Source organism: Ptychodera flava, chromosome 11 (genome assembly GCF_041260155.1).
Source record: "Ptychodera flava strain L36383 chromosome 11, AS_Pfla_20210202, whole genome shotgun sequence".
In the NCBI taxonomy this organism is placed as follows: domain Eukaryota; kingdom Metazoa; phylum Hemichordata; class Enteropneusta; family Ptychoderidae; genus Ptychodera; species Ptychodera flava.
In genome coordinates, this window is record NC_091938.1 from 34,034,963 (window position 1) to 34,087,881 (window position 52,919).

A 52,919-nucleotide genomic window follows, 5' to 3' on the forward strand; every position below is an offset into this window, starting at 1 on the left:
GCCTGTGTGGCTGTGACATTTCGAGAGACAAGTATGCAAATTGTGTTGTCTAATATTCGAGTCGACTACGTTTACATAACTTTGTCCTGTAATCGATACATACATTATCAACAATTTCATTACTATCTCGAGTCAAAACCTCTCTTTGTAGCCAAATGTCTCCTGTAAAACCTTGTTCGTTCTCGCTATCGTAAAGCTGTTACCAAATAAATTTTAACGTTCCAAGACAAGAAATTGACAATTTTAATCTAACAATTCTCTGTTGGTAAATGAGGTCAGAAGCCCCATAAATTATATATTTTCTGAAAGCCTAGATACAGGGGAACATTTTGGTAACCGCAGTGTCACCATTCCGTGAAAGGTAATTTGCATAACCTTTCAAAAATCGGTCTTCCCTATGTTTTGTCCCAATACTTCAAAATATCTGACTCAAACTTGCTGGAATGCAAGCTGTCACAACGTTCTTCTAAAGAATGTCTCAGATTTTTTATATCTTGCTTAGTTTTTATGGAGCACAATTTTAAAGAAATCAGCTAGGGTTAAATTCACCGCTCTGGATCTCGCATAAATATTGCTTTAGAGGTTAAAAAAAATCAGAGACACATTTTGGAAGATCCGCACTCCACAAATTTCAGCCACATATCTCAAAGCATTGAAACAAAACATAGGGACCCGATTTTTGAAAGGTTATGCAAATTACCTGTCACGTGATAGTTATATAAATAATGGTCACACTATGGTAATCAAAATGTTTCCCTATATCCAGGCTTTCCGAAAATATATAATTTACGGTTCTGAGCTTATTAACCACCTGAGAATTGTTGGCTTAAAAAGTTCAATTTCTTGTCTTGGAACCTTAAATAAGCGAGTACTAGAATAATTTAGGACCAGAAGTACTATACTCTTTTTCGATTTTGCTTGCTTTGTTTAGGTCGGATATCGCGACATTGAAGCCAAGGTTTTAAGCAGCAAGCTAAAATTTGTTACAGTTTTCCCAAAAGGTGAGCTATCGGTTTGCATGTGGTTAATTTTACAGAAATTCATGATGCATGTTATTATTGTTGTTGACAAGTAAATTCTTGTCCCCACTACAACCCATATGTAAGCGATAACAGTGCATTTTATACACTTACATGCGATATGCTGACAAGTTAAAAATGTGTGTTCCAACGTGTTTGGGAAGTGAACAAGACCCTTTACTTAAAATGCAAAACAACAATGGTGACAAAGTAATCTAAAGTTATGGACTTGCCCTTGTGTCATTCCTGTGAATTTCAAAGTCCGATTACATGCTACTCTATTCAATATGTTATACGAGACGTTTTTGTAAACCTTTCACAGGGTAAATACTTTTGACGATGAAATGTGTTATACAGCGTTCGGTTTGGCTACTTTTCAGCATCTTGATTTGTCCTCGACCTTGTTACGCTTTATACTCGTTGGTGTGTGCGCACTTGTCAAAGATTCATTTTAATAATTGGGTACATGAGTAGCACAGAGAACAATGTTTGCATCAACGATATGGCAATGCGTATGGCAATACCTCAAGACAAAAATACCTATCGACACTTACACTACACTTAAGACAACGCTTTGTACCATCAGACTGATTTGACTTCACCAACATATTGCTATGAACAACGACATAATTCATTGACAGGAAGAAATACAAACCTGATGTGGAACGCACACTTGTGTGTAAAATGTACACCCTCAAAGAATGATACTTGTAAAAACGTGCAGTATTTGCGGACATTAGTTTGAATTCAGAACTTCTTAATGTTTACCCATATTTCTAATCCCTCTCATCTTTTGAGTGTTCATACCCTCATCATCATCCAACTACATTTATCCCCTTTTATATCCTGACCAAAACCACTACAGCAAGCAACCACCGGCACTATCATCATCATCTTATCAACATCAGTATGATTAGAACCAACATCGTCATAACAAGACCTATAATCATTAGCATCGCAGCACAAGCACTTGAAGATTAAAATAGCTCTGCTCGTTCACATTCATATCTGTCAAAAAACCTTTTTATTTGCGATTTGTACAGTGCATGGCCTTGCTAAAGTGAGCGTCCCACAATTGTTTTGGAACTGAATTGCTTGCAGAGTTGTTTCATTTTCTTCAATTTTCATGACAGTCCAATATACGTCGACTAATAAGTAAATCTGTTCAAGCGTCCAAAATAGTATTCAATGAGAATCGGTATTGGCAAGTGTCAGGAGTAATCTGTCATTGACGAGCTTGTTTCCGAAATTTATTCTTGTTGTGGAAGAGTTTACCATTCAGGAAAAGACTCGGAAAGAAAATAAATTGACGACAATATGAAACCCGCTCAGCCTTTTTTTATTCATTTACTGCAGAACCAATCATCACGGAACAACAGCTGTTATCAGTTGCCGAAAAGATGGGGAGTGGATGGGAAAGCGTTGCAATAAAACTAGGTTTCAAGAGGAGTGATCTTTATAGATTTGAGCAAGAGAACAGACGTGTTGACCAGCAAATACATGCTATGTTCGTCAAATGGAAGAGTAAAAGGGGCTTGGTGGCAACTGTTAAATATTTTTGCAGCGAAATGAAACGTTGTGGGGTTGGAGAAGATTGCTACAGTCATCTTTTCGCCTAAAGACTAAGCTTGATAAAAGTGTTAAAATACCACCTGACGTATTCCTTCATATCCTGAATATGACTTTTACAACAGCGGACAAACGGTCTTGAGCTTTACATGAAAATGTGTTTACTCGAGCTGGGCTCAACGCACGAAACAAACGCATTATTCACAAGTGTGACGATCTCAAATGGAATCATGAGCCTTCTTATTACCGAACCCTTATTGTGAACAAGCGAAAGTCCTTGTTATAAATACTTACAGTGAAAGCATACTCAAGACTGACGTTTTCAGATAAAAAAACTCAAATTACGTGAAAATCCTATTTTTTGCACTTTATACTTTATAATTATTGAGACCCTAGGTACACTTCACTAGTGCAGATGTCATACATGTTTCTATCGACCGAGGGCAAGGAATGATTGTCTCCTCAGTGAATTTTGGTCTCTAGATTACTTTCTATATCAAAGTTTTCAATTTCCGCGCCCACACAATTCCACACTTTTGTGTGTTTCTCGTTGATCACGTAGCACCCTCGAAAGTGACCAATTGGTTGGAATCAGCACAGGCGAAATTACTGAGAGTGAAGAGAATTACAGTTGTTACCTGAAACATAATAAAAACGTTCATATCCCGGCTTGCATTATTTCTTGTCGTAACCTCAATTGTAAAGATATTCTTCATCGGCAGGAATTGTGTTCCTTTTACAATGATTTTGTTAGTCATCTAAAGTTGGCTGTTCAGAATACCATACCATTTTTTGACCCAAGTAGTCCTCACCAAGTACCAGGACGGAATGACCTAGTTCGCAACTACCATAATATTGCACATGATGCATTTAAAGTTTAGGTCCTTAATTGGAAGCCTCGTGAAGGTCCTTTGTATGAGTTGATGCACAAAACACATGCAGAATTCAAGTTGGCCTGAGAGCTTGTAGGAGAGACGAGCAAATGGCGAGGGAAAACGAAATGGCTCGTCACCTCTCACAGGGAGATTCTCGCAAACTGTGGAACTCTGTACGTGCCGGGACATACTCAAACAAAGAAAACATTTTACCTACTGTACCAGTGCAGGTGGTTCAGGTGGTTGCAGAAATCGCCAATATGTGGAAAACCCACGATGAGTCTCTTCTTAAATCGTTGGATAGCTGTCATCAAAATGAGAATCATGTTATGACAGCCATTAATCAGGTCGATTTTTCGGAAGAAATGATTGTTACACCTGATGAAGTTTTGCACGTCGTTAGTAAAGTAGATACGGGTAAATCTGCCGGTAAAGATGGTATCCATTCTGAACATCTTATTTATGCAAATTATCATTGTTTTATTAAGATTGTGTTTCATAGTATTTTTTGTCCATGGGTACTTACCAGACAAATTTACGCTGTCATTAATTTTTCTAATAGTCAAGGACAAAACAAATGATGCCACATCGGTTTAAAATTATAGACCAGTTTCTATTGTTACAATTGTGTCTAAGGTGTTTAAACTTTGCATCTTGTCCCGTATTGACAGATACATCAATACTAATGACTTTCAGTTTGGCTTCAAGAGGAATCACTCCACTGATATGTGTATTTTTATTTTAAAGGAGACAATAGACCTATACAAGAGACAGAATTTGCCAGTTTCCTCTTGCAAGAGAGAGAGCGTTTCTCTGGCAGTTTTCTATCGCTTTTGATAGAGCCAACCATTGGTCTAAACTGACAGACGATCACAGCTTTTCATTGTTCGCATTCTACTGTATCGTAATTAGATATGTTAGCTAGGCTTCTGCCACCTCTACACCGTTTTGTGTCCGGAATGGAGTTCGCTGGGGAAGTATCTTTGCCCAAGGCTGTTCGCAGTCTATGTAGACGATCTCAGTTACATTTTGCAAGGGTCTGGTGTGGGCTGCCAGATAGCAGGTAATATAATCAACCATATGCTCTATGTAAATGATGTTGTATTGATTTACCGTACAGTCAATCACACAGAAATTGATTAAGATATGCGAACTGTATGGAAATGATCATATATTCTCTTCACTCTACTAAATCTGAATGAATGAATGAATGTATGTACCTTTTGCCAAAGTCTTAGAAATTAGTAAGTAACCCGAAAGTGTACCTCTATGGAGAGTTGCTCACGTTTGTAAAAATAAAAAGGTATTTGGACTACATAATGTCGTCTACTGGAGGTGACAATGATATCAAGAGACAGCTGAAGTGCATGTATACCAGGGCAAACTATCATCCGTAACTTCAGTCACTATTCGTATGACGTTAAAAAATATTCCTTTCAGAGCTTTCATATACAGTGTGTTTTGCCTAAATATCTGGAGTGATTATAGAGCAAAACAGATCAATACAATGTGAGTTGCGTACAATAAGTCTATGAGAATCATCTTTCAACTTAAATTTGTCTGAAGTAATAGCAACTTCTGTGTGCAGAGGAGCATTCTAAATTTTACTTCACTTCAACGCCAAGAAACGTAATGCATAGATAATCTTTTAGTGCTTTTTGTATGTTTGCTCTTTTATCACTGTTTTTTATTGTTGGATACAACCGTTTTCAGAATTAGACAGTGAAGCTATTGTTGTGAACTGCAATTAAATATCATTAATATCATTTTATTTTAAATGTACATTGCGTTTTTATTCATTTGGGGCCGGTTAATCAAAATTTAAATCCCTTAAGGATACAGATTGTTAACTATGCAAATTAAAAATTAGCTAATACGAAATTGTAAATCCTCATCACTGTTTTATCATTGTATATTCAATCTACACTAACTTTCGTCAACTTTTGCCCAGTCCTTCCGTGATTAACAAGCTCTAGTTCGTTGGAAGAATTAGTTACATCCCTTTTGCCCCAAGCCATCGATTTTTAATCTGAGATTAAAAATTGATGGCTTTAGGAAAGTCTAGAGGGAATGGCAGGAGTTTTTGAATTGAACAGAAGAGGGCGCTCTTCATCACAAAAAAGTCGTCAGCAGCAAGTTCACTGAGAATTGGCATGAGTATAGATACTGAAAGATACCACTGGATTTCTTGTTGTCACTCATTTTACATGGAGTATGCGCCGGGTAAGGGTAAAAGGAGTCATCTTTACACCGACGAGTTTACATTCATGCCGGTACATGTGTACTTTACCATTTTAATCTGAAAAAATATTCATAGATTTATCGATCGACAGATGCCTTGAAAGCAGCTCGATAGCTTATACAGTCGCCTAGCAACTGAAAATGAACGACATATGAAGGTCATAGGGAATGTAGAAAAAGTTCTCAAATATTCTCCTGAAAGAAAAAGTAACATGACAGGAACAAAGAGCCAACAATTATTCCATTCAAGGTGATATATCAGAAGGTCGGTTAATCTTTTCTTCGTCGAACCATCCTGGGCCACTAATCGCATACTACCAGCACCACCGATAATTTATGAAGAATATGAATAGATCCTTGTCCTTAATCTGAACTCAGTTGCTGGATCAGAGACAAACTGAAGTTAAAATAGGCCATGATAGTCAAAATGCACTTGATAAGAATGTACAGAGTGGAATGTGTCATGTTCAAATTTTGCAAATATAACCGATGATCACTAAGCTTACACTACAGTCTTAATTTTATGATCGCCCGCATTATCTCACCTTCATCCCAGAATGCACCGGCACGTTTCACACATTTGAGGCAATTCCTGGTTTTATGTAACGATAACACATGAAAAATTACTTTCTTTTAGTCTAAATTGTTTTCCGTCAACAACTGTGAAAGAAAATGAAAATGTTCGCAGGTGAAGTCCTCGACCAAATAACTCACCATCCTGTCGTATCGTAAGGCAGTTTTCACTTCCCAGTCTTTTGAGAATATTTGTTTTGTAATACCAGTAGGTAATGTTTTTTTACATTTTTACCTCCTTCAATTTTCCTGTATTCGAAATCTCAGTTAGTCTGCTAAAGATGCACGTGACTTTTGCAGTTTTAGGCTTAGTGGAAGACAGGCACGTACTTCTCAGCACTAGTCGGGCGAAATTTCATGCAAATGTACGAAGAGATTGAAAGTAAACACCTTAACTAAAATGCCTAGGTTGGATTCGTTGTTTCCAAACTCTTTGAATTTGCTTGAAATATTTCCTATTCGCGACTGTCTCGGAGAAAAGATTATCGAACACTTAATTCCGCACATTTGGTGGCAGCATGATTCATTGGTACAGCCCTGCATAGCTATAAAATACTTTGTATTGCAGTGTATATTTACATGTGTTGTCTGTCAATCCAAATATATCGTACGTTATATCGTTATACACCGAATACCGTTAAACGCAAAGTGTATGGCATGTGTTTAAGTAGCCAAACAACATGTACTTAAGTACATTTTGACATATATGCTCTCAACAATAACGTTGAAACGATGAAAAAAGAAACAATAAAATCATTTATACCATGAACAACTCAACACAAACAACAAAATAGGAAAAAATATACACTGCAAGATATAGAAAATATTTTCTGAGGTCCTCGTTGGTTGAGCACTCTTTAAGGGCCCTATGCCTCAAAATATTATTCATTTTACATGTAACATGTAGTCTTATTAGGCCAACATTTAGGCCTATTAGGGCCAATTATATGGAGTATCGTACGTAATTGGGCCGAACTTAGGGTTTGCTAGGGCAATTTCGTGTACATTGACTTACTTTGCGAAACAAGTCTTTTCGCATCGTAAAACAGATAAAGCTGTTATAACTTCCGTAGAAGTGAATCTGGAATTTCAAGATGTGACCTAGCCAATTTTCTTATATTAATGTGAGCAAGCCTGAGTAAGTCGGCGTTCGTATAAAGTAAGGAAGCTAGGGAGTCCTTTTCGTAAACTATATCCAGTCTGTAAACATACCTATGGGGATGATACGAACTGTCCACCAGCGTGACTAGTCTGCTACGGTTCAAAGTCTCTTGACACGAGCCCAACCCCGCCATACCATTAATACAAGATTGCTGCCCTGGTTTTGGAATTATCTGGCATGGTAAAACTGGGACGCAGTCGCCAAATTTGGTCATTTGTACTACCGCCCGCGGGAGAGTGCGAGAAGGGTGAGCGTCATTTTGGAATACAGAAAGCTGAGAATCTCCAATATATCATTACCTTCTGAACGTTCAACATCCGAACATTGTGTTTACTCCATTGAGTAGTTCAAGGAACAGTAACGATGTCCAATGATACAGAAAGTGCGGCGGGTAGTAGACCGATCACGGAGAAAGGTAAGCCAGTCCCCACTATATTGTTTCGATAACATTGTTGCATCACAGTCGATGAACCAAGCGGCCGGTGAAGTATCTCATATTACAGTTACGCCTCCAGCTGTATGAAGAATCGTCATATTTAATTCACTCAGCTTCAAGGTAGTTTATCGAAACTAGTCGCTTTCAATGGGGCTTTTTAATGCGTCGTTTCGTAGAAGTTCAGTCAAAAGAAGCGGCGCGCTGAAATCAATCGATGACCCGATGAACGCACTACGTATAGCACTCAATGTTTCCGAATACATTTACACCACTCAGTCAGTCTGTCAGTCAGTCACAACAAATAATAAGACGCTAGACGTTTAAAGTTAACTTGTCCATTGAATTCTGCCCTGCAGTCTCAAAGACTTGCGTAAGATCCAGTGAAGTTTTCAATTACAATGACAGAAGTCTCCCCAAGGGATCCTCAAGAATGAATTTACAAAAGGTCAACTCGCCCATAGACCCTCGAGAGTCTGTGTCTTGCCTTAGCCGTGCGTACAATACTGGGTGTTCCGGCGTTGTACGCGTACGGCTAGGCCATGGTGGGAGGCCGTACAACACCGGGAACACACATCATCGTACGCAGGGCTAATCTCGCCTCTACCGCCATGGCATAGTACGTACATTTGTAAATTGTAGTCATTCTTGTTCGGCGTCTGTTCAGAAAATCTGAACATCGCTGTTCCGGGACCGCACGTCCTAAATTTACTTGCAAGACGCCTCCTTGGAAACAATTTCATCTCGTTTGAGAACTTTTGCACAAAATGTTTCGACCCCCACGTAGCCAATATGAATACATGTATTTACAAAATATTTTTAATACTATCGAAAACTAAGCTTATCATTCATAACAATCAATAGAATTTAATTTGTTCTTCTACTGAGATGCAGGCGTGGGATTTTCGGGAATTTAAGGTCACATATGTTGCCTTTGTAGTTCTGTATGCTTTTACAGTAACTGGAAAACACTGTTTAAAGTTTTCAGTATGTCTGTATTCCATATTCATGATATTGCATGTTCTGATATTTCTTCAACTCTTCAAGCCCAGACTTGTAAATGTTTGGAGAATAGAAAGTGTGATCATAAATGTGAAAGTGTCAAAACTATCTGTGTTTTCAAACCAGGACATGCTGCAGGCAGGGATGCTGATACATTTAAGAATAATGCATTTGGTGAATCAAGTGGAATTATTTTTCAGCATTTTTATACAAGGAAGATATTGGAGTTAATTGAATTGATTTAAAAACAAGTTAAATATTTTATGGCTTATGTCTCTGCGTGGTATATGTGTCTAAGATCAATATCTGTTTCCAGTCGGATGGCATTGTCAGATTTCTTAAACACATTATTGCAGCAACATATGTTTCAGTATTTATTGTATTGGCCCATGTGCACAGTGCAAATATTGACGCATTCAACACATTTATGTGAATCTGTAGAAGTGCTTAGCAAAAGACAAAGCGACTTGATATTCATAGTATCCAATGAACTTGTGCTTGCAACCTTTTCCCTAGCCAACTTTGTTGAAAGGGATCTTGCTGTGTGCATAGTGCACAGTATTTACTGCGTCTGTTTGTTTGTCTTTGCATTTCTCCAAATTGTGACCAAAATGGAAGAAATCACTTTCATATTTGCAGTTTTGATTTTAGGTTTCATGCATTTGAGTGTCACTGGGAATCCAGTACATCACTGGCACCAAGTTAACACTACTGTACTAACCGACATTTTTCAGGCTGTGATAGGGAACTGCCCACAGTAAGACACAAAATTTGGAAACAAAATCGGCAACTCTCTGAAAAGTGGGATAAAGTTGCTGTGCTGAAATAATCCAGTCAGCAGATTTAAGTCTTTCTATTGATACATTCAAGTCAGGTAGATTTTGTTATGGAAGAAATACTGCTTTCTTTTTGAAGCAGTAACTTCACTCCAAAGAATATGGTAGAGTGTTTTAGGCAGACTTTGTTAAAAGTAGTGGTGTGGTAGATAAAGGAACTGGAGTCAAATCTTTGCCGTTATTTATAATTACAAATTGTTACATAACATCTGTTGGCATAACACCTTAAATGTATATTCACTGTTTTGGTATGTTAGGGAGCACTCACCATAGGTGAGTGTGAGAAGTTAATAGAATTCTTCATAAATTCAGAAATATATCACTGAATGACCATCTTGATAGCAAAAATGCACAATCTTACAATACATGCAGGTTTTGTTCCAAAATTGATAACGATACTGCCATACAACTTTTTTAAATTGACATATATACCTGAGAATTTCTCCCGATTGCCTGCCAAGTTTTCTCAATCAAATACATCCTCATTCCTTTTTAGTCCTATTTCTCTTCAGTATTTCTATTTGTCTTACATATCCTCCCATTCATCACATTGTGAGAATCAAATACGAAAACTATTCTTTCATTATTGAGCAATTTTAGAGTATGCACAACTTACATAAATTTTTCCAACCTCATCTATAGCTCCTTCCATAGTTTTGTGTAATTTCAGTGAATGTGTCAATCAAATATAATACAGTTGCAATTGGCTAATCGTCAAAATAGTGATTTGTTGATTGTCTTAAGCTTGTTTACAGTATTCAAACACATCCCTAGACACAGAAAACATCAACTTCAAGGTATTGAACATTCTTGATGATGAAATCAAAACTGTGCAGCTGTACAGGTAAATGTATAGGTAAAGGAAGACTTGTGTAAACACTTTTTTTAAAAAATACCGCTTTTCTTTTCTGTCATCATACTGAATAGATGACGAGTGACATTTCCATATGTAGTTTCGGTAAACTCTAGCTAGTACTCCAAGCCAAAAGGCAAAATACATAATTTTACATTACTGGTTACTATCACAGCTATGAGTTACCAGTATTGTATTTTGCCTTTTCGCTTGAAGTACTACGAAGAGTTTACAGAAACTACTGTATCAAAATGTCACAAGTCATCTATACTTTTCCAACACAAATCATTTGTTTTACTGATATATCTTGGTTTTGAGTAATTTGAACAAACATTGGCATGTGAGTAACACATGTCAGAATTATTATTCCTGCCTTTCTGTTACAAAATGTTGAAAGCATTCCTGTTGAAACATGAAAGTATTTTCCAATACAATATCAAATACCGATACATGCCAAATTAAATCAGTGAATATTCAGCATATAGATGAGTGCTACTGGAATTTGAAGAATCCCAACAATACCTGCAATATTCAGTAATAAAGAGTTATTTTTCTGTTGTCACCATTGTCTCCTATAAAATCAGTATTGAAAAGTTTCTTGATACTAACAAAACTCAATTTTTTTTTCCACTCTCATGAAAATCAGAAGCAAAGCTATAATATGGCATTTCAGTATTTCTGTAAGCATCTTGGTACAATTAAATGGCCCCAAACAAAAAGTTAAATAAGGAAAGGGAATAATACAAAGTCATTACCCTTTTAAGATCAATGTTATTGGTCCATGAAAGTGTTTACTGGCTTGTTGGGGAATCCCTTTCTTCTATTGACATTGTGACTATAAAAGTGCTATATTGATTGGTTTAGAGAATGCCTTGACCTCTGAGGTCACTAACTTCAAACCAATGAGATTTGAGCTAATCTTGCTGCAAACATTTTAGTATTTAAACAAGTTTAAAAAGCTGACAACAGTGTGATCATTCAGTCATGTCATTCTGGTTTTATGGTATAATAAGGTACTGTATCTGTATACATGACCATACCCTTACAGTGCCAGAGCTGTACAAGGTAGTTCCGAAATAAAATTCCGGACTTTCAAAAAACTGAGCCAATAAAAAAATTACTCTATAAAAGCTTTGACTAAAATGAGCCTCCACAAGTGGTAGGTGAAAAGGATATTGTAAAAGTTTAAGAGTTCCCAAAATGTGTCCCCAATTCTACCTAAATTTAGAAATGAGCTATTACAAAGTATTTTTGACTTTGTATTCTGATGCATACATATGGAACTAGATACTTAACAACTTCCACTTTTCATACAAGTATTGTAACCTAGCAACCACTGAAGTGGTATAACCCTAGTACTGTTTCTTAAATAACTTTCATGTACATGTATACACTTTTACACACATTACTATTAAGTACCTGTATACATACCATAGTAACGGCTTTATCACCAAGCACATACATACCGGGAATGTGTCAATTGTAGATGACTTCCCGGATGTTTTATAAGACCACACCATGGTCTGCTATGACCATAAATCAAACACATTTAATGTTACTGTTTATCAAACCAAACAAAGGCTGCTTACATCAAAATTAAATGTGTAAATTCTTTTGTACCTGTAGCTCATTCATTATTATGTGTTCAAATGTACTCATAAATTTTCATCTTCCATATTGAAACAAAATGCATAAAATCAATTCTCTGATTGATGGCAAGGCATAGAGTCAATGAAAGCCGTAAAAATCTGTCAGCACTGATAATGTCGGCAGTTATTAACCAAATCCATTAAATTGCAAATTATAGTTTAAACATTAATATTATGCTGAAACTGCAAATTACATCAAAGGAATGTTTCATTGAATTGTCGTTGTCACTCATTCCCGTAGGACCTGTTTATCTGAAATAGGCTAGGGAAATCTCTTTACTGATTAATCCTTAATGGTTTCAATAGTGAATAACTGGTGATTGCAGTGTCTGTGTATGACAGCATTTACCGCTGAAGTGACAACTCACAACCATTCTGCAGTCAAGTAGCATCAGACTCATCTAGGTTGCATTGAGGGTCATCTCAGAGATACGTGATCAGTGAAGCATATACCACAACAGTGTCTGGAAGGTCAAAGGTGCTGATTGGTCACATTGGTTTGTAGGTTTTGCTGTGTTTCAGTGCTGCCTTGTCCTCTAAGAATACTGGTATATTTACTCTACAATTACATGTTTAGAAATGTGAACAGTTGCAAGATTCCTTTTCTTTCCCTACTGTACCAGTACCTGTTTGTTGCAGACTTTTGGCAACACTGTACAGCATTTTGATTGAATGTACATTTATAGTACAAAGGACAAACAACATCAATTTATAATACAGTCACATTTTTTTAATGATGATAGAATTAAAGGGTGGGAGTAAAAAAATGATAATAATGTAGTAAGGAGTATACGGTATTTCTTAGATGTATCACTGTCACTCCAGTGATCCTGAATACATCAACATATGGTTGCCCTAAGGAGTTCACAATTACTGGTATTAAATAATTAATTACTGCATAGGATGTGCAGTGTAAAGCTGTGTTGATATCAATTATGGAAGATGAACTTTTCAACATCACTCTAGGGGGTCTATTACAGTCAGTTGAGTAACAAAAGATTGATAACAGTTTTTTAAGCACTGAAGATTGCATAACATGCTTTGCCTGGAGGGTTTAGATAACCAGCTTTATCTGAACTAGGCTAGGGAAATCTGTAACAATCTGTAAACAGTGTATTTTAGTTTGTTGACTTTATTCAGACTTGAAGAGGTTCAATTAAAGCTATCATCTCACAGTTCCTATAGAGAGAACATCACTTATATTTTATGATAGACTATTAGAGATCTTTTGACTCAATGAGGATGGCAAGAATCATAATTTGCTAATTTTTTTTTTCAACGATTTGGCATACTTTTGTAGAGTGCAGAGTAGACAGAATTTTGCTCCTTGTGTTAGCCCTAAACTCTTCACTGTTCAATTTTTAGATTTGTATTTTTGAAAGGTGTGGTAAGACTGCAAAATTTTTTAAACAGTTTGCTTTAAAACTTCTGATCTGTCAGTGATATGTGAAAGCCTCAAGAAATACATGCAACAGCACCTAACTTGCATAATGATGAATGTCGACATTATTTTATGTCCACTTTAAAGAAAGAAACAGCATTTCAAGTTTTTATGAGATGAAAGTTAAATTTATACAATACGCATGCAGGCAGTTAAGTTGACCCTTATAACCCTCAAACAAACTCTCGTCAATGTAAAATGTGTTTTAAGAGGTACATTAAAAATATTGCTGCTGGAATTGCAGTTGTATAATACAGTGATAAGGATATCAGTGATGTCAGGGCTTTACGGAGAGTAGAACCTGAAGGTAAACCTTGGTAATTTATGACATGTACATGTACATGTATGCCAATATGTGTGGAATAGTATCTTCAAAGCACATTGTTGTCATTTATTCAGAACGTGTCGTGTATTTCTAGTAGCACATGACATATCCTTAGGCCTTCAGACCTAAAACTTTTTTGTATTTTTGAAAATCACTCATGACTTCACCAATTTTTGCTGGTTTTTTTGATGAGTCACACTCCATTGATAAAAGTTTGTGACCTATCTATCTTATCTCCTGAATGCATTTATGCTAAGTGAAACATTTTCTGTGCCTGTTAGAAAACCTTACACCTTGCCAGAACACCTTCAATTGCCCAATCATAATTGCTCCGTAGAAGCTGTTATATACATATCCAGTAGAATACTGAAGAAGGAAAATTATTACTGAGGAAGGAAATTTCTATCAGCTTTTCAAGTTGTCAGTTAAATGTGAAAATGGATAATCCTTTCATTCTAAAGCAACAACATTATGACAATGATAAAGTAAGGAAAGATGGAAAACATGGACAGAAGGGGTGGACCTTATGACCAGTACTGTGCTGAAACACAGTGCTGCACATGTAAACTTGAAACTCTTTACAGCAAAGATGATCTGCATGAATATGCCTATTAAGTGGCTGATAGTTCTGATAGCTGTGCCGGTGTCATCACGGACATCCCCTAGCTTGATGAAAACACTCCAGTTAACATTTAGGGCAGGCCTTTGAAATAGGATTATAAGGTGATAGTTCCACCTGGATTAGTTTACACTATGATGCTAATTTGTTTTTAACCTTTGAACCCTGGAGGGGACAGAGCGGAGTCCGTGACCATACATATAGAATTAGTTTTGTCATTGATAGGAATTTGAAGACAGTGGGTCTTGAGATATTGCATTGATCAAGATCATGTTAGATAATGTACATTGATTAATTAGAAATATTTTGATTTAATTTCTTCAAATTTTTATGTACATGTTATTTGTTAAAATTGGCAAAGCAGTACTTACTCTTAGATCTGTTGATTGCCACATCGTACACTGTAAGTTACGTGTGCTCTTTATTATTTTTCATCATACATTTTGACCCAATGCATTGAGGAACTTACTGCAATATCTTTGATTCCATAAAGCCTTCCAGATTTTCACATATGTACCACTATCAAACTGGTTCTATGAGAGATAATTCTTTCAATATTGATCAACATTATTTCAACTTCAAGGAAAGTAACCAAGAACATTCAGAATTGTCAGGCATCACAAATGCTCTCAAGTTAATTATTAATTATAGCTGACACATACTGCAGAAAGATTGTTTTTCTGTGAAGTGTAAGACACTCACATCATAGACAATGCATTGTCATTAGGATTCATTAAATAGCAACTGCTCCATGTACGTGCATACCGATATTTATTTAAAGAATCAAAGTTTGAAAATACACTGTTTAATACAGTTGTACAAAGTACAGGTAATATCATGCCACTTTATCATGATAGTGTACTCATGACTCAGTCAACTTTACTACACTATTTGCTGTAACATTTTTTAATCTCAGTAAAAGGGCGTTCACGTCTTTTAATTGTTATCTGGATAAAATTATCACAAAGAGATAGAGCTCTGTAGCCTGGATGCTTTACCAACAACAAGGAAGACCCAATGAGTTTCTAATGAACAATTATGATAGACCAGTTAATCGACTCAAAGTGTGGACAGACAAAAGTCACATGTCACTATGAAAAGCCTTTGAAACCCTTTGCTAGAACTGGAAGAACACAAATCATTGCATGCAGATTTATGAAAAGAATAAAGATCACTACTACATTGAATGATGAACATTTTGATCTGTCTATGTTGTTACTCAGAAGATGTTACCAACCATCCAATATGAAATACATTCACACGTACATGTAGCTCCTCTGATCCATTGGAGTACAGTTCAAATGTTTCATATGCAATCTTCAAAGTTGACAACTTTCACTGATTGTTTTTCATGAATATAGTGTTATCCACATTGACAATTATAGCTGTGTTAGGATGAGTGTACTTTTTTCAGGTTGAAAAATAATTCAGTACTTGCATTATGATTTACAGCCAATATCTTACTTGTAAGTTGTTCTGCGGCAGTACAGTAGATATACATTTATATCGTTGTTCATTCAACACAAATATAAACAAAGTCAAAATCAGAAAGAATTTCTCGTACAGTTAAAATTTGAAAGAATTTCTCATACAGTTAAAATTTATTAAATATTTATGTGTGGATAGAAAAAGACAATTTTAAATCTGACTGCTAAATGAGCTATTCGGTTGTTGACTTGAAGTGTATAAACAATATCATCACAGGCATTTCATTTTCGGCAAATGCATTGGTAACCATATCAACATATGTCTATTGCCATAGTTACAAAGAGGCATTTTCTCCAGAATGTATGCTGTTGCTAAGAGACCTGTCAAGTATGCCAGTATCTCCTCAGACAACCGCCCATTAAGTGAACAAAAAGATGAGTTATTAAAACTGATTACTCAACTAAACCAACACTATCACTATCAAAGCAAAGGCCTGTCCATGGTTTCACTTCCAGTAAACCACATTTTGCGTGTTTCTTTTTACCAGGAAACAAATTCAAGGTTATAATTCCCATCAAAGTTTTTACACATCTTGCCCTTCTACCGGTACTCACCATATCGTTGAAAACACCAATGATGCTGTTTTTCTTTCAAATGCACTTGTATGGAATGTGAATTATGTCTCTTAAACTTGAAAGGTGGTTGTGAAATACAATTAGATGTCATCATTAATATTACTTAGGATATGAAAGTTGGGAGGACCGTACGCAGAACCATAGATACCATCGTTTAGGGGGTTAATGTTACAAATTTCCATTTGTTCGATTTCAGGATATTGACAAACATGCTCTGGACAAAATTTGTGAGCAAGTTGGAAAAATCATTACTGAATGCAAGCATGCTGTTGATGTAATAACAAAGTGAAACAAAGACACTTATTCATATAAAATAATGAATAACTGTACAATACAAAATTATTCAAAGTGACAGGGGTGACAAGATGGTGTTTCCTGATATAAAAAAATTGTGTGGGAGTTAAAAATATGTAAACTGAATACAGACATGTTTTTTATGTCCTGTGTTGATATAATCATATATAAAAGTACACATCTTAGTGGTAAATGTACAATACAAAGAAAAAACATGAGATGACATACTTTTGTCATCAGAATTTATATGTCAATCGATAAAATTTGTGTATGAATTGAGGACAAAACCACTGAATTCAATAGAATTTAATATGAACCCTGGATACAGATTCATAGTCATGTTGTAATCAGGGAATTTAAAGCAAGTTTATACCTGTAGTTGAAAATCAAATATAAAATTAGCAGCGGTCTTTTGATTTATGATAAAAAGAAATATTTAGCAAATCAAAATAGCCACAGCAATGGATTATTCACAAATAAAATATAAAGTTTCAATGATATGAGGATGGTTTAGTTTTGCTAGTCAAATAAAGCTTTCATTTTGTCTTCAGGCATGACATCAGTCTCCATTCTATTAGCCTGTCATTACATCATAGTGATTTCATTTTACAACCAGTGATACATGTAGAAGACAGCAGTAGTATTCATTTATCTTGCATGTAATTAGATTGAAATTTCCTGAGGAGATTTAACATGAAAACATATTTATAAATCTGATTAAAATTTAAATATCAAACAAAGATCTGAAAAGATAAAATTCACTGAATACTGAAGAGGATGACGGTGTCCCAGGTCACTGGATGGTACGTGGCATTATAGGTTTAACCTTTCACCCCTCTATTACCAATGAAGAAGTCACTGGATGGTGGCATTACAGCTTTAACCTTTCACCCCTCCTTTACCAATGAACAAGTCCAGTCACTGTGATATTTTCTCAGACCAGATAAAAGATCAGTTCTTCAAAGGATTTTCACGAAAGAAAGAGTTGTACAGGCTTTATCCAATGGCATCATGTCTAAATTTCAGCTTGATGTACCGGTATAGTAAATTTTTGCGTTAAGATGCAGAAAAAATATTACGTTAACAGATTTGAGAATGTGATAGCGACCGTTTAATTATTTAGTTCAATTTATCTATTTAAAGCATCCATCAATTAAACTAGACTTGATATGAGTGTACAATGAATTAACTGAGAGATTATGGTTACTTATGGTGTAAGTCATACATTTTTCCTGGAGTGCAAATTAACGGCACTTATAGGATATTTGTTTTTAGGCACTTATTCAACAATTTTATGCCAATAAAAGTAAAAAAGTAATTGTATTTCAAACAACTAGTAAACGCATGTGGAGTAAACTTAGCTTCCTATCAGAGAGCTGACATCGTAGTTGAAAATGAAAAAAGTGAAAATTAACAGCATTGAATTTGGTTTGCATTATTAACATGATTTAACAAAGTTGCAATGACTGTATGACAGTCAGCGGTTTACACCTGTTATGATAATTACCGTCTCAGTTTGTAGCTGTAATGGCAATCATTATACATTTCATTTACTTTTAGTTATCTGGAGCAAGTTCAAGGTGTTTATACAAAGTCTGGAGAGTATTAATGTACTAAATAGTGTGACTGATCTTGGGTTTAGGAATTGACCAGTCATGAATTTTCAAGTGTATTGATGTCATAAAACACTCACATTGTGAGGTATTTATTATAAGATATACTTCTGTACAGAGTGACCCTACAGTACACCGAAAAGTAATTTTATACAGTGATGAAAATAAGTTTGGGTGATTGTTGTTCAACGTTTTTATGAAATTTAACAGAACTGTTTGATAACAGCTAATTTTATGACTTTTCAGTGAAGCCAGTAAATATTTGAATACACGTAACAACTCATTTTATGACTGTCAATACAGCCAGCATATGTTTTAATGGCAACTAATTTATAATTTATGATTTTCAATGCGGCTAGCAAATATTTTGATAGCAGCTAATTTATAATTTATGTTTTTTTTTCAATGCAGGTAACAGCATGTATTTCAATAACTTCATAAAATTAGCCATTACAACTGTACATAGTGTGGTATTATTGTCACAGATATAGATGTACTATGTCTTTCTGCATCTTTATCATCATGACAAGCATGAAAGAACAAACATTTTACACAGAAATTTCTGTTATGATTTCATTAATACAATTGTTGTCTTTGACAAAACAACTCATTGTATGTTCCTTCCATATACTTTGCTTCTTTTCCACAGTCAGTGTAAAACCTTGGTACTGAAGGGAAAGGAAGGAGTGACTATGAATGTAAAAAGGAATTAGGAAAGTGAGGGGTTGTAAGACCATTATATCTCCATGATTCCATGAATAGTCTGACAGCTTTTCAACATTAATGTGACATCACATGGCCAACAAGTTGACTTGCAGTAGAACCTGAAAAAGAAATTTTTATTAGGACCTTGTTCAAATATACAAATGACCATTTCTTAAAGTCACCAAAATTTACGACAGCAAGTTTTTCATCATTAGTTGATAAAACCTAGTAACCTATCTTAATGCTCTTGCCATTGGTTTTCTTTTGTATCTGATTGTAAAGTGTGGATGTGTTGTGACCTTTGACCTATGTGGTCCACAGTGACAGGTACACATGGAATCAACGAGTTGAGCTATGTAAAAGTTCAGAAAAACAGTAAAAATTATTATTGTCTTGAAGTGAATAATTTGAAGTCTTCACATTTTTGAAATTCTAATAAAAATTCAAAATTGTAGATTTTACTATTATTGATCATTATAAAATCACAGCTTTCTTTTTGAATCAGTACAGTTCAATACTCAATGCATGGGTGTAGTGTAAATTCTCATATTTGGACTAACACATTTTTCTAAAGAGACCTACATTTGTATGTAAACACAATCTGATGGAACAGCTGTTACTCATGTCATGAAATGACAGCCTTTCTCTGTTATGATTGAAAGTATAATAAGAGTGAACAAACGGCGAAAATCAGTTGAAAGAGATGTGGGATTTTAAAGTCATCCATTAAAGTCTTAATATATTTACATTTTATATCCATCACTATTTGAATACGCACATTGAAAAGTCATTTTTATCGAGGAATAATTTGCATATATTTATTTGCTTACATTTATTATTTAAACATTTGTGTTAAACTGGAAAAAAGTTGATTCAACAGAACAAAATTCCTGACTTTCAAATCTTTAATGCCAAACACCGGTCAGATTAATGATGGCTTCATAAATCCTTTAATCTGGCAGTTTTTTCAGCATTTCCGTGGTGTTAAACATGCCTTCCAACATTTTCACAATATATACATGTATATAGTCTTTACAATGCGTGGAACAGTAACCAGTACTGATTTGAAAAGAATTCTCCTTTTTGAAAAAAACCAACATCTGACCAGTGTGATACATTGATCCTTATAAGGCTAAGGGTTAATCTACAGACATGTTTGCCGTAGGTGTGCCAGGTACTGTCCAGTGACCTGATCCATGCTGTGTTGTTTTATGACTGTGTGTGCACTGTCATGCACACACAGTTGTTTATACATGATGAGTGACTTATGCCACTGTTAGGTCTGACTTCTAAGGCAATTGATCATTACAGATTACCCAACATATGGATACATGTAGTTATATGGCTGGGATAAAAGAATCAGAATATATTGTGAAACAGGTATACATGTACTTGCATGAATTGACTGTAATAGTGGACAGTTAAATCCAACGTACAACAAAGGTCATCACATACATGCATGTAGGTTTTGCATACAAGTTCAAACATACTTAAGACCTAGGTCAGAAGATAACGATGATGACTCAGTCGCATCTACTGTACTGATGACCTCAACGGCCTTTATCTTGATGATGCTCTGATGACCTAAAAATACCTCCTCCACTGAGCAACTGGCTGTGTTCTGTATTTTGAGATAGTACGGGTAAATTGCGGTAAACATGTAGCCACACTCTAATGATAGCAAAGTTCATATAAAGTACATGTGAGGTGACGTGTGATCTTTCAGAACAGTTGTGTCTGAAATTTTTAGAGCAACATTAGCCTTATTATTTACTCACCGTGATCTCACTGATACATGACACATCTGTCATCAGGATTCAGCAATCAATCAGCATTTACAAGAAACCACAGCAAATCATCAGAATATACATTTTACCTGGTGTTCAACTTGTCTGTTCAAATTGTGTATGTTTGTCATTGTTAACAAATGAATTTTAGTCTGGTTTTCAATTTCAACATGTATTTGACAAGAAAATTATTGCATGTGATAAACGATGTGGTGTATTTGCAAGACATACTTTGCATGTCAAAAAATACATTTGGCACAAAGAAAAAAATTCATACTTCTGAAACAAAAAAATGATGAAAATATTATCACACATAGCAGTTGACCTGTTGGCTGTGATTAACTCATGATGTATCTGCCACATGATATTGAAGCTAACATATATATTTAAAGTTTTAAATTGATAAACTAGGATCATCTGTCTGTCTGGTAAAATTCTAGACAGACGCTTGCTGTTGTGGCCTTCACTTGCTGAGGCAATGCAGCTTCAATGCCTTCAGCTCTTACCCTCAAACTTCCAAATTCCAGTCACGATTGTGAGAACATGTGTAATTTGTACTTATTCCATGGAAAATGGCACAGTGGCAATGTCAGTATTCTATGCAAAGAAGGCATAGGCACTGTTGACAATGACAGTGTAATAAAATTCCATTATGGCAAACTGCTAAGAACCCCAATTTCTTTTCTTTTCACTATTTTGTTTTTCTTTCTCCTTTTCTATCATGGCAGACAAAGTGGTTTCAGAATTAAAGAAAGGCATAAAGTTGACCAAAATCCGTGGACGAAAACCGTTTGAGAGAACATACAAGTTGGATGATGACGCAGTTTATTTGGAATGGGCTCCAACCAGAAAATCCCCAAATGACAACAGATGTAAGTATTTCATGACTGGAAATGTCCACTATGGTAACTGAAAATCACATTCATCACATACATGTATATACAGTACTTGACAGTGCTATTGTTACCGTCAATACATTTTTGTAATGATACAAAACATCAAAGGAATCTCACATTGAACTACATCAAAAGATCAAATAGCTAAATGTATATACTGGTATATGTGCATTTTTAATGACAGGAGAGATGTAGTGATTTAATTTGTTCATCTTAAATGGATGTATTATGGTGTATTATGCAGAATACATTTGTTTACCATGTTTACTTGTGTTATACAGTGTACTGTGCAAAGTGCTGCTTTGTTCACAGTTTGGCATTTTATATGACATCAGACATTACATTGGTGCCAAATGCTATTTATTTGGTGCTCAATTTTATGCAGACTTGTTCAGTTTTTCGATTCAATCATGTAGATCTGAATTAAATTTACTCTGTTAGGCTAGTATATATGAACTATTAAAGATTATTCTTTGCGTTTTTAATAGTCTTCAACTCTCACCAGCAAATTTCTTCATATGCATGTACAGCACCAGGCTCAGTTAGCACCATTGATTGGAATAGATTTATATAATACATTGTAGTTTTATACAATGACCATGAGGAAGCTAGTTACATGTATACAACGCCAATTTATAATAATTATAGTGGTGTCCAGGCCCTGTATTTCAAATCATTCAACCATGTTAATGTTTTATAGTTTTTCTTTGAAATCTTCCGTGTCACTATTCTGTTCTCATGATCAGAAGTGCTTCAGAGACAGTAATTTGATGATCTGAGACACCACAGTGGTCTAGGCTTCTTTCATGAGTTGTTCGTCATTTCTGATCTCTGTCCGCAGCTTCACTGGCTCTTACCACCACTGACTGCAAGTTGATGTTGTACAAGTTTTTCTCAGTGCTACCTAATGTAGTATATATTGTCTTTGAGAATCTGCAGCTACATGTACATGTAGCAGGCAGTATTTGAAGCAACCTAATAAAAACATACATGTAGATTTGTAATTGAGTAAAATATTGATATTTTTTTACTATCAAACTTTGTTTGATCTTTGCTTTATTTGTTCATTCACACTTAAAATAACTTCATCAAAGTATAAGTGTAATACAGGTACCAGTATGGCGCAGTGTGATGTAAATTTTGCTGATATTTATCCAATTCTGTTAGCCATAGCATGTGAGGAGCACGTTTTCAGCTGATAATGTGAGATTATGCAAATCTAGAATCTGCCAAATGAAATGATTTACCCCCTCGTTACACAAAGGTTATTGATAAACTATATCACAAGGCAAAATGAAAAAAAAATCTATGTTATCTGAAACCCAAAGTAAACTAACCATAAATATTTTTATTGTTTTATTGGTATTTCAGTAGTTGCTGCTATTGTTACGTATTTATCTTTCTTTGACAGCCGGAGAATGTAATTTTTAATAATAATAATAATAATAATAATAATAATCTTTATTACCCTTAATCATATTAATATTACAACTAATTATTTGAAAGTGATGTCACAACTTTCAAAATGCAGAAGAGCGTGACAAAATGGCAATACAGTAGTGGACAGCTGGTGTTATGTCAGGTCAGATATTCTAAAAGGTCATGAAAGGTCAACCAGGCTGAGTTGGGGACAATAACCCACATGTTGAAAGCCATCAGCTTGGTTGCTTTAGTTATTGGCTGTCACAGCAGGAAAGAATATCAGCTTGTATGTCATTACATGTGAATACAAAATACTGGTGTCAGATGTTAGCACAATTATGCCTTTAAGTAATGTAGCTTTTAGCCCTTTGAGTGCCAAAGTCACTTTTTGTCACCCTTATAAAATATGCCTCAGTCAATTTTTTCAGATTTTTGCTTAAACTTTGATAAAACAACTGTAGCCAATGAAATGTGATGTCCATTCAGTCTAAAATTATCAGAAAAATTACAGAAGAGTTTATAAAAATTGGTAAAATATGCTCTAAAATTTAGGTTGGAGAAATTACAGCACTCAAAGGGTTAACTTTATGAAACTTCTGTTAACCATAAAGTCTTTTACCAACACCACTTTAAAGTTCAGGAATGCAAAATTTTTTAAAAGTGTTCTGGCAGGAATGCCTGTACATGTATGTTAGCTTGGTTCAACAAGAATGAACAAAAACACTTCATAAGTTTCTTTTGTGATTGGGTAATTCCATTCTTTAGGCAAAGTGAAGGATTGTTTTGATGCAGATCTACTTCGTACACAGCTGACATTTACTGAGTTACTTGCTGACTTAGATACATACTTATAGTCACCTACTTATTTATTCATTTTCAGTATATCTTAAAGACATCAAGGAGGTGAGAGTTGGAACAGAGACAGACACTTTCAAGAAATACAAAAAGGAATTGCATGAAGATAGATGTTTGTCGTTCATCTTTCCCGGTAATAACAAAACACTGGATCTGGTAGCACCCCATGCAGAGTCAGCTATTCTAGTGGTCAAGGGAATTAGAGGTCTGAGGAAACAACTTATGAAAGTTGATGTCCATTCCAAGAGAAAGAAATATCCTTTCAGAATTAGACAGTGTGATTCTATTGATTTTTTCATCACTGAATTAACTATTCAACATCATTTCCTTTCTTTCTATGCTGCATACATGTATTATCCTTTCAGAAATCAGATTTGCCGTAAACTGTGCATTCAGTGTTCAAAGTGCACAATAATAGTATTTGTCAATGCAAAGTCTATTATGTGAGTATTGATTGTTTCTGACCTGTGCACCCCCAGTGCCCAGTAAATAGATCCACTCTCGCCATTGATAACAATGGGTTTGGGCCAAACCATTTTGGTAAAAGGGTTAAGTATGCTAGTTTTAAGAACCACATGATTCAGTATCAGAAAGGACCATTCATTAAATCAAGAATCATTCAGCACATACATGTAAGTGTATTACATTTGAACAGAAATATTGAAACACTCCCATATTACATATGTCATTCTGTTGCATTCTTACCTATCATGGAAAAACATACCTATATTTTGGTCAGATTAGAATTTTGATATGGTCTGGCACAATGAAATCAAAGTCAATAGAGTTAAAAACATGTTTGTTTAACTGTGCATGCTCTTTAGATAAGATTCAGAATTTTTTCAAAAGAACTATGAAAGACAAAAGACTGATTGTGCAAGTTTTCTTATCTTTTTGGAAACAACCCACCAACTGCTGGTGGCATCTCTTACATCCCCTACAGCATACAAAGATATTGTGAGAAAAGTCGTTATTATTACTAATCACAGACCAAGTTCAGATAAAGCTTGTTGTAATGTGTAGTATTCTACGTCCCTAAAATGCAAAGAAAAATCAGGGTGATATACAGTGGCTTCTATCAGTACATGATATGATATTCTTGGCATTGTTCATTGCATACATGTAGTATTGTAACCAAAACTCTCATATTTTGGTGTTTGATATCAGACATGAAGGATGATATTCTGAGTTGCGTATTTGATAATTAAGTCTGAATAGAGACATTAGATAGCTGATAGTCATAGCTCATATTGATTACTGTAGCTTTGCAAATTACTGTATACGGGTATGTCAAGGGTTGATTTGTTTTGCGGCCAAGGTTGTTTACAGACCTGTCAAGGGAGATTTTTCCTATATTTAATTCATATTGGTGTTTATTGAGCAAGAAGTCACTTCATTGTAAATCTTCTTTCAGTTGAAGAAATTGTTTTGAAGGAGATCATCATTGGTAATCAATCCACAATTTACTTTTGTTTAACTCTCTGTGAGTCTAACCACTGATAAGAAAGTCATAAACATAGTTAAAATCAAAGATACATTAAGTATCAGTTAATTCTATTACACATGTGAAATGAGAAAGTGTTCCTAAATTAATGATTCAAGCAGACAGTATTTTATTGAGAGGTACAGGTATGATTTGTGTAAGCATACTGGGATTTTTTTTGAAAAAAAATGATGACATTGAATGGTGATGATGAATCAATGAATAATTAGACAGTGTTGTATAGGATGCTTTGTGTGTGACAATGAACATTGATCATGGAATTTGCATTCTTGCAGTGAAAAATCTATATTAAGTTGCTTCACCAATACTACTGCACAGCCCTTGAAATGTTAAAGTTAAAAAACGATTGATTCTTTTCAACTTCACATGAATTCTAGACAGCATTGTACAAACATAGTGTGAGACTGAATAACCAGAGTTGAAGACAATAAGTTGTCTTGTTTTAGTGTTCACTGAAATGCTGTGAATACGGTACTGAGACAAAAGTACAAAAGTAGACCTCTATTGTTCGACAAAATGTCATGAAAATGCCAAGCAATGTAGCCGACATTCCGTAGATCACTGAAATCAGATGACCTATTGACAGCATGAGTGGTATACAGTAATATTAAAATTCAAAGACAATGCTTTCTTTATTGTAGTAGCCCACCACCCTAGTTGTTTATTACATAATTTGACTCCCTAACTTGTTCAAAAATAGCAATGTACAACCTGTCTCTGTTTATAGTACCATAGGCATTAATAGTTAACTCTTTTTCAGGAGAATAAATGTTTCCAACTGTGATGGCCTGTACAGTAGCTAGGGCCATTAAAGAGTTGAGAGTAGAACAGTAATGCTAATATTGTTTAACTCAGTGTTTTTGTCTGAAAAAGTGAAATGTAGATACTTTAATAAGAACACAGTGACTGGTCTATAGTTGTACCTCTTGCTATCATGGAAAAACTTATATGGCAACTAAATTTGATGTGGACAAACTGCAGTTAACTTTTTATACTCAATCTGTCGTCATAAACAGTAAATTGTCAGGTATGACGTAAAGTGCCACTGACCAAGAAAATTTGTACCATCACAACTGTAATGATACATGGTGTTTAACACTGAGTAAAAGTAACTGAGATAAATGTGTAAGTTATGTAAGTTATAGACAAAGTCAGCTCAATAAAGTAGTTAATAAGCAACATGTCTATTATTCAACATTACATATTAGATTCTCAGAAACAATGAATTATTAATGCATCACTCAGTATATTAATTACTTGCTCCCATCTTTCTTCTTATACTGCATTACAAAAAAAATCAGAAATTTCATCATGACTTTGGAAAGTGATAATTTTCAATTATGAATGGTCTGAAACATTTATATTTTTGTTAAAATAGTGTTTATAAGGAAACAGGTGTGCCTTTTGTCAGGTAAAATAGAAATGAATGATTCAGATATTTCATACTGGATGAACAGTTGTTAAGTTCTGTTAAATTCTGTTTCTGAAGACTTCAAATGGTCATCAGAATTTACAAACAGAAGGTTCGCTATGTGACATGTCATTGTAAATTTGATGTGAAATATTACAATTGTAGGATGCTGCATCCAGACAGAAAGTTGAAAGGGACAACTGCATTAACATTTAATAACATTTTCAGTTTTTTTTGGTTCCATAACACATCCAAATGTCTTTTTATTCTCTGGTGTTGACATAAAACCATTAGCCTAGCAAACACAACACTGTACAGCATGCATTAAATTATTGACAAGTGATTTTAATTTGGACTATAAAAAATTCAGTAAGGTAAGCATATGCAAGGCTGCATCCACCAGTTGAATATTTGGCATTTTGACATGACATTTGAAGTAGAATTGCAAACTGTATTTCAGGAACTGGACAAAAATAGCTGAAAATTCATGAAAAGACACGTTATCAAGTTTAATATGACGTGGTGCATGGTTGGGAATGGTACAAGATGACACCCTCTTCCTACATGTACAGTGTGTTGACAATGCAAGCATTGTTCCCATTTATTCATCTGTGTACTGCAGAATAAACAGGAAGCATTCTTCAACATTTTAGATCGAACTTACAGTTCAGAAAAATGTAAAAACAAACCAATAATCAGGAAGCTGTATGCATTACGTGAAAAATATGACCCAGAACTCATTTGTAGATGTGTATTGATTTCACTAATGTGTGGTTGAACCAATTTAGGGACATGGGCGTGAAAGCATTGGTTTCAGTGGATATGTGATGTCTAGACTGATTGTAGATTAATTGTTTCAGCTTCAGTTCAAAGGTTATATTCACGTGTGGATGGCGATATCAGCCACAGCGGTACATTTTTATTTATCAGGTTAATGAAAATGACAAGGCAATATTTTGATGTGCTTGTCAGTGCAAATTACCCCCACTGTATCAGGTCCCCTGAGAAATCAATACTCAGCGTATTTTCAATTTTAATATTTAATGTACATTACCTGTACAGCGTTGCCTTCTGCCCCAGAACTAACAAACTGCAAATTAAAGAACAAAGAGTTGACCCGCCATGGCAGAGTCACACACTTCAATTTATTGTTAAATCAAATTAAGGCAGTGCAGTCATTTGGTTTGAACTGGCCTACTTCCCGCTATGCATCATGGGATATCATGATGAGTCAATATCGCATTATATTGATTTACTTCAGAGTAATATTTGTACAATAAGTCTTTCAGAGGTATTGCTCTCCTTTCAGCTCCTAAAATTATTCATTGTTGACGGCACAGGGTAAATAGAAAATTAAACGTCAAAGTGGAATGGAAATTGCAGTGAAATCTGCGCTTGCATGGTGCCTACATCAAGTCATCACAGCAATCATCCAAGAATTATGAATTTCATGAATTATTAATTAGTTTGCCATTATTGAATTGTGACAAGATCTCACCCATCAATGTCCCAGAACACCAAGACATTGAAATTGTAACATTTATATTTCTGACGTGTTCTTCATTGTCCTGAGTACATTGATACGTCATTTTTATAGAAATATTGTTCTAATCTGCAGGCAGGTTGTAATTTGTATAATGAATAATTCCTTTGACAATTTATGATTTGATACAATCAGAATTTAATCAAGCTGTGTGTCCATATATTATTCCCATTTAATTGTCATCATGGATAAGAGATGAAATGTCAAAACATAATTGATTTTCTTTCCTTAATGGTTTGATTACATTTATTCATGAGCATTTTGAAAAAGCTGACAAGGATGGTGATCAGACTGTAGATTTCTTAGAGGCGTGTGAGCTACTGACCCAGCTCAACATCAAGGTGGACAAGGCCTGGGTGAAAAGTTTATTCCAGGTATGTGTCTGTTTATGAACCAATGGGAAGTCACAGATTGCATCATGTGATATCCCACTGGCAAAATGTGACAATATTTTGATCAATCAGTGTTCATCTGTGCTAAGTACATGTATGTTGCCAAGAGTTGAATGGCAGGGGTAACATTATTATAAAACACATCTAAATATCCATAGCTTCTTTTCATGGTAACTAACTATTCATTAAAACTTATTTTGTTACACGTAAATAGTCGGTAAGATATTCAACTAAACACATGTGATGTCAAGTACTAGTATTATATTTTATTAGTATGTCATCGGCAAAAATGCAGTGATCTCACAGGTTAATATTTGAAAATAACAGCGCAATGCTTGTAATGTACCATAGTTTGAACATATATATGCAAGTTCTCAGCTTGAGGAAAATCTCCTTTTAATATTTCACCCAAGAATTTCAGTGAACTTTTGTAATAGCTATGACTCACCTCAGCAACGAGTAGTAGTGCTGTTGGGGTGAATGAGGGTGGGAGGTTGGGGTTGTTGGTTAAATATCAGTTGTCATAAAATATGCACAGCAGCCTGTAGAGGGCGATGTAATAGTTCTACTTGTAAATTTGTAACATCTCTTCATAGAAATCGATGAAAGACCAGTCAGAAGGCAAACACAAACGTGACTATGTCATGGATGAAGACGAGTTTGTTGTCTTCTATGATGTCTTGACTAGAAGACCTGAAATTGTTGAACTCTTTAAAAGGTAAGCATAGGGTTTCAGAGGATGCGATGAATTGTTACACACCTATTTATATCTACGGAGTTTGTATGGAAATGGATATTGTCAGACACAACATCTCATTTTACTTGTGACAATATGAAGTTTTGTCCTAATGTATACATTGACTGAATAGACCACCAATGAAATAGTTTTGTCACTTTGGCTTAGGGTGATCTTAGGTACAATATAACTTTACAAATTTGATGTTTTTTCTTGGAAGAGAGGAAGTATATTAGAAACCATTTTACCAAATTTCAGTGTCAAAGGATCTTTATACAAAATTGAAACAAAGACCAAGTTTCAATATAACCAATTACAAGACATTTAGATTTTATAAGAATAATTTCTTCATCATCAGCCTAACAATGTATGTGTGGTTATATTGTTTTCTTTGCAAAATAGTGTAAGTTTTTATTTTATACAGCACATCCCCCTGGAAGTATGTATTCATCTACTGGGCCTGTTGTCTTCATAAAAATTCATATTTTCTAATTCGGTCCATTTCCATGATGACAGTAATGTCATTCAGTTCTGTATTTAGCCACAGACTTTGCAAGACTCGTTGGTCATTATAATGCTTTCATTCCTAGGTGTGGTATATGGTTAATTTACAGTTGATAATTTTGTATTTGAGAATCATCTGATTCCTTCGTGGAGTCTGTCCAATTTTGATCATAAATATCAGACATAAACTGGTATTGTTCTGTATTCCTAACCTTCCACATTGTATATTCAGTAAATGACAATATCTATACATTTGCAGGTTCATAATCAACCAAGTTTAATTCTCTTTGGCTTCAGTTTCTATTGTAACAAATACATCACAATTAAAAAAAGGAAAATTCAGATTTTATAATGCCACTAGAAAAACCTGGGTTTTTTTTCTCTCTCCAATACATGTAGGATACAACCTCTCAGCCAATCACAACTATAAGTTAAATTTCCCACAAATACCTAATTACATCATCCAATCAGAAGTTTTCAAAATTGAAATGTTTTTTACATATAAGTAAAAATGTTTAGCCTGCAATGAGTGGAAAACATGTTTGAAATGAATTTGCAAATGTGTGGATTTAGTATATCATTATATTCCATATTTACAACATAAATATTTAATTCCCAATTTATTTTTCTCCTCCATGTTGTATGTGATGTGTTTTTCGTGTTCCTGTCAATCAGTTTCTCGTAAGTTTACATTTTTCAGAAGAGGTGTAGATTTTTTTAATATTTTCACTCCAACACCCCACATTTTAAAAATGCACTTTCTTCATAACAACTAACCAAAGAATCAAATGTCAATCAAAATCAATTTTCTGTCACGCAGCATTGCTCTGGTGGAAACAAAAAAAATTGCCAACTTTGTCATCCTTAAAGAATTGGCAAAAATTGTGAAGAATTTAAAGAATCTGTGATTTTTTTTTGGCAGTAAATTCAAAGTCAAATTTAAAAGTTATGTTTGAACTATTCTGTTATTAAATTCCTTCAGAAGTCTATGATAATGTTGTTGTGTGTGGTTGATTTTGGTTTTCAAGATTGACAAGAAAGGCATTTCAATTATTTCATACCCATATCTAGTTCAACTCAACTTGACACTTTAGTTCTGCTGAGTAGCATTTACAGAAATAGATGAAATATCTAAAGGAGCAATGTGTTGGTAATATATGCCTCTCAGAGTCCTAAATTGTTGCTCATTTTCTTTCACAATCACATTTTCAATAAGGAAACGGCACATTTTGTAATGAAACCTTTACTGTAACATTGTTGTAAATTCAATATGGCTGCCGAGTTCCATCTCAACTCTTTGTCTAGAAAAATGTTGGCCTTAAACACCAATGGAAATGTGATTTCTTTCCAAATCTCAAAAGAGAATGACTAAATTCCTTGTAAGGGCTTGCCCTGGCACGTATTACCTCATCATTTGCCCAGCAACCAGCATACCTGTACTAACATCATGTTTCAAGTTTTTTCAATACAGTACACTGCACGATGCACAGAAGACGCAACACTTATATATGTACTTCTTTAACAAGCTGTCACTATTCCTTACCAGCCATTTTGATCACCACTTTTGTGATGTTCATTTTTAGGAGCAATTCACTGCTATAGCTCAATATAATGATGTGATATTGATAAACAAAACAGCTATTATTCTTGGAGCCTTTGACCTGTACATAGCATTTCATTTTATTCTATCAGCAAGACTGACCAAAAGTGCTGTAATTTCTTTGGTGTGAAAATGAATCCATGTTTGTATTACTTTCAACACATAACATAAATTTGACAACATTGCTTGGTGTGAATGAAATCCATCATTTGGATATAATATTATTGAGCTAGAGTGTATAATTATGAATACAGACATTTAAAAGTTTACTGATTACATATAATACCAAGATTAATCACAAAACAAGCAAAGCATGAACAAAATGATTATTGAGATGATTGCAGGTAATGGAATGTATAATATCTTTGACTAATATTGACAATGTAATTATCACAGAGTGTGGTCACTGATTAACCTTGGTCTGCATCAATATGGCTAACATTTATCAATGTAGGAATTGAAAGAATTAAATTACACCCAATTGCATGACTCTGGTATACTTAATCTAAAAAAAAATACATAAATTTTTAATGTACCCTTGATACTCCAGTAAGATGTATGTCTGTTTTATATGAAAGCAATAAGAGCAAATGATTGTGACTTAATCAAGCACATTGTACTGTTTGATTTACACTGTATTTACTGAAAACATCTACCAACTAAACTGTACAGATGTAATAGGGTCTAACCTCTGCAATAATTTGTCATGATATAGGAAAACAGTTCTGTGTTTTCCTAAGACTTTATGCACTTGTTCTTTTAAACAATATACACCGCTTTGAAAATACTAATGTTGTGATGTTCCAAGCAGATATGACTGTGTGTCTACTACCGGTATTTTGGTCAGATACATACTTTGGAAAATTAAAATCATTCTGAACAAAAGTTTTAGTGTACAGTTTTACGTGTTCATTCACATGTCAACGTTGACTTCATTCTGATGCAAAACATGACAGTCTGTCACACAAGTGCAACCTGTACGATATATTAATGGCAAAAATAATGGTTTTATTGAAGCAAGCAATGTAATTGTCACTGAACTTGTGTTCAGTTACTTCGGGCACTTCCTGTCATCATGTATTGATTTATTGTTCTAATTATTTTATCATCCATTTTGATTTCAGGTATGACTTCGGTGGAGACGAAATCTTTTTAACATTGGATGAGTTCAAAAATTTTGTGTGCACTGAACAACGTGTGAGTTTATCTACGTCATTAATGTTATAAAAGGAAAATGGGAACAAAACTATGCTACATTTTCTGTGAATTTCTGTATGTTTTACTGTTATAACTAAAACAAGCAAAGGTGTTGATGGGTTACTACCCATGGTCCAACTATTTGTAATGGAACATATGTGGTCAGTTAAAAGTCATCGTACTTCGTTAATCAAAAAAATGTAAAAGTTGATCAAAATACTTTATTATTCATGCATGCCATGGCAATATTTAGATTAGTATTCTTTCTGTCTGTATTTGTTGGATTTTGATTTGCAATGCACATTGGTATCCCAGTATTTCATCAATATTCATCAATATTCATGTTATTGTTTCCGGCAGAAAACTGACGTTAATGATGCATGGTTGGAGAAAATGGTGGAAACATTTGAACCTGATGAACAATTGGCCAAGGCAAGTCTACTGAGTTGTGATGGTGAGTTTTGATACACTCATGTTGTAGAACTGTACAGTACAAAAATTGTGACACATTGTTTTTGTAATATCATCCATAAAATAAGCAGTGGCATGTAACATACGGCAAGTCTGTACATGGCATGCATTGATAACAGTGACATTACAAAATATGTAATATTACATATTTCATTTATAACAGTGCTTCCTGGGGGAAATCATTGAGTGTGTATAACATACTGGGGGTATATCCAAAATGCACAAGGAATGACTTAGTGATGACGGCACAATAACTGGTTTGTTAATACAGCATGGGTTCATTTATTTCATATTTATCTATCTATTTAGGAGATATATGACTTGATTTGAACTGAATCCACTGTCATTATTAATAATTAAAGGACTTTAATGATTGTCAATCAAGCAAAGGTTTCGTAGGGACAGTTCTGTATATCCATAAATATAAACTTTTCAATGAAGAGTATTGTATACCCTGATATCTGAAAACCGTATGCATGTCTTTATAGATCCCTTGCTATGTTAGCATCTATAAATGACATAGAACATGGACGAAGAAACACAAGTTGTCATGTGAAATTCAGAGTCTGAAAATTTGGCAAAGGCACATATGCCAGGATTTTCAGTGAAACCAATCTTCAATTGAACTGATATCAGTGGGAATTTCTCCATTTCCAAACTCTGACTGACAACTTGGAATTTTCTTTTTCTTTCCAGGTTTCAAGTTTTTCTTGCAGAGTAAAGAAAACTCACTGATGAATCCACTCCACACAACCATCTACCAAGACATGACCAAGCCTCTCTCTGATTACTTCATTGCATCATCACATAACACGTAAGTGACAATAAATAATTAACAATACATTGATAGCATTTGGAGACCAGAATTTTATTTCAAAAGTCTGTTTTGGAGTGCTGTTGTACAAAACTATCACCCTGTTAAGACTGAATGATTGAAATATTATCAAGGAATTTTAAAAAATAATTGAAGCCCTTCTATGAATCAGATTACAACAGAAACTATGTAACATACAGACAAATATTACAAGTGTTACTTTATGATAATCTTTTCTCTAAAAAATAGCTTTTTCACTCACATTTTGTACTTCATTGGTGTGATACTATTATGTTTAGTGTACTCAAGCAATTTTGTGAATATAAATTTTCAATTTACCATTTGATTTTCAGCTATCTCCTAGAGGATCAATTGAAGGGACCTAGCAGCACTGAAGCCTATATCAGAGCATTGCGTCTAGGATGCAAATGTGTAGAATGTAAGTGACCCAAGCAAATTTGATTTGTTCTGTTGATTTAGATACATCCAATGGTGAATCTATGTTTTAGCACCATTGTACAGATGAAGATGTTTGTCGACATAGACCTCTCCTCCATCATAATGCATCGTACAGACAGGCTCTGATGTGGCAGTATACAGGAAACATTGGCAAGCCAGTGGGTTTATTTTCAGCCAAACTTTAGACAAAGTGACATGACTTCTCGTTGATTTTGCGAAGCTACTTTCCAACAAAAGTTGCCATCCTGTGTGAGGGAGTACAAATTCTATGAAGTTCCCCAATTCCTTGCCATCTGTCCATCACAGTATGCCACCTACTTGCAAAAGTATTAAGCATCTTGTTAAAGTTCCAGTATATAAATTGTACATGTTTTTCACATAGTGGATTGTTGTATGTTTTTCACACAGTGGATTGTTGGGACGGCTCTGATGGTGAACCAATTATTTACCATGGCTACACACTGACTTCCAAGATCAAGTTCCAAGACGTCATTGAAGTCATCAACAAATATGCTTTTGTTGCTTCTGAGTAAGAAATTCTATTTTGTTATTTTTCAAAACCTGTGCTTAATGAAAAGCATTGACAGACTACCCATTTGGACACTTGATAAATCAAGCTGAATGGTTCCTAGGCCATTCATTCTTTGAATGTCCATTCAAGAATGTGGTCACCACCAGCCTGGCAGAACTGCTTTCACTTTTGGCTCCCATGAAGGTCTGCAAACCTAAGTTTGCAACCCAACAGAAGCTACACAGGATGTAGAGCCAAGAGACCCCTCACCCAATCTTTGACTTGTTTTTGTTTACTTAGTTTATAGACTTAGTTTTTATAGTTCTAATCTTTACCTAGTTTATTGATTTAAAGTTTATTGGAAGTTAAGTTATAGTCAATTGACATGTTTATCATTTGTTAAGTGCACTTTATTTTTATTAGCTCCGCTGTCAGCGACGCGGAGCTTATCAAATAGGTTGATTTTCCGTCGTCGTCCGTCGTCGTCCGTCAACAATTGCCTTCTCCTCTGAAACCGCAAGTCCAATTGCTTTGAAATTTTATATGCAGTTCACTTTGGGTGACCTCACTTAAGTTTGTTCAAATTGTGGTGAAATTTGCATATTTGTATTTTTGGGGCATTTTTTGTTGTTTTTGGTGAAAAATCTTCTCTGAAACTGCATGTCCAATTGCTTTGAAATTTGATATGCAGTTTACTTAGGGTGACTTCAGTCAGATTTGTTCAAATCATGGTGAAATTTGCATATTTGTATTTTTAAGGCAATTTTTGTCATTTTTGGTAAAAAAATCTTTAAAAATCTTCTTCTTCAAAACTACAAGTCAGATAGCTTTGATATTTGGTACATATGTCCCTAGGGATGATCTATTTCAGATTTGTTCAAATTGTGCAGAAATATGCAAATTTGCATTTTAAGACAATTTTTGCCATTTTTGGTCAAAAAATGTTTTTTTTCAAAAAGTACTGGTCTGATAGTTTTGAAATTTGGTATACAGGTTTCTATAGATGAACTTAGTAATATATATTGAATTTCTGATGAAATCTGTAATTTTGTATTTTTGGGGCAATTTTTGCCATTTTTGGTCAAAAAATGTGTATTTCCAGCTCATCTGATAGCTTTGAAATTTGGTATGCAGGTTCCTACAGATGAACTTAATGATATTTATTGAAATTATGATGAAATCTGCAATTTTGTAATTTTGGGTTAATTTTTTTCCATTTTTGGTCAAAAAATGTGTATTTCCAAAACTACTCATCTGATAGCTTTGCAATTTGGTATACAGTTTCCTACAGATCACCTTAATGATATTTATTGAAATTATGATGAAATCTGTAATTTTGTAATTTTGGGGCAATTTTTGCCATTTTTGGTCAAAAAGTGTGTTTCTCAAAAAGTACTGTTCTTATAGCTGTGAAATTTGGTATACAGGTTTCTACAGATGAGCTAAGTAATATGTATTGAATTTCTGATGAAATCTGTAATTTTGTATTTTTGGGGCAATGATGCCATTTTTGGTCAGAAAATTTCATTCTCAAAAAACTACTCATCGGATAGCTTTGGTTGACATGTTCTTAGGGATGATCCAATGTGATATATTCAAAGTATGATGAAATTGTGTATTTTTGCAGCTTATTTTAGCCACTTTTTTCTGGCCATTGCATTGAGCTATCAAAGATTTCCACCTTCTTCATCAACATGTGTCAAAAATAGTTACTCTCTACATAAACACAGCGGAGCTATATCGGCCGCTAGGTCGCTTATGTTATCATTCCTAGTTTATTTCCTTAAATTGTTCAATGTTTTACTTCTCAGTTTGATTCATGTTATATTCTCTTGGCTCCACACCCTTCGTCCGGTGTGGACTTACAAAATCAAGTTGAACAGGTTCAAATTAATCATTTTAGAACAGTATTATCCTAGAAGTGATTTGAAAAAAATTTATGACCAGCATCTTCGCAGAATTAAAATAAATGTTCAAATGCCAGGCAAAGATTAACCCTTTGAGTGCCTAAGTCAAATTTTGTCACCTTTAAAAATATAGCGCATACAATTTTTTTCAGATCAAGACAATTTTTCTTTAGATTTTTCCCAACATTTTGATCAAACACTGAAGCTAATGTAAACCTACATCCATTTGCTCCTAAATTATTACGAAAAAAATCATAAAAATTGTTTAAAATTTTGCACTAGAATTTTGGAGGGAAAAATTACAGCACTCAAAGGGTCTAGTTGATGTTATACTGCCACCGTTCACAAATCAAATAACATTGCTACCAACATCCTTGATGATGAAAAACCTCAAATGTGGAAACTTCATAATGTTTACGTACATGAAACTCTGAAATGAAAGATTGCAGTTCTAACTCATGAATTTATCCTATTTTGTAAACTCAGCTACCCTGTGATTTTATCCATTGAGAATCACTGCAGTGTTCCACAGCAAGCTATCATGGCCAAGTACATGGTGGATATATTTGGTGGTATCCTTTGAAAGTTGATCATAATGTGTTAGATAGTGAATTTCTTGGTTAGGGAGTCATATGTGTGTGTTAGGTGGCAAATGAGGGACACTGTTTAGATTTGTCTGTCATAATCATGAGGTAAGTAATATAGTCACATAAGAGAAGTGAAATCACAAATTTTTAAACTAGTCAGTGATACAAAATCAGCTTTGCTATGTGTTCAGCCATTCGTGAAATGTCAATTTTTCTCAACTACAAATCATAAATTTCTTATATTTCAATTCGCTCACAATGCAAGTTCTTTAGTGAACATACTGTATGCTGTTTGCACCAGTTGATTTTAAATACTGAGGAAATTAATGTAATTTTCAGTGATATGAACAGATAACTATATATCTTTGATGTAGTTAGGCGCCCATAAGGCAGTTGATTTGACAGTTTCAATCATTACCCTAGCATTACTCTGGTCAGATAGTGTGATTATAGAGTACAATATATGTTTTGTACATTACTTCATCCCAAGCCTCATTATGCAGATCTTCACTGTTTGTTGAAAGTAATTGAATTCATCTGAAGCTCTAGGCAGGTCAGTTTTACGAAAATTGAAATCTAAATAGCTTTCAACAAAATGTGTCAGGTTCCTGATTGGTCAACCATGTTGCAGATATCAACATTACCAAACAATGAGAAATATACCCATATTTTGTTTCACAGGTTTTCTCTGTGGACACATGTGATATTGAATTTTTCTTGTCAAACACTGAAATATAAAGTTTACCATTTATTCTTAAGAGCAGAAACTTTTCATGATGATTGCTTAATTAAGTTTTCAAACCAGTAATGGCTAGTTTAAAACAGTCAAGAGACCTTAACATGGCAATTCAGACAAACTATACACCAAGCCTGTTACCAAGGAGATGACAAAGTTACCATCACCTGAGGACCTCAAGGGCAAGATTCTTGTCAAGGTAATTTCCAACACAGATATTCAGCATTTCAATTCCTGCTTGTTCAGTGCAACACATCATCACTGTTTATTGCAGCCATACATGATATGGGTATGATAAAGTTGAAAGTGTTTTGTGAGAAATTTGCCTCTGACGTGTTGTTGTTGGGTTTTCTGTGCGTGTTTTGGAAATACATAAAACCATAGCAAAAACAACAAAATGAAGGACATGATATGTGTAAGAATTATTTCCACCAGAATTTTCTTTTGTGTAAACACAAGAAGAGTAATAAGTCACAGAGTTGTTTTCCCATGAAGTTAAATGAATTCTTAAATGAAATGAACAGAGAGGAAAGTTGTTTTCTGAAGGAATTCTGAAAACTGGATTTATGATTTATGGAAGCAAGTTTCAGCTGCCATTATATGACCCAGTAAAATTGTGTGTGAAATTTGTCTGATATATCCTCACTATTTGGTGATTTTTCAGGGTAAGAAACTCAAGGAGGCAGTCAAAGAGGATGATGATGGTGAAGTGAGTGATGAAGATGAAGCAGCTGATATGGATGATGATGAAGTCAAGAAGAACGTCCAATCTAAGGAAGTAAGTTTCTCTCTCAGACAAGAGTTTCAAGAAAATGTAGGGAGACCCCAGTAATTAAATTCTTTTTATGTGTGTGTTCATTCAAAATTTTTGAAAGGGAAGCAGGTTAGCAGTTCGAAAACAGAGGTAACAGGGAAAGTTTTACTCACTCAAGTTTATGTTTACTTGAATGTTTCCATGTAACATGAGTGCCTATTCAAGAATTGGAGCAGAATCTTCTTTTCACTTAAATTATTCAAACTACAACGTAACATTCTGCAAGTATGATGGCATTTGATGTAGCACTTTTCACAAAGTTTGTAAACGAAGATTTGCAGGAAGGAAAGCTGCAGAATAAAGCCCTATCCAAATACATTACAGAATGTAATTACTTACATCTGACTGTGTGCTAATATTGGTTTTTAAGAGAAACATAAATTGTGTCTATCCTCAATATCTCGGGTTTTAAAAGCAAATAGTTTGCCTTTGCAAGGTGGACTCATCAACCACCTGTAGGCAGAAACTCATCACCTATCCCCAGAGCAGGGAATTCATAGAAAGGTAACAACCATACATCTTGGTCGGCAACATTGGAAAGATACCAGATCAAGTAAAATAGTGTGCTTGTCATGATAATCATATGTACCTGTTTAATGCCTTTACATCTCAGTAAACCAAAAATGTGCAGTTATTTTCACACATCATCAGGCACGTAATGTGGAATTTTACCTGCCAGCCAAATTTTATGTGCTTCAGGCAAGCAGTTATTTCCTGTTTTGCTCCAACTACTTCATCATGAATTCCATTGACAAAGTCTATTCAACAAAGTCAAGCCAGTTTAAGAAAAATTACTGACATGCTGGCAAAAAATAGCAAAAGTATATTCAAGAATTTTCTCATTATAAAATTTTTTTATCATTAACAGAAAAAGAAATTGAAACTAGCCAAGGAGCTGTCAGATCTGGTAGTTTTATGCAAGAGTGTTCACTTCTCATCATTTGAACATACCAGAGAGAATTGTGAGTATCAGGCAGATTTGCTGTTTTTTAACTTATTACTAAAGCATTACTGAAGCAGATAATTGTGGACATCACTGAAGAGGTTTTGATTTTGAGAACCAAACTTTGGCTGAACTTTAAATACTATATATTTTCCATGATGATATCAACCAAGTACTCTAAATATTTGAATGTCTGCATTTGTGCTGATCACCAGTGTGAAGGTAGTATGCGCCTTAAAATCGTAAGACTTAAACTTTTGCTCAAACTTTCCTTTATTGATAACGAAATTTGAACCATTCTCTTTCAAAACGAAGAATAAAACTCAAGGGTCACGGTTTCATCTTTGCAAATTGTGTTACTATGGAAACAAATACTCTTAATTTACCAATAACCCAAATTCAAATTGCCACCATCTCTGTGTTAAGTCCATGAGAAAATTGAAATTTTCAATTTTCAATTTTTACAAAAATAAGCAGGTAGTAAGTTTATTTACTCCTTTAGCTTCAAATTTAGCCCCATGGCCGAACAAATTATTATTATTATTATTATTATACTTTATTGTCCTAAAAAAGGATAATCACCTACAGCTAAGAGGATAGAAATAACAACCAGACAGACATAAAAACAAAAACAAAACGAAACACAGACTAAGTCAGCAAACACACGAAAAAAAAATACACTTCAGAGATTGAGTCTCTTAATGGCTGTTGGAACAAAGCTCTTTCTGTACCTTAATTTGTTACACTTCAAGCAGCGAAATCTCCTTCCTGAAGGCAATAATTCAAATAAGGAATACAAGGATGCTTTACGTCAGCAGTGATTGCTCGTGCTTTGCGCAGTATTGCATTATCTGTGAGCACTGAAAGGGACGGAGTGGGTCTACCAATTATCTTAGCAGCTGTTTGCGAGATTTTTAACAACAACAAATGGTAGATCAGAAAAGTGTTGTAAAAGTTTGAGAGTCCAAATATCTTTCCTTTAGGTGTATTCATTCGTTTACACTCACTGTTCTCACTAATGCAGTGGACAAAACAACCAATTATTTTCTTGTTTGTTTGTCGACAAAGATTCTTTCTATGAGATGTCATCATTCGGTGAAAGCAAAGCCCTGTCACTGGCCAAGGAGAGTGCCCCTGATTACATCAAACACAACCAGCTTCAGTTGAGTCGTACATATCCCGGTGGAATTAGAACCAATTCCAGCAACTACAATCCACAAACACTATGGAATGCAGGATGTCAGATCGGTAAGTTTGGTTTCCCACAATGGAAATCAGTCTTTGGGTGTTGTCTTGCTATGCCGTTACCAGTTCAGCTGTCACATGATGTCTCACCAAGAAATGTATCTTGCCAAAAGTCACCTTGCAGCATCAAATGTTGGAAGTTGTCAATCACTCTTCAATATTACAGCATTGTTAGACATGTCTTTCACCATGTAAAGCTGTTGTCTTCCAATTTTAATACACCCCTGGTTTAACAATCAGTCACATGGCCAGTGCCAATCTGTTTCACTGATTAGCTGAATTCCACAAAAAAGTTCCAATGCCATTTTAACCTCACCTTCTGTTTTTTCCTGCTCCATCTATAGTTGCATTGAATTACCAGACATCAGGCGATGAGATGGATCTGTATCTAGGTAAATTCAAACAGAATGGTAACTGTGGATACATACTAAAACCATCAATCCTAACATCACGTAAGTTCCAGTTCATTTTCTGCTAGATGTTGACATCTGTCAAGAAACTGTTTGAAGATGCAATAGATACAATAGCTAAACCTTGAACAATGTCATCATTCATACATTGTAAGTAAAACAGCGAAGTCAAAAAACCCAAAAGCATGATAAATATACTTATTTTGGAAACTAAATCAGATTGGAAAGCAAACTTGTATACACCCTGTGTGGTTTCTTTTAGCTGCATGATATTAACCAACTTTGTAGAAATTGAATGATGCTGTAATAGGATTTGTCTGTCAAACATTTTTCAATAGATGTGAATGTTTCGGTAATTTATGTGTCAAAGTTCAAGTTGTACCTGTACATTACTGGAAGTAATTTATCGATACTAGTATATTTATTCTCTTGAATGTGTCTAATGTCTTTGCTATGTACATGTAGCTAATGCTATTTTGATTTGAAGGTTGTGAGTAAGATGCTGTATTTTGCTCTAATGTTATTGTTTCACAGCGAAAACAACATTTGATCCGGAGAACCCAGGTGATGAATCCAGGTGTCTTCTGAAAATCAAGGTATGATATGGCATATCTAAATTTCCATCCCTATTAGCAAAATGTGGAAGTAGTTCTTAATTATGTCAGGGTCGAATTAATACAGAAGTGGACGCTGCTCAGACAGACAAACAAACAAACACAGATAATTTTGATAACACAATATGTACCTTATCAGTAATGAAGAGGGGTAGAAAGCAGCTCATGACAAGTTTTTCAGAGATAAATTTTAACAAAGCTTTTCTATTCTGCTGTTTACTTGAAATCAGAGTCTATGAAGCAAAGGTACATTTTGCTCTTGCATTTGTTAAAATTCAATTGTTCCCCATAGAATTTACAGGCTATAACATACCTGGAGATAATGGCCATTTTGAGTTTCAAATAATGGTAAATTATAGGTAATTTGTTTCTGTTACTGACATTTTGCAAAACAAGACCTGATTTTTTGCTCACGTGTTCACACACGTGAGCATATGGTTTAGCCATGTCTGTCTGTGTGTGTGTCTGTGTGTGTGTCTGTGTGTCCGTGTGTCTGTATCCCCATTATCTCAAAAACGGCTGAACCACAGTCCCTCTATCCACCGGTCTGGAAACGCCTATTGTAAAAGGTGTCAATCACCTAGACCGCACAGCCGAACCGCGATACGAGGGCCATTCACGTGATAATGCGTAGCTTGGGTTTGTCCTGCATACCACAGTCCCCGATTTTGTGTACGATTTTCTCGAATTTTCGCTGTTTTTGGCTCTATTAAGTGTTCTCTGCGTCTATCTACGACACGAAGACAGAAATTATCATATCCTGAAACCGGTGTGTGTTTTTCGTGATCCTTATCCCATCGTAAATGATGATAGTGTGCGATAATTTCTGGGGTTGACCGCTGCGAGTGTGTTGACGTACGTAGCACAAGCAAGGGCTGGAATCACACCGGAAAATTTGTGGTCCCCCTTCTCTTGCAATGCTAGTTGTCAGTGTCTCCAAATATGATCTAAATATGTTTTCTGTGTAATATTCTGTGAAATCATGTCTGTTAACTGAACAGAATAGGAAAGACAACTGCAGAAATGCATGTAGATTTTAGTTGTGTGGTCGCACATTTTCCCATGCAGCGTCAATATGGCGAACTCTCGATACGTACGCTCGCTCAGGCACGGCTGGAAACACACCGGAAAATTTGTCGTCCATTTCTCTTGCAATGCTAGTAGTCAGTGTCTCCAAATATGATCTAAATATGTTTTCTGTGTAATATTCTGTGAAATCATGCCTGTTAACTGAACAGAATAGGAAAGACAACTGCAGAAATGCATGTAGATTTTAGTTGTGTGGTCGCACATTTTCCCATGCAGCGTCAATATGGCGAACTCTCGATACGTACGCTCGCTCAGGCACGGCTGGAAACACACCGGAAATTTGTCGTCCATTTCTCTTGCAATGCTAGTAGTCAGTGCCTCCAAATATGATCTAAATATGTTTTCTGTGTAATATTCTGTGAAATTATGTCTGTTAACTGAGCAGAATAGGAACGACAACTGCAGAAATGCACGTAGATTTTTGATGATTTTAGCATTTTCCCATGTAGCGTCAATATGGCCACAGTCCCTCTATCCACTAGAGGGACTGTGATATGGCGAACTCTCGATACGTACGCTCGCGCTCAGGCACAGTAAATACCTTTTACAAAATGCTATCATGTCAACACAATAACAAATTTGGTAATGAACTACTCAGCTGTCGATGTTAATATTCAGCTGATTTTGCCTGTCTTCTTGATTTCGGGCAATAGTCCATGACACTTGCGAACAGTGCATGGCCATTTTGTTTTTCGATCGTGATCATAATGCAACCATAATGTGTGGTCCCTTTCAAGCTTTATCTAGAGGGGCAACGTTACCCATTTAATGAAAAAATAAATTGTTTAGTGTTTCTAAAGTGAACAAGTTGTAATGTTTTGTGATATTCTGAAAATAACAACCACAAACGTCATGTTTTTGAACGATCACATTGCGGCTGTCATAGGATCGTGGGGTAGCGACATCGATATAGCGGCCAGTTGAACATTGTCAGTGTCCTTTGTTTAAGGTGTGAATCGTGTGTTGGTTCATATCACGGAGTGTCACAAAGAAACCAGCCACGTTTCCAGACCGGTGGATAGAGGGACTGTGGCTGAACGTATTTCAGTCAAATTTGGTAGACATCTTCAGAATTCAAATGGCTAGAACTGAAAAGGTTTTGGTGGGCGTGGCTTGCATATTAATGAAGTTATCACAGTTTTATTTTTGTGATACATGGTAGTCTATGGGAAGCATGATGACCATGGTTTCTGGACATCTCGACCCCTAACCAACTCGACCCCAGTCAACTCGACCCGCTACCAACCTAATCCTGGTTAGACCTTATAGCCTTGCTCCTTCATGCCAAATATCAAAGTCACAGGTCTTGCCAATTTTGAGAAGAAGATTTTTAAAGTATTATTTTTCTGATTTTTCTATGACCTTTGACCTCCCCTATACCTATGCAGCTAAGCTATGGCAATGGCTTATTCTGGCCTATGTTAAAGTCCAAGACAGCCAGCGTCTATTGGACAATGGCCAGTAGGGGACCAAATTGCTCTCCACAATTTTGGGGATTCCACTTGACCTTTGACCTTTGCATCTTCCTGCAACTCATTTATTATGTGCATTTCTAATTCTGAGCTAGCCAATAGAGCTAGAGGTCTGATTTTGGTATATAGGGATAACTTAGCAATACAAATTTTTTGACAAAATGTCATGTGATCTCGATGACCTTTGACCTTAAATATGAGTATATGTCCATAACTCAGTAACCACAAGTGCTACACCCTTCATATTTGGTATGATGGGAGACCTTATGACATCACATCCTGTACCTCATTAATTATGCGCATATCTAATTCTGAGCCAGCCAATAGAGCTAGAGGTCTGATTTTTGGTATATAGGGATAACTTAGCAATACAATTTTTTTGACAAAATGTCATGTGACCCCGATGACCTTTGACCTCAAATATACATATATGGCCATAACTAAGTAACCACAAGTGCTACACCCTTCATATTTGGTATGATGGGAGACCTTATGACATCACATCCTGTACCTCATTAATTATGCGCATATCTAATTCTGAGCCAGCCAATAGAGCTAGAGGTCTGATTTTTGGTATATAGGGATAACTTAGCAATACAATTTTTTTGACAAAATGTCATGTGACCCCGATTACCTTTGACCTCAAATATACATATATGGCCATAACTAAGTAACCACAAGTGCTACACCCTTCATATTTGGTATGATGGGAGACCTTATGACATCACATCCTGTACCTCATTAATTATGTGCATATCTAATTCTGAGCCAGCCAATAGAGCTAGAGGTCTGATTTTTGGTATATAGGGATAACTTAGCAATACAATTTTTGACAAAATGTCATGTGACCCCGATGACCTTTAACCTCAAATATACATATATGGCCATAACTAAGTAACCACAAGTGCTACACCCTTCATATTTGGTATTATCTGAGACCTTATGACATCACATCCTGTACCTCATTAATTATGCACATATCTAATTCTGAGCCAGCCATAGAGCTAGAGGTCTGATTTTTGATATATAGGGAGAACTTAGCAATACAATTTAACTGATTTTAGTCATTGAAACTTGCTATATACATTCAAGATACTGTGATATAACATTATTGAAAGTCAAAAGACATTTTTACTTCAGCCAATTCCTAATTTGCATATTAAATGAATTTTCATACTTAGGGATATTCATCTGAATTGACTTGATCAAAATTGATGTAACTTGCTATGTACATTTCAGACACTGTAATACAATATTATTGAAAGTCATTAAGAATTTTCTCTTCAGCCAATTCCTAATTTGCATGTTTAATGAACTTTCCTAATTAGAGATATATATCTGAATTGACTTGACCAAAGTGACAAAACTTGCTACATATATTGCAGATACCATGATACAACATTATGACAATCATTAAGCATTTTTACTTAAGTCAGTTCCTAATTTACATATTTAATGAACTTTGCTTATTAGGGATATATACTGGGATTTACTTGATCAAAGTTGGCAAAACATGACAACATTGATGATTATACCTGGTTAAAACAATATCGAAAGTCATTTCACATTTTCATGTCAGCTAATTTACAATTTGCATATGTAATGAGCTTTCACAGCTCGGCATATATGGCTTGAAGGACTTGGCCAACAGTAATTACACTTGCTATATAAAATGGTTTTACAATGACAGCAGTCAAAGAACTTTAATATTTTTATTTCAGCTAATTACATATTTGTATACTTCATGACCTTTGAGAATTAATCGGCGGTGATTATTGTTCATTATGTTGATCATAATACTTTCAATGAAGTTGCAAACATGTGGCAAAGGTTCAAATTTACACATAACTGTATGAAACACGTGAGCATTTTCAGTTCATATCTGGTTATTCCTTATTATGAAAGAGAAAATGGTTTAAACTTTTTTAGGGAAAATGTTCCCATTCAAAAAGTTTTAAACTGTCTGTTGTGAAGTGCATATTAACTTATGGTGTATATTTGACACTAGGTTAAACTATGATATCCTGTAAATTGTCCTTCTTCATACCATGTGTACCGTTTCATAAGGCTTGTTTGATTTCTGCTTTGACAGAAAAGTCTATTTTATTTTTCTGTGCAATGATTTTTGTAGGTGATAAGTGGTCAACAACTACCAAAGATCAGTAGTGAAATTATTGATCCATATGTGAAGGTTTACATCTATGGTGCATCTTGTGATTGGAATGAAGCTAAAACAGAAGTTGTTCATGACAATGGTAAGTTTATTTATTGTATTTGTCCCCTTCATCTGACAGTAACCTTTCTATAACCTTATTTCACATTAATTCAATATCCATTGAGAAGGAGATGTAGCTAGGTGGTTCTGAATGCCGATGTCTTTGCTAGGACAGTTGATACCATAGGTTTTGAGTTCATATCCAATAGAAAATAAAATCTTTTTAAGTCACACACTTGTTTTTATGAGTAATTTGTAATATTGCAACATTCAGCTATAGAGCACCTAACATTTTTGAGAAATTTGATTAATATGAAGATCCAATTATAATAGTTGCAATCGTGTTATATTTTTCAAAACGTTTAGAATCCAGAATTTAGTGCAATACCAATAGTTTACTCGAAGGATAAAGGGGTACATATTTAGGGTAGAAAATCTCAAGTTTGTTTTTAATGATGAAAATTAATTATTCAGATTGAAAAAAGATGGTATTGCTTAATGAAATTTAATATCTCACTTGAAACTAGAGAATGTGTTGAAAAAACGACACTTTGTTTTGCATTGTCTGTTCTCATTCGTAAATGTCAGGGTTGAAAGACTAGCATTTGAAAAAGTGATTCAAATCATGATACGCAAAATTGAAATGACTTGTACTCAAAATGTAACTTTATTGCCAAAGAAAGTTCTTGTCTTGATATAAGAATTTAAAGAATATAATTGGGAAAATTTCAAATAATTTGACCCTGCCTGATTGGAGTTAAATATTTTTCAAATGTTGATTGTGGTAGAAAAAAGAAGCCAGGAAATTGGGTGATTGGCATACATTTGCATAAATTTAAACTTTTATCTCACCCAACTTTATGACTGTTTGTCATTCTAAAAGGTGAACCCAGCCAGTATTTTATCTTGGGTGAACAAATAAATGAAAATGGAATGAATCTTTGTAATAATGTGATTTTAGTAAAATACTCTTTGTTATACACATACAATGCCACCTTGTAGTCATACAACAACAGCCAAACAGTGTTTGATAATGTCCCTGTCTGATGTTATCGCCCTCTAGTGTTTGTACATAACTCTGTTTTCTTGTTTTTCCAGGATTCAATCCAAAATGGGATGAGACTCTTGAGTTTGACATCAAAGTACCGGAACTGGCCATGGTTAGGTTTCTAGTACGTGACTATGAGAGGATAGGCACCAATGAGTTCATAGGTCAATACACTATTCCCATGACCAGCATGCAACAGGGTGAGTCATTCAATCATATCTGTATAGAACCCCCCTCCAACTCATGATTGGTTTAACCCTACTCATTTGTTTACAACCTCTTTTAATTGGATTTTGGAGTCAGACAATGTTTGAAAAGGCGTAGACAGGAGTAATATGTTCCTTCTTCAACCATGGTAAATTCATCATATTCTTTGAATTTAAGTAAAATATACAGTAGATATTGTTTAGAAAAACACAAATTTTAGACACACAGTCAAACCTGAGTACAGTGGTCACCCAAGGGACCAAGAAGAAGTGAGCACTATATGGAGGTGGTCATTCTTTCAGATTGGGTGCATCTGTAAGTTCTGTTCTAAATTTAGGTGTATCTTTCTTTACTCTTTCAACAGGCTATCATCACATCCCTCTGCTGTCTAAAGTCGGAGAGCCTTTGCTACCTGCAAGCCTCTTTGTTAATGTTAGCATCACACCAGCCAAGAAGACTTGAGCGAATCTTCCTATCTTCCATATATGGTCAGATGTTAACACATATCTTCCTTATAAGGTCATGGATATGATCAGCAATACCATAAAAGGACACCAATTACTAATATGAAATTGCAACATATGGTAATGTTATAAGCGATGTGAAACTTTTGTCAGATTTTAGCACCCAGTATTCTGTATTTAAGAAAAAAACTAACATGTGCAATTCCAATATTTGCAAGTTTTATCCGTTTTAAATTAGATATGCATGTATAGTGGTCTTGTATGCAAATGTAGAACAAGCATGCTGCACTTTTAACAGAACAAAATTATTAACTTCCAGATTGGATTTTATCAACTTCCAAGGGATTTGTATCATCAAGATATTTTAGTCATAGGAATTTTTAGAGTACACGCATACATGAATTTTGTATAGCTTTTTAGAAAACTCACATTTTACTCAGTACTAAACAGTCCTCATGAACATATGGTCATACATGAATCTTTTTAATCAATGAAAAAATCAGGTGAATGTATAGAAGTCTTTCCTTCCAAATAATATAATGTCAATTTTAATCATGAAATTTTAAATTCTTCAAATCTTCCTGAGCTCTAATGCTTTTCTGACACTTTTGATCAAAGATTACTAAAAGAGGTATTTTAATCATTTCCTGGATATTCTTGAAATCATCCAAAGTTCCAATCTGTTTTAACAGAAAATACCTTTTTACCATTTTCAATCAATTTTAAGCAAATACCAGGGTGTTAATCATGTTTTATCTACAAGAAAGATGGTACTGATCTGTAATTTTGTATCTGAAAATCTTACTTGAAGGTGTGCCTATATTTTTTAATAATCTTCAAATAATGTATCTTTTAGATTAAGAACTATCTTCATTTTCAAATTGTCTCTTTTAATTGTGCCTTCCAAATCTTTTCAATCACATGGTCTTCTACAGGTCTTTACATAGTAGACCAGGTGGTCCAATTCTATATGTAAATCAGGTAATCATGTCGCCAATCAAATCTCTGAGTCAATTGACCTTCTGTAGTTCCTGCTTCCACAGTAGAACAAGTACACATGTAATGATTTTGTATGTAATCTGTCAGCTGTAGACCAGTGGTATACGGCAAAAGAGATGTACTTATTTTAAAGGATGGACTTTGTAAACAGTTTGCCTTCCAAAACATTCATTACATGCACTGTGATAGGCTCTCATTCCAAGGACAACAGATGCTATGATTCTCTATGCAAAATTTTCATAGTACTTTCCTAGTATTTTCAACAATTGAATTACCATGGTAATGTGGCATATCAATATTTGAGCTGTGAACAAAGTCACACAATACTTCTTGAATACAGAATTAAAGTAGTCAAATAGAATTAATATTTTCAGGACATTCTGTTGAAGGCAAATTGCAAAGTGAAAACATATCTCTGTATAATGTGTTTTTCTTAGATTAGCACTTATAGATTTTAAAAGTTTGACAATTCACATGCAGACAGACTTGTAGATGTAGTAACTTGATTTAGAGGAGATACTGCATTGATGTAGTCGTGATATCACAGTGGTCTGTAACAGCAGACACCCTGTTAGAAACCTTTGATTGTCTTTGTGTTGGTGACACTCTGTAAGGTGGCTTTGAATGTTTTTGTGTCGGTGACTCATCTATGAGAATTTATAGAAGGATTAGGTGTCCCTATGATTGTTGTGAAGTTGTTACAACTGTGTACCAATGTTTGACTGATGATGGATGACCTTGACCTGTCATTGACACTGCAAGTCTCTAGTATCAGTCAAGGTTCCACTGTGTCAGCATACATGTATCTATCTATGTATCCTCATTTGTAGAGAAAGATGCATGGAAGTTATGCGACTCAGAAAATCTTGGAAAAAAGTGTTATCATTCCATCTGTGTGGGTCTTAGGTTTGATGTAGTGTATGTACATTTAATATAATTGTGGGGTTTAAAAAATGAAATATTGTAAGGTTAGTTTTTGATATCTGTTTTGTATGATTACCATAATGACTGACAGTCTACAAATCATATTTAATTGAACTGTATACATGGAACCTGAGCTAGAATCTTGAACAGTTGAATCTGTCAGTGTCTGGGTGAAATCAGATTTTGCTATCATTCGGTCTCCCACTGTTTCATTTAATAAAGGAAGACAGCATTTAAGTCATCAGGAAATCCTGCACTGTAGCATAAATATTTGTTTGTGAAGATACACAGCTGCCACAAGTAATTTGATATACTAACATGATATAAAAACTTAAACCACACAGCATTATGATTATTCATTATATGATTTTGGATCGCTGCCAAATTTACTTCAATCACTCCAACAGTTTTGATTGTAAGTTGTAGTTTTGCTGCATATCAGCACAGACCGTATACTGTATTGTTTCATAATGTATGCTCTGCTTTCACAGAATGGAAGATTGCAATTGATTTTGAAGTTGAATCAGGAAATATGTACATTTACACTGAGATTTGTAGTTATTGATTTTGATATGTGTAAAATTATGTAGCATATGTTAATTGAAAAATATATTTTAATCTATAATTTACATGCTGTAAAATGGTTTCTATTCCTTTCTGGCAAAGTACATTTCACACTGGTTTTTTTTTCTTTGACGAAGAACATTTCAATTGTACTGAATCGGTTGAAGTTGTATTTGTAGGTGTTAGTAAAAGAATTACTGGGGAAAGTTTATGGGAAAGATGATGTGAGAAAACAAGTGGTAAATGTTTGGGATAAAATATTTATCATGCAATAAACATGATGTTGACTGCAGATAGTAGTGTCTATTCATCTAATTTGAGACTAGGTGTTGTATAATGTCAGTCAAAATGTTCATGCGCTGAAAAATACAGAAAATGGAAGGCAAGAAAACCCTGTCAGATTCATTGAAACTTGGAAATTGTGATTCAAATAGAAGAGGAGAAATGTTCTCGTCAGCTGGAAAAAAACAAAAGAATCTTCCGATCTCTTTATGAGGGCGCTTTCTTGTGAAAGTGTGAGATTTGAAGCTTCCTGATCATATTTTCGCAGCTGCCTTTAATGTAATGTAGATATCTGTATCTTTATGTTTCTGACATCACTACTCCATTGTATTTTTTGGATGCAGAATTGAGGAAAATAAAAATTTCAATGTCTTCAAAGGGATTCTCTTTTGTCTAATATCTCTGTGACTAACAGATCCATTGTTTTCTAATATGCAACTACAAGGCTTCACGGCTTTCTCTGTTCTGGACATGTAAACAAACCTACACATCTAAACACAGTGAATATTTCTGTGATTAACAGAGTCATTGCTACTCATCTTACAATTGGACTACAAGTCTTTGAAACTTCATTTCTGACGCTATTCTTGACTGCGGAGTGATGTCACTTTCACCTCAGGCACGCGAGTGAGGTGAATTTGGATTTGACTATACAGGACAATGAACAATGCAAAAATTATGTGACACAGGACAGAACTTAGTGTTTATCATTTACATAATGTTGAAACTTTGAATACTGGTGTAAAGGTTGAAAAATCCACACTTTAATATTTTGTTCTCACGGCAGTTTGATGCAAAAATAACGTGAAAAACTGAAAGTTCCCGGATGACCGCGGAAATGTATACACATAAACACACTTTATTCTACCCCTGTCAATGTTACCCAGTTCATTTTCAAACCCATCATCCATGCTATGTTCTGCCCTTCAGTCATTCTCAGCACATTAAACTCTAAATTGTGACATCAGCAAAACATTGACATCGAACTTTTCCACTCATAAACCAAACCATACACGTATCTCATG

The 52,919-nt window shown here is 34.8% G+C and overlaps 1 protein-coding gene across 1 annotated transcript; it reads left to right on the forward strand.

Moving 5' to 3' along the window:
- The first annotated feature begins 7,451 nt into the window (after nt 1-7,451).
- LOC139144133 (1-phosphatidylinositol 4,5-bisphosphate phosphodiesterase delta-1-like) lies at nt 7,452-52,276 on the forward strand. Its single transcript, XM_070714792.1, has 20 exons — nt 7,452-7,854; nt 21,788-21,931; nt 24,258-24,486; nt 28,935-29,064; nt 29,679-29,800; nt 33,047-33,119; nt 33,480-33,573; nt 34,287-34,404; nt 34,758-34,843; nt 35,272-35,392; nt 37,768-37,853; nt 38,721-38,803; nt 39,269-39,382; nt 40,287-40,380; nt 41,430-41,609; nt 41,951-42,058; nt 42,551-42,612; nt 47,323-47,446; nt 48,505-48,654; nt 49,026-52,276. The coding sequence occupies exons 1-20, from the start codon at nt 7,803-7,805 to the stop codon at nt 49,121-49,123; spliced, it is 2,268 nt and encodes a 755-aa protein (XP_070570893.1). The 5' UTR covers nt 7,452-7,802; the 3' UTR covers nt 49,124-52,276.
- Nucleotides 52,277-52,919: the final 643 nt, after the last annotated feature.

What these genes read in the sequence shown, in the direction of transcription:
- LOC139144133 (XM_070714792.1), top strand. Translation starts at nt 7,803, where the DNA reads ATGTCCAATGATACAGAAAGTGCGGCGGGTAGTAGACCGATCACGGAG. An exon ending in TAGACCGATCACGGAGAAAG is followed by an intron (nt 7,855 to 21,787) that starts GTAAGCCAGTCC and finishes CTATCATGGCAG; the next exon opens with ACAAAGTGGTTTCAGAATTA. An exon ending in ACCATCAATCCTAACATCAC is followed by an intron (nt 42,059 to 42,550) that starts GTAAGTTCCAGT and finishes ATTGTTTCACAG; the next exon opens with CGAAAACAACATTTGATCCG.